General features: G+C 46.4%; 1 pseudogene; it reads right to left on the bottom strand.

Moving 5' to 3' along the window:
* Positions 1-9,522: 9,522 nt before the first annotated feature.
* Positions 9,523-50,978, bottom strand: LOC124671245 (annotated as a pseudogene).
* Between the last annotated feature and the right edge of the window lie 21,111 nt (positions 50,979-72,089).

The following is a 72,089-nucleotide window of genomic DNA, read 5'->3' on the forward strand; positions in this document are numbered from 1 at the left end:
AAGTTCTTCTGTATACATACGAATTAACTTGGCTACACAATACATGTACTTCAGGTGTGAATTATATGACAATGTTTGTACAGTATATGATACGAGTTAAATCGGATACACAACACATATACTTCATATGTGAATTATATGACCACATTTGCACAATATATGTCTATTTTATATATAAATTTTCATGGTTGTTTGATGTTACGGAATACACAGCTTACATATATTTTAACGGCTAATAATCAATTGTGGATACATGTATATGCAGATATGTGCTTCAGGTGTGAATTATATGACCATGTTTGCACAATATGTCTTTTGTATCTGAATTTTCCTGTTTGTATGGTGTCGTTCATGGAATTCACATCTTACACATAGTTTGACGGCTAATAATCAATTGTGGATATATGTATAGGTAAACCCACGCAATATCTGCTATTTCTTTTGAATCTTGCTGTTCTGACATGACTATTTTTGTGTTCACTACAAATTCTATGATGACCGTAATGTATTATCTACATAAGAAATGATATGATACTATCACCATTAGCATGCTTATATAAATACATAGTTTAGTTTAGACAAGTATGTGTTCATCTATTATCCCAGATTCATTTTGAATCCTAGGTGGATTATCAGTTATTTCCTAAAACAGAACATGGAAATTTTTTCTTTGCCATGGTTCAGGCCATGACGGTATTGAATAGAAACAGAGATGTAGGTTCTCCATAGTTATTTCTACTGACAATTTCTTAGACAAGTTTCTTTCCATATGCATTTGGGAAGTGCAGGATTGATATACCCATAAATTCGTTGAGGAATATGTACATTTTTTTGACACTATGAATAGTTTGTCAACTCATGCTTCTTATATGAATATAAAAACAATTCAGGTACAAAGCTTTGTCAATCCATTCTCCCGATAAAAAAACAGTTTAGTTGTATTCATTTGTGTTTTCATAGGTGTCCCGCAGCAACGCGCGGGGTATCATCTAGTTAATATCGTGAACATACCAATTAAACCAAGCCTCTGCAACAACACAATGCTCTACTGGCAATACAGATGCACACAACAACAAAAAAGAATAAAAGAAAAGTCCTGCTATGGTGATCACTTCCTTGTAGCAGCAGACCAAACACCAGCAAGACATCACAAAAAAAATCATATTCTCCAAAAGCAACACCTCCAAGATGGGAACAATGCACAAGCATCGTTATCGCACTGATCATAGATCATAGGTTTTCACCCTGCAAAAGGTCTGCGCCTCAAAACAATGCTTTCAACAAGATCATTGCCAATCACAACCAATTAAGGTAGACTCGAAACTTCTCTTGTGTTATCGCTCCCACTTGCCGACACCGCTGCTCCAAGTCACGAATCACAAAGCCAACCCTCATCTCTACCAGGACTCGAACCACCATTACTAGTCCCTAGATCTATCATTCTCCACCACTGAGATCACCATCGAACTAAAGACATGTCCCGGGATGGCAACAGACTACATAGCTTTGCATCACTCCCTCTGAAACCAAAACGGTCAGAAAAACACGATAGCACACGACATAATCCCATCCGATCCGGTAATCTCTAGGAATGAGTCGCCCAATGCAATTCATAGGCGGAGCCTTCCAAAACATGACACTTCGGCCAGATCAATGAATACAGGTGTAAACATATCTTCTTCTTTGCTTGAGAGGGGCCCTAGGACAAGTTCCTAGGAGAGCAAGCAAACCATACTGATATGAGGAGGTTCGTCTTGTGATTAGTGTCCATAGTGATGCCTGGACTTTATGGACTATTGTCACAACAAGATGGTTATCGAGCGTGCATTTTTAAAACAGTAGTCTGACTGTGTGTTCAAATTCTTGTTCTTTTTGTAGCAGCGGTACCAACTCTATAGGCAGCGATACATGGGCCGGCTAGACGACATGCTCCAGGATCTTCTACTGGCGGGTCGTCATTTATGTACTCAGTCTAGCCTTTGAGTTGCTCTACAGTGTGAAGTTGTATCGTTACCTTCTTTTTCGTCAATTGGGGATGCTTGTGTTGGTGTCCCGGCAGATTTTTTTTAATTTTTGACTTGCATTTGAATTGAACTATGTATGAATGTGGTTGTTTTATTTACAAAGCGGGGAAAATGTATATTTCGAGGAGGAAATTAAGTAACAGTAAAATGGGTCTAACTAGAAGCCTCCACAGCAATTTAAAGACCTGAGCCGTCCGATAGGCTCATCTAACGGTCTTCCTCTGCACAGTAGTCCCGAACTGCCCGTAACCAAATTCTGACTACGACCGATCGCTTCAATTCAGGCTTGTTGGCCGTCTCTTGGGCCACTCCTCTGCGGCCTTTTCACAGCATCGCGGCCATGCAAACGTTAATGGGCTGCTACTCCCAAAATTGATCTAAACGTCATCTCATGAACCGGGCCGAGAAACGGTGAACCGCGTGGTACTTTGACGGTCCAGTTGGTAATCTGCATGTATCTTCTTTGTTCATTGCGAGCTGCTGCTCTCCAGGCCCAACATACAGAGCCTCTCTCTTCGTAATGAACCGACGCAACACATGCCGGTGGCGACGGCATAATAAGATGAGAAAGCTTGGTCATTACTCCCTTCCGTTGTTGGCCCAGACCCGGCAGTACTCTCGCCACTCTGATACCAATTGTTGATCCAGACCCGGCAGTACTCTCGCCGTTCTGGTACCAAGCACAGCCCCTGTACGTCGAGTACTTTCCGACGTAGACGACCAAGCGATTTCTGGCGAGACGACGATCCACGTACACAGTATCCCTCCACGATGCACTAAGACGATTTACCTCCGTCTATGTACGTAAGAGCATCCCCACTCGTTGGCGCTCCCCACGCCCAAATCCGGCGAAATTTTCGTCCGGATTGGATGAAGATTTGGCGTGGGGAGCGCCGAAGTTCCAGCCGTCCCCCCGGCAGGAAACCCCCAACCTCGACCATTTGACATATTTCAAACAAATTCAACATAAAATTTAACAAGTTCGGCAAACAAGAGGACGAAAATTGCTGAAACAAATTCGGCGATAACAGTACAACATGCAGTAGCCCTCCATTCGCTGTCTCGGCTTGCACTTCCGGCGACCTCGTGCCGACCCACCACGCCGACGAGGTGCCAGTCCGGCGTACATGCTTGCCAAGCAACCAAGGATCATCATGTGCTCGTCGTCTTGAGCGGCTGCTGCCATCTCTTCTTGCATAAGCTCGACGAACATCTCGCTCCTCCTCTTCGTCCGAGTCCATGGCCGGCGAGGCAAATGGACGAACACCTGACGGGCGTGGTCGAGGCAACCCGAGCCGCGAGCGACGACGAGCAAGCAGGCCGGAAAACAGGCCGCCGGAAGAGCAGCCAGATAGGCCGTCGTCCAAACACGGCGGAATATAGGCAGGTGGGGAAGGAGTGGCGGCGCATCTGGGCAACAAGCCGGCGGGGTGGTTCCGGCGGCGAGAGAGATACGAGGGGTGGGGGAGATTTTGAGCGACGTGGCGGTGGGGTTCGTGCGTCGAGTCACCGACAGATCGGGCCCTTCCCCGCTTTTCACTCGTCCGGAGTCCCCGAGCGCTCCCCGGGGGGCCGGGGGGGCGTGGGATCGCCGGATGAATTTAGGCCCAAATCCGGACGAAAACGAGGAACCGGGGGCGCGACTGGGCCGAATTACGCCGTCCGGATGGAAAAAACGCTCGCCGGAGGCCTCCTCGGGGGGACGAGTGGAGATGCTCTAACCAGCTAGCACCGATCGGCTGATTTCTAGCTAGCACAACACAAGAATCCTTTGGATAGCAACAGGTGCGTATCACACCTTTGTATTGATTCTTCACAACTCACGGTGGTGCTTACAAGGGGCGTACACGCATATATATATGCTAGGCAATAAGGTGATGCTAACCGACTAGGATTAGAACTCTACTCCTACCCGGACTACTACATCAGACACATACGTATACTACACTTATACGGTTGTGTGGCGTACGGAGTGCTTATTCCTAACAATCACCCCCTAAGCACGACGTGCTCTTTACCTCGGCCATGTTTGTAAGGCCGCTTCACGGACGCGCTCGTGACCAAGATTTAGCGTCTTGATCGTCTCCCACGCTTTCTTTGCAGATTTCTTCGAGATCATGTGCTGCTTCACGTCCATCGGCATCACTGAGCAGATGGCCGTGAGTGCCTGTCGGTCCTTGCAGTACATCGACGGGCCCTTCTTGAACTCATCGCCACCGGGATCGACAGCTTCCCAGATTTCGTTGGACTCGAGCGCCCACTACATCGTGGTCGCCCACACCGTGTAGTTGTCGCGGATGTACCGCGGGTACTACGTCGACACCGGTGCCGCGGCGCCGGAATACTCGCCCACCTCCTTCGTCATGACCTCCCGTTACTAGGAGATTCTCCACGAGGCTCTGATACCAATTGTTGGCCCAGACCCGGCAGTACTCTCGCCGCTCTCATACCAATTGTTGACCCAGACCCGGCAGTACTCTCGCCGTTCTGGTACCAAGCACAGCACCTGTACGTCGAGTACTTTCCGACGTAGACGACCAAGCGATTTCTGGTGAGACGACGATCCACGTACACGGTATCCCTCCACGATGCACACAGACGATTTACCTCCGTCTATGTACGTAACCAGCTAGCACCGATCGGCTGATTTCTAGCTAGCACAACACAAGAATCCTTTGGATAGCAACAGGTGGCGTATCACACCTTTGTATTGATTCTTCACAACTCACGGTGGTGCTTACAAGGGGCGTACACGCATATATATATGCTAGGCAATGAGCTGATGCTAACCGACTAGGATTAGAACTCTACTCCTACCCGGACTACTACATCAGACACATACGTATACTACACGTATACGGTTGTGTGGCGTACGGAGTGCTTATTCCTAACATCCGTTACCTTCTTAATAGTCGTTCCTCGCGGTGGCCTAATCACGATTTAGCTCTGCCGTATGTCCCGTCTCCCATGGTATGAAGATGCGTTACTCCCCCTTCGCTTCCTTCATTGCTGATCCTCCATATAGATTGTGTGTTATTCAGTTTTCTCCCATCAGGTCTTCATCCCCTTTCCATTTATCGTCCACGTTTCTTGAATTTGCTGTTATTTCTGGAAGTTCGTGCACACTCCTATGTTGGGAACTTTGGCAATGGGGCTGGACACGGGATCTGCTTGACATCCATTTGTGAGTCCATTCCAGCCAGGTAAGCTTGTCCTCTCTTCCATTCATGGGTTGAGCTTCAGCCCGGCATGCCCGGGCAGCTGCCCGGGCTCGAGCTCGTACGGCAGCGTTGAAATGTCCTGTCATTATGCGCTAATTAGCGATAAGCTAGCTGCTTGCCCGGGCTGCAAATCCAGCGCTTCACCTATATTAGATCTCCCTTGGCCCAATTAAACAACAGAAAAGTCCAACAAGCCACCAGTAAGGAAGCCACCAGTTCAGTCATTCGGTCATTCCGCCCAGGAACTGATCCGTCGCTCTGTTCGTCCGTTCGGTTCCTGCACGGCGGCTGCCTCTGTTAGCTACGCCGGCGCCAGGCAGGGGCGCGGCCAGCCGGCCACACAATAGCGACGGTGGTGCGGCGCTTGAAGACTCTGCTGCAGATTGCAGGTCAGGCGGCGGCGCGGCTCCCATCGCCTGCTCACATCGCAGTGGGCCAAGGCAGTTGTGATCCGCTTTGCTTATTTTAATCAGCGAATTGAGGAAAAATGGTATATGTTCATCTAGCTGATTACTTCCCCACTTGGAAGTAAGTAAAACTTTTATGTTGTTGAATCACTGTATCAAATCCTTAATTTCAGAAAATGTGAACACCAATTTTTCGTTAAAAAGCAAAGTCACAACACTCCCACTAAAAATATGTCCTTTTAGCGCAAAGTAGAATCTTCCGCTAATAGCTTACTAAATCACGCTAAAATGCTAGATAGGACTTAAAAATAGTGGTATTTCTCCCGCTAGGCCCACATATTTTCATATTAGGATTTGAAAGTTAGATCTAGGTATATAGTATGCAATTATGCACTATTTTTTATTACGGCAATTATCATTAAAGTTCAGTACAGGTTTTTATCATTGAATTTCTTTCTATATTTATAGATGCCTTTATTTTTAGAAGTTTTCTTGTTTTGTAGAAAACGCTAAATGCCTTAGCTTTGCTATAGCTTTTCTAGCGTTCGCGAATAGTCGCCACTAAGACTCATAGCCCGTTATTTTAAACTTTTGATTTTTATTACATATGGCATTGCGATTCTCGCCTATTTTTTATTTCCATGGTTTGCCCAAGCTTCGATTTTTTTCTGGCTCCGCCACTGCTTCCATTAATTTACAAGTCTTGATTTCTCCTAAGTTTCTGTATATTCAGTTTGCAAGATACTCTTCGTATTCTATACAGTCTTTTAGTAGATCGTCCATTCTTGAGTTTCGTTCCCATTATTGCCTCCCTAGTGTTCATCGTCCTGGTTGATGTGTAGCAGGGTATTCTACAGCTGTTGTTTTCTGTAGTAGGTCATGCAACAAGATTTGGCAGGACATGGTGATGAAGGTGAGGAATGGAGAAGAGGAGTCAACGACACTGATTAGGGAGAAAGAGAGAGGCCACTGTGGTGCTGGTCGACATGAGGGATACATATAACGCCGAGTGTCTGCTCGCCAGATATCCCTACGCAACCCTAGCTCGACCACTGTGGCGCCTTTGTCGTTGCTCGCTTATGTGACTCCTCCATCTACTGTCTCTCCCTAGGTCATGCAACACAACCATCAAGATCTCTCTAACAAAGGTCAAGTGGTCTTGTGGTCTTCCGGATTACTTGATTGTCGAAAGAACAAAGTTGTGGCTTAGCTATGGTGATGTGGTTTGCTGCAGACTGAAGATACACCCTTGAAAATATGCTGATTATTTCTATGACTGCTTATTATCTCTTCATGGTTTCATGAGGATTGTACATTTACTGGTACATGCATCTTCTGTTGTTCTCGTGTTGTAGTGTTGCATGTATCACAGAGACTGTATGTCTTCTTCCATGCTCGCTGAGTTTTTCAAATTTTCTACCTGTGTGTTGACACCATGTTTGTTTTAGATTTCAAACGATATCCACACCGGAGCCCTGCTGTTAGGTAAACTAGGAGGAGCAAAGCCTGTTGTGAATGAATAAAGTAGTGGAATCATAAATGCACGATGAGCAGACCTTTCAAGTTTCAGCTGCGCAATCAGCCATGATTGGTGAAAGGTGTCTTCTAACTAAATCTGTTATGTTTTATTTGATCTTGTAGAAAATGAAGCTTTGGGCAGATCTGGGCAACTAAAGCAAGTGAGTGGGAGAAAAATCCTTTCGGGTGATGAAACTGGAGAGCTAGAAATTACAAGGCACTATGTTTTTCCAGTACGTATTGCTAGAATATTATCTTATTTAGGCAACACGTTCCAGCCATAATAGATTTTCCTGCAAATAGCCTTGTGAAGATAAGTTCATATTGGAGGACTGGCAAAGGATACACTCCAGGTAATATGACAGAGCCTAATTGGACTTCCTTTTTTTGTCTGAACTGGTAGTACCATTAGCATCCATGCTTTTAAAATGGAAAAGAAAATTGCTGACGGTGGGATCTTTTTCTCCCGCGTTATCTTATCTGACTATTACGTAGTTTTTTATGAGGTAATGTGACAGTGTCATGGTCGATCTTAGTATAATTTTGATGGGATCTCTCGGGATACCCGATCTTCAGAGCGGCGAGATGCGTAAGTTGGCACTACATTAGCATCCACAGGTTATTAGATTAGGCATGTTTGTACCGGCTAAGTAATACTCCGTAGATCTTTAGAACATGTATGTACTATTGATATTATAATAGCTGTCCTGAAATATTGTGGATACGTCCCTTTCAAAAATAAAATTCTTGAATATGCGTATGTTAATATTTTATTAGTTATTCCAGTTCCCGTGACTTTGTTCATATATTTACAGGTTTCCACCTTAACATGGACGGGCGCAGCAACGCGCGCATCCATGATCTAGTATATTAGTAAGGTGAATCAGCATAGATACTCTTTCATACATGGAAGATCATATATGGATGGAAAATTACAGACACTTAATCCCCATGATCATTCCGTGCTTTTTCTAGAAAAGGTGCATCATTACAATCCAAACGACAACACTTGTAGGAAAAAGAGGCAGCATTAATGTATGATGCTTCATGCTTTGTTCACCCATTTGTCCTCCGGTCACAGCTACAATGTGAGGTACGTGGTGCGGCGGTAGGTGGGAAAAACCCTAGCACCGTGTCGTAGCCAAGGTTTTTTTTCTCGGCCACTATTTTTTACCGGAGGGCACCGAGAAATTCGGTTACCGCGAAATCTCGGAAATCTCGGGAATATTTCGAACGAGTTTATTCAAACGAATTTTGAATTCAAAAATTTTATAGCATGAAACAGATAAATTTCTACCGTACTTACACATAACTGATAACGTAACGCAGTGGCAATACCTTTCAGCTTAACAGCAGTAGGTTATGGGTTCGAATCACATGTACCACATTTTTTCTTTTTAAGCAAAAAAAGAAGAATAAAATGATAAAAACAAAGTATTTGCGCATCGGGTATTCGAACTCAAGACGAAGTAAAACAGAGGCTCGTGGATGTCTAGCCACCGCGCCCAACCATCTCTCTAGTATGTACACTATACAAGCTATTTCTTTCAGCTTAACAGCAGTGGCAATACCTTTCAGCTTAACAGCAGTAGGTTATGGGTTCGAATCACATGTACCACATTTTTTCTTTTTAAGCAAAAAAAGAAGAATAAAATGATAAAAACAAAGTATTTGCGCATCGGGTATTCGAACTCAAGACGAAGTAAAACAGAGGCTCGTGGATGTCTAGCCACCGCGCCCAACCATCTCTCTAGTATGTACACTATACAAGCTATTTCTTTATCACAGACTAGTCTAAATTCAAATCAACCCGAAATTTTTTGGCCGGTATCAGTGTTTCTCGGTGGGTAACGGAATGTTCGGTTTTCGGCGAGATTTCGGATATTCCGGCCGAGAAAAAAATCCCTGGTCGTAGCTATAGGATGGCGGTTGCGTAGGCGATGGCCGACGGCGGCCGCTCAAGGTGGCGTGGGAGCTCTGGGGGACAGGATCACCGATGCACCACATGCTGGCCGTGCTCTCTCTCTCTCTCTCTCGGAATGCTGTCGTTTCATTAAACTTGAACAGTAGAGTCATCGAAGTACTACTGAGCCCTGCTTACATCGCCAACACCCATGGTCATGTCTTTCGCTTGTACTGAAAATATCCTGCGCATGCGGGATTGTTTGTAAACCAAAGATAACTGTTTTGCATCGAATCTGCTAGTATTGGTAAATCGAGAACTTTGGATCAACTGGTTGGACGGCTCATACTGCCTGGTCCCAACCATAAAAAACCTCTACGGACCATTGGATCCACACACCCTCAAATTCAATAGCAAGAAAATCTACTTTCATGCATGGACGACCAATCCTACTTGGCGGCGGCGCACTCGGGCGGGGGGCCGTGCGGGAACCGGTTCCAGGTGTCGGTGCAGTAGTTATAGATCATGTGGTTCTTCTGCACCCACCGGAGGCGGGCCTGCGCTGTGGTGTCGAGCTCCTGGTGCATCCACGCGCCGTTGGACCTAGCGCACGCCGCCACATCCTGCGACGTGCACCCACTCGCCGCGAACCCCTTGTACGACGCCACGAACGGCACCCGCGACCAGTCCGTCTTGATGCGCCCGTCCTCGGTTGCCCATGCCTCAGCGTCCCACAGGCTCGCGTACACCTCATCGGCTGCCGCGTCGGGAACGGCACCCCCGTCCTCGCCGCCTAGTTCCGGTGCTCCCGTATCGGCGTCCCGTCCACGTAGAACCTGGAAGCATAGGGATAGTAAGCTGTATCAGCGAAAATACCGAACGGAACCCGGCAACGGGCGAGGTCGATATCGCGAACGCTCATTAGTTGGAGATTAGCAACGTATTAAACGGTAAACGCGTTTTCTGATTTTCACCATCTTTAGAGACAATTCGTATTCGTCGTATCTCGCGCAGGCTCGGTGCAATAACTCAGGTGCAGGTGGACCGGTGCCTTCAGTTGCTCCAACGGTCATCTGTACCAAAGATAGCAAGTCGCCTTCATAATCACTCCCAAGCTGCAAGTACCTCACTCGCCAGGAAGAAGCAGTTCATCCCCAAGCCATTCAGTCACCATCTCTCCCACTCAATCCTTCGCCAGCCGAGCCCTTCCGACATGTCTCAGTCCAGTTCAGCCCCGGCTCCGGCGCATGGCCTCGTCGGAGAGATCGCACCTCCCACTCATCCGATGCCCCTTCTGCCATGCTGGGGCAGGTTGTTTGGTTCGTTTCAGGCACCTCGGCCAACCCTGGAAGGCACTTCTACAAATGCGAGAACCAGGGCGTAAGAATCTCAACAGCCACGCTTTTTCAGCACTTTTATTTCCTGTCAAATCTGTAGTTGTTGCTCATATCCCCCGTTCTCCCCCTGCAGCCCGGTGGATGCAGCTTCTGGAAATGGGAGAACAAGTACAAGGTGGGGTAGATTCTTCATGCCCGCACCATACGTCGTGCTCCTGGACAACAACGCTCACCTTAAGAAGATCTGGCTCGTCGCCATCACCAACTTCCTGACGTTGTGCGTCGTCGTAGCACGCATGATCTGAAGACTAGCAAAGCCGGCCGGCTGATCCTTCGAGACTGTCCTGAAGATGGCTGCTACGTCAGATATCCCTTGGATCTCACCGCGCGCTTGCACATGAGTCTCCAATCGCGCCTACGTAGAGAAATTCCTTCTCCATTCGAGGCAACTGTCATTAGCCTCTAGTTAATTAGTGTTAGCGTTAAGACTAGTCACAATGCATAGTATCATATAGAAGTATCATGCGTATGATACTACTACATGTTACTATCTCCACAATGCATGGTATCATATACTAGTATCATAGTCACCTTATATTAATTAATTTGTAGAATCTCAATGCAAATATGTGTACAAGATTTACTTGAGATTAAATTTTCTAGTAGTATGTGCTATGATACAGTATCTACCTATGATACTACTATCCTCTCTCTCATCCTTAATTGCACTGCCACATCAGCATTTTGCATGCATGGAATGCATGATACTACCTATGATACTCCCATTGTGGGTAGTCTTAGTAGTTTGTATCTTTCGCATTAGCCTAAGTTTACCCACGGACGAAGTATGTAGTACAACTATGTAACCCAGTGTGATTAAGCATGCCGGCCGGCCAAAATGATTGTGCAATAATGCAGCACCACATGCAGATCCGCTTTAGCTGCATTTACTTTTGTTCTGTTGAACAGTTGAAGTATATGCATGTCATTAACTAAAGGCTGCCCATGGCGATACGCGCAGAGACCAATCAAGCTTCTCGAATCTGTAACACTGCCCGCTTGCAACTGGAGAGGCAGGTACTCCATGTATCTCCTAGCTCAATTAAATGACTGGTTAGGTTTGGGCGCCAACTACTTTCTCCCCATTCAAGTCGGCCGAGCGGCTGCTTCGCGGCTCGTAAATACAAGGCAGTCCTCGCGGGAGAGGATAGCGAGGCTCCTTCACAGAGCAGTTGGACCAAAGAGAAGCAGCTTAGATCCCTTCCAATGGCGTAGAGGGACGTGGGTCTGCGTTGTGCAAGGTACAGTGTCCCTTTGGTTGCGTACTACCAAATTTGCTGCACCGAATTTCACTGATGTTCCAGATAGGTAACTATATGTTTTGCAGATGGATTCCAATGTGGACAGCACCTCCACGCCGCAGGGGATGATCACGGACCCCCCGGCGGTCCCTAGCCCGACATCTCGTTCTTCGCCACAGAAAGTATGTGCAATGGTCAGTTCTTTGGACGAGTACAAGCGCACTCTAGTTCAGGAGATTGGTTTTGGAGGTGTCTTGCAGTTACCTGTTCTAACTAGACTGAACCTGAGGTTCAGTACATGGCTAATGAGTCGCGTAGACGTAGAGGGCCGCTGCATCAGACCAATAGATGGTAGGAAAAGCATTAGGTTTTGGCCAGGCGATGTTCATAAGGTTTTCGGCATCCCAGCAGGAAGCCAAAGCCTCAACGGTGTAGACACGACCTTTGCGGAGCCATCTATTTCTTTCATAAAAACCACCCTAGGCATGAAAGGTAGCCTTGTGCTTAAGTCAGCGGAATCCATCATCAGCCGCGAAATCAGTGAGAAAAATTCAAGCAATCTCGAGAAGGATTGCTTCAAGATGGCTTTCGTCATCTTTGTGATGGGCCATTTGTTCTGTCTAAGCTGAGAAACCATCTCCCTGGTGTATTGGTCGATGTGTCTGTGGGATGGGAAGTGCACCTTCTCAGCGCAGGTACTCATCGGGTGGTGGTTGTGCCCGTCTCTGAACTCGTTTATGTACCACCCCCCATCTTCTGTACGTAGCAAACGAATCATCGAAGGGCATTGGCAACGAATGGATGAAGAATTATCTTGCTTTGGTTTACCCTGCAACACAAAAAAATATCCATGTTTAGTAGTCTGTCTGGATTGTTAGAATGGAAGGAGACGTGATGTTTACGCCCCCCTCCTTTTCCTGTAGACAGTGTTGGGCCTCCAAGAGCAGAGGTTTGTAGAACAGCAGCAAGTTTTCCCTTAAGTGGATCACCCAAGGTTTATCGAACTCAGGGAGGAAGAGGTCAAAGATATCCCTCTCATGCAACCACTGCAACCACAAAACAAGAAGTCTCTTGTGTCCCCAACACACCAAATAGGTGCACTAGTTCGGCGAAGAGATAGTGAAATACGGGTGGTATGAATATATATGAGCAGTAGCAACGGTGCCGGAAAATAGCTTGCTGGCGTGTAGTTGATGGTGGTAGTATTGCAACGAGTAGTAACGCGATAAAACGATAAACAAGCGGCGATAGCGATATTTAGGAACAAGGCCTAGGGATTAGACTTTCACTAGTGGACACTCTCAACATTGATCACATAACGGAATAGATAAATGCATACTCTACACTCTTGTTGGATGATGAACACATTGCGTAGGATTACACGAACCCTCAATGCCGGAGTTAACAAGCTCCACAATTCAATGTTCATATTTAAGTAACCTTAGAGTGTAAGATAGATCAAAAGACTAAACCAAGTACTAACATAGCATGCACACTTGTCACCTTCATGCATATGTAGGAGGAATAGATCACATCAATACTTGTCATAGCAATAGTTAACTTCGCAATCTACAAGAGATCATGATCATAGCATAAACCAAGTACTAACACGGATGCACACACTTGTCACCATTACATCGTGCGGGAGGAATAAAACTACTTTAATAACATTGCTAGAGTAGCACATAGATAAATTGTGATACAAAATACATTGCAATCATAAAGAGGTATAAATAAGCACTTCACTATGCCATTCATAACGAGTGAATAAGTATTCTCCGAAATATAGCCTAAGAGACCCACACGGTGCACACACTTGTCACCTTTACACACGTGGGACAAGGAGTCTCCGGAGATCACATAAGTAAAACTCACTTGACTAGCATAATGACATCTAGATTACATGCATCATCATATGAATCTCAATCATGTAAAGCAGCTCATGAGATTATTGTATTGAAGTACATAGGAGAGAGATGAACCACATAGCTACCGGTACAGCCCCGAGCCTCGATGGAGAACTACTCCCTCCTCATGGGAGCAGCAGCGGTGATGAAGATGGCGGTGAAGATGGCAGCGGTGTCGATGGAGAAGCCTTCCGGGGCACTTCCCCGTCCCGGCAGCGTGCCGGAACAGAGACTCCTGTCCCCCAGATCTTGGCTTCGCGATGGCGGCGGCTCTGGAAGGTTTCTGTGGGTTTCGTCGAACGCCTCAGGGTTTTCGCGACGGAGGCTTTAAATAGGCGAAGAGGCGGCGCAGGAGGGCTAAAGGGGTGGCCACACCATATGGCGGCGCGGCCAGGGCCTGGGCCGCGCCGGCCTATGGTCTGGGGGCCCAGTGCCCCCCTCTGGTCCTTCTCGTGTGAAAATAGGAACCTGGGCGTTGATTTCGTCCAATTCCGAGAATATTTCGTTACTAGGATTTCTGAAACCAAAAACAGCAGAAAACAGGAACTGGCACTTCGGCATCTTGTTAATAGGTTAGTTCCAGAAAATACACGAATATGACATAAAGTGTGCATAAAATATATAGATAACATCAATAATGTGGCATGGAACATAAGAAATTATCGATACGTCGGAGACGTATCAAGACGCAAAGGTTTCTCACCGCACAGCAGCACACAATCTCCTGCATACACTTCCCCCCAGCAACATTTCGCCGAGCCTTTGCGTATCGAATACCGAAGCCTAGTTCCCAAGAATAGAGATTATAGAATTCATAAGCTTCTGCCACTGAATCAAAGGTTGTGCCAACTGAAGGCGTGACAACAGCATCGGTAGTTCTCTCCGCGAAGCCGGTGAAAGCCGATTCAAGGGCTGTAACTCTGTCTACGCTTGTAGCTCTGTGGTCAGGGATGGATCCTAGCCGTTTCCTACAGTGTAAAATCATGCTGTCAGTGCGTCCCATGCGATGGCCAACTGTTTGCTGCAAAACTAATTTCAGAGATTTCAGGATTTCTCGGATGGTTTACCTCCTTTTCCAGCCAGTCTCGTCTGCAGATTTTGGAACACCGTTCGGCAATCTCTCTCTTGGGTACCATTCAGCCGGCGTAGCATCAACATCTAATCTCCCTTCACCTGGGGCGGTACAATCAGAAGATGCATCCCCTTCCTCCTCCGCCACTGTATCCAGCCTCTCAGTATCCAGCCCGAATACGACCGAATCAGGATAAGGGGGGGCAACATCAGCTTGAGGTAAATGCAGGCTGCGATGGATCCAAACAAGTACCGCAGACATGTTAGGCAAAGACAAATCAGGAATGGATCCCTTGTAAGATCTAAGCAAAAAACAAATCGCCCACCCAGGCGATGCCATCATGGAATCCATGGATGCGGATGTTATGTCTTCTGCAGGAGCCGCTACCGCCGCAAATGGTTGCTGCCGGATGAACAGCCACGGTGGTGCGGCTGTGTGAAGCTACAGGAGAAGAACAAGCTCTAGAGGAGGAAGAAGATCGTCAGGATCTTAGGATGGAGAAGGAGTAAAGGAGGCTTTTGCTGGGTACAGATGTACGAGGCAGATGTACAAGGAACTGTTCTGTCCAGGAGATGGACTACGCATAGTAACTGCTTCATCATTAACTTCCAGCCCACTTGCGTACGAGCATGCGCCGTATAAAAAAGAGTATCTCCTCATCGGAAAAAACTTAATGATCCGTATTCGCTAAACGCTATTTTACTCGCTAATCGCGGTGCAACAACCAACGCGTGAGATTCTGACCTCGCCCGTTGCCAGGTCCCAATCGTGCACGTCGGCTGTATCAGATTCTACGTTGAGAAGACGATGTACACACACATGATAGGAAAAACTCATCTGCCTCCGTACTTACAGGATATGGGTGGGGTTCCAGACGATGGAGTAGGTGTGGAAATCCATGGTGGGGTCGAACCACATGTGGAACTGCTGCTCCCGGTTGCCCTGCCCCTGGCTGAACACGTTGGTCTGCACCGTGTAGGGCTGGCCGCTCGCGTTCCCCAGGAACTCGAAGTCGACCTCGTCGTGGTGCGCCCCCTGCGGCGGCGACGTAAGCTGCATATACATAAGATGAACACGAGTCAGTACATGCGCCGATGCTCGTGCGCTTGCTCGTGTGCCTGCCCGGCCTCGTTCTTACATAGAAAGCGGTGACAGTGCCGGCAGAGTTGCCGGGGACGAGCTTGATCTTCATGTCGAAGCGGCCGAACAGGTACTATCCTTGAAGCGGAACCCGGAGCCGGAAGCCTTGTCCATAGATAGCGTCAGGAGGTTGCCACCGTCGAGGATCTTCGCGCGCCCATCACCAAACGTGATGTCCACGTCCTGGTAGAAATTGCCGCCGCGGGCCACCCCGGCAACCAGCAGCACAGAGCACAGAATCAGCACGAATGTTCACTTTGGATTGGACGTCAGCGTCGATCGGCTGCACTGATCTATACTACGTACGTACTTGTTATGCTGTGATTGTGTGTAGCCAACAAGGTGCAAGTTGTGGTTTTATAAGCCAACGACATCCTCTGATTCCTTCAGCGCTTATCTCCTCAGGAAAGGTAGTGCTTAATTGTTAGCTAGAAGTAATTAATTGGGAGTGATTTACGACCAATCATATAGAGTATCACCAAAACAATTGTTATATTGATTGCTCTCAGACTTTTAGATTACTAGTACAAATGCCCGTGCGTTGCCACGGGGCTCAAAGTATCTTTGATTGCCACATTATATAAAAATAATGTACGTGAAGATATCCGAGCTACTGTAGGAGAGCCACCAGCGGCAAGGCGAGCTGGCAACCCAGCTGATCTCTTCAACTCAAATCATCTCATGTTGATGTTGTCTTGGGAATGTTCGCTGTCCAAAACCAAGTTCTTCGCGTGGCTGCTCGTCCAGTTCGCAGGTGCACACTCGTGACATAGAAGTTAAACATTCCAATGAAATAAATAAAATGCTAGGACATAAAAGTTCTTAAAATTACACAATCACCTATGAAACGAAAGAAAATATGGAAAATTAGACGAGTCTTCAGAAAAAGAAATATCTCCTGAACTTTGTACAATTGTAGATATTACAATGGATGATAAGCTATTTATATAAATTCTCAAACTACAAAAAATGTACATATATAGTAAATAGTTGATGTACATCATCGGAGATGCATGGCTGACTAATTATCATAGTTCAGCTTCTGTGAAAATTGTAGCTAATGAAGCTCTTCAAAATGAGAACCTCCAAATCTCGAAGCTTGATACATGAATAGTAGGCATCAATAATTGATATTCTGCACCAAAATCTCTAAGATTGAACTTATCACTAAATAAATCAGGTAACTATCTGTTTGCACCAGAATATCATGCTTCAAAATGACATAATCGATGAATCTATACCTTAATAATAAAGGAGCTAAGCTTTACTGCCAAAATTTTCTTCTAACATTTTATTTTCCGATTTTACCCTTCCACCATATTACATAATACGGCAAAATAACATGATACCGGTTTGTTTTTCCGAAAGGGCCTTCCAATCCCCGGCCACCCATCGATTTCCGGCGAGCGAGAGGAACCATCCGTCGACTTTGTTTTTCCAATTTTACCCCTGGTTGCTACGCTAGGTTAGGAAATACTTACTCGATTTGCCACCGCCAAGTGAAAACGATTCGTTGCGTTCACGGGTTCGCACCGGTCCGCTTGTTCGAGATGGCATGCTTGGGCCATTCCTTTAGGCGTTGTTCCTTTGTCACGGCTGGGCCGGTCTAATGTCTAACGCCGATGGGCGCTGCCCTCTCGAATCTTCTTACTCATAACCTGGCTCGCCAATGAAATACAAAGCCAACCAAAGCAGCCTATAAGGAATAACAGGAGCCTAGGACGATGCTCATCGGGAGATATGGGGAGAGGGTAACAGAGAAAAACAGGCCGACGCTCTAAAAGAGAGAAAGGAAAGCTCGGATGTGATGGAGATCTGGGAGGCTCTGGTGCCCGAGGCCTCCCAGCCGCCTGATGAAGCCCCTCCTCGAGGTGGACGGCTTGAGGACGGCGCACGACACATGGCCTTGCTCCTCCCAAAGGCAGACGCTGCTCCAAACCTATGCCTGGGAAAATCAGATGTGATATCCGCGGAGAGGATGACGACGGAGAGAGCCTTATCTCCTTTGTCAGTTTTTCTATTTAGGCCGTCCATCTATTTCATTGATGCAAATGACCCTGCATTTTTCTACTGAGCCATTCTACTGAGCCATTGGATGGCAAAATAACATCATACTGGTTTGTTTTTCCGAAAGGGCCTTCCGAGTCCCCGATCACCCATCGATTTCCGACGAGCGAGCGGAACCATCCGTTCGACATTGTTTTTCCAATTTCACCCTTGGTTGCTATGCTAGGTTACAAAATAATTACTCGATGTGCCACCGCCAAGTTAAAACGACTCGTTGTGTTCACGGTTTGCTCCGGTCCGCTTGTTCAGATGGCACGTTGGGCCATTCCTTTAGGAATTGTTCCTTTGTCACGCTGGATCAGAATGATCTTGACGTTCAGCGAGAGGAACAAATCGAGAAAAATTTATAAACATTAAGCTTCACCAATCAACCATAGCACATCTTAAACACCTTGGCAGTGAGTCACCCAAGAAAATGCTTGAACCAACATGTAACAAATAACAACCACAGTTTGGTATCGTATAAACTGATTTGTCTTGCAATTTAAAACAATTAAATTATGGTAGTTGTGTATCTTAGCAAGCGACTCCGAATGTAGTACTTTTATGACCTTTCATCCATATATTTTGCAACCCAAAAAATATATTCTAAAATGAAGCCAATGAAATGAGGCTTAAGAATAAGGTACAAGAGAGATGAAATAGCAAGGACCAGAATTACCTCGAGCATTTGCATTTGTTGGACTCCCCTCAGTTCCACTAATCTGTTGATCTGCTGCTCTCTCATCTTCATGTCATTCGTGAAACAAGGCACTAACTGAAATATAATCAATAAAGAGTACTCAGTAATGCAGTGACTTCATCATTTCCTAGTACATGACTAACATGACGGTGTAATGAACTGAAATATGCAAAAAGGGGTGCTGTTAAAACGAGTTACATGAGAAAATCATATATAATGCAAGAAAATAAAATGGAATATAGTCTGAATAAATATCCTATTTAACTTCAGAAACCATAATAAAACAATGGAGATTCAACTTCTAGTTATCTGTAACACAAATTCTTTCAAGCATGTCAAATGATCTCTGGATGACTTTTAGTTTTAAGGATCTTACTTTTGCTTTCATAAATTATAAAGTAGAGGCGACATCAAGATCAAGCAACCTCCCTTAACTGTCCATGTTTCCGTTCAAATCCTTTTTGTTTATCTCCAGCGGCTCATTTTCATTTTCTAGGGACTTGACCTCTGTGCAATAAAAAAACAATTACAACGGCCGTCGAGACAGGTAATCAAATTCAAGGGGAAGAATCGAGAATTCACTAATGTTGCATCGTGGACAAAAACAATGTTGCTTATGTCTAATCAGGTTGCTAAAATCAGGATAAACTATCATATGATTCCTCAAATCAAATTATGAGACAAATCAGCTTAGGTTAGATGGCATCAAACACTGCTGATGCAAACAACACAGGGAAAAATAATGGGATGTTGTATTAAAAAACAAAACCTCCTAAGAATGAAATAGATATGCAGGTCTTCACTAATCAAACCTAAATCGAGCTAGGTTTCGGAAAGCTCTAATTTAATTTACTGAAGCTCAATATCCACCTTGACATCCGAGCCTTTAAGTTGAGTCCGTATGTGACGAGCAAGCCCGACAAGCCATACCTATATCAAATGGAAACCTTGTTTAGACGGATAAGCATATTTGTTGAATTAAAAGATGCAAGTTCTCTAATGCACCAAATAAGTGAACGATTGGGTGAAGCAAGATCATAAAATAATTAGAATGGCATTGTGAGATAGCAGATAATACATACTTCTTTACCGAAAAAGATAATACATACTTGGTTCAATCGATCCAGGAGGAAAGCTCACGAGTACTGCCATGCAAAAAGCAAACACAAAAGTTGAGAGCAATTCCGTTCGCAGAGCGAGCCATTCAATAGCTGCAAGGCTGGAAAATAAAGGCCAAGAAAAACAATCCAGGAGGTACAGATTCCGTAGTAGTCGTGCTTGCCTCCGCTGCACATTTACAACAACATCGCTGCCACTCTTGGGGAACACCTCCTTTGTCACCCAATGATTCATCTTCTTCGTACAATCCGCACGCTTGGTCCCCACCTTGTCAGCGGGGAAGTGGGTAATAAGGAGGAGCACTCGGATAGCATATGCTAGCATGCAACCTACAATATCAAACATAAAAACATCAGGCGTGAGAATTTCTGCTGGTACCCAAAGCTGTTGCTTGGGTAGAACCGCTTTTTGACAGAGTAAGAGATCGATCAGTATGAAAATGAACAACATGTAAGCATTTATTTTTCTGTATGTGTTGAAAATGTACGCAGAAACAAAATAGTGTGGACATAATTTTGTCATTCAGCTATAGCAGAGTTCGGAAGCTAACCTCAATAGGTGCTAATGTCTCCAACATTGTCCATTGATTTGACCTCATGTACCCACGCTGTTTCATCTCATCAGCAATTTGTAGCCGAAGGAACCTTCTGGTAGTACCTTGCATAAGTTGTCCAAAGTACAAATCTCATCGAACATCACAGATGTGTGAGGCATATCAGTACGGGAAGGAGATTGGTACATGAGGCCATACCTTGTGACGACGTAAATGAGGGTCTTGATGTAGTTGTCGATGATCGGGGACGCCGGGGTTGCCAGTGCTCTAATTTCACCCGTCCATGGTCAAGAGGGGAAAGGAGAGTCCATCAGTCGCCGAGGTCCCGGGGCTGCGAGACGGAGCAGGAGCTTTAACGGCGGAGAGGGGAACGATGTGGGGGGCAGGAGATGAGGGAGGAGGAACCGTTTCGGTGGCTGCACCACCGCAACACGATGGGAAGGGCTGGCGGCAGCAAACCCTAGCGCTGTTGGTCGCCTCTCTTTCTTCTTTCTCGTGGCGTGGGTTTTCCAGGTACGTGCGATATGTGATGGTGCTGAGTTGGGCCCAACTGTCGGCTCGGAGAACGACCGAAAGGACGACCAAAGTAGGGGGAGAAGGGGGAACACGTTCCTTCTTTTTAAGTAGTAGAGATTTAGACTCGTCCCAAAGATTACTGCAACCAAAGACGACGATGAATGAATGCACTCTTCTTTATGCATTCTTTGGTTCCACATTAAAAATCGAAATTAGAATAAAATTAAGAGTGGATACCTCCTAGGTTGCCATTAGAGTATTTAACAATTTTTTATTCTAGTACCCTATTTGGAATATTGTGCAATTATTAGCCATTATAAGGTTTTAAGTGAATTTTTACCGGTGGGACCTGTAGTCAATGCACATAGTGTGCCACGTAGATCGGTTTCCCCGATATTTTTCAGCCAGGATCCACCAAGTGGTACAAGAAAAAGTGTGATATGCCATGTGTAGGATAACGTTGCATAGAAAACAAAAAATTTCCTATCGCGAACACGCAATCCAAGCCAAGATGCAATCTAGAAGACGGTAGCAACGAGGGGGTATCGAGTCTCACCCTTGAAGAGATTCCAAAGCCTACAAGAGAAGGCTCTTGTTGCTGCGGTAGACGTTCACTTGCCGCTTGCAAAAGCGCGTGGAAGATCTTGATCACGATCGGTTCCGGCGCCACGAACGGGCAGCACCTCCGTACTCGGTCACACGTTCGGTTGTTGATGAAGACGACGTCCACCTCCCCGTTCCAGCGGGCAGCGGAAGTAGTAGCTCCTCTTGAATCCGACAGCACGACGGCGTGGTGTAGGTGGTGGTGGAGAAGTCCGGCGGAGCTTCGCTAAGCGTGCGGGAAGTGGAGGAGCAAGGCGGCTAGGGTTTGGGGAGAGGGGGGCGCCGGCCACTATGGGGTGCGGCCACCTTGGTGGTGTTTTAGGTGGCCGGCCCCCTCCCCTTGGCCCTCATTATATAGGTGGAACCCCAAGAGTTGGTCTCCAAGTCTTCGAATAAGACCCGAACCAAAAACCTTCCATATGGAGGGGAAACCTAGCCAAGCTAGGACTCCCACTAGAGGTGGGAGTTCCACCTCCCATATGGGGGGTTGGCCGGCCCCCTAAGGGGGAGTCCACTTGGGACTCCTCCCCCACTAGGGTTGGCCGGCCATGGAGAGTGGAGTCCCATGTGGACTCCACCTTCCTTGGTGGTTTCTTCCGGACTTTTCTAGAACCTTCTAGAACCTTCCATAGAACCTTCCGCGACATTTTAATTCACATAAAATGACATCCTATATATGAATCTTATTCTCCGGACCATTCCGGAACTGCTCGTGATGTCCGGGATCTCATCCGGGACTCAGAACAAATATTCGAACTCCATTCCATATTCAAGTTCTACCATTTCAACATCCAACTTTAAGTGTGTCACCCTACGGTTCGTGAACTATGCGGACATGGTTGAGTACTCACTCCGACCAATAACCAATAGCGGGATCCGGAGATCCATAATGGCTCCCACATATTCAACGATGACTTTAGTGATCGAATGAACCATTCACATACAATACCAATTCCCTTTATCACGCGATATTTTACTTGTCCGAGGTTTGATCTTCGGTATCACTCTATACCTTGTTCAACCTCGTCTCCGACAAGTACTCTTTACTCGTACCGTGGTATGTGGTCTCTTATGAACTTATTCATATGCTTGCAAGACATTAGACGACATTCCACCGAGAGGGCCCAGAGTATATCTATCCATCATCGGGATGGACAAATCCCACTTGTTGATCCATATGCCTCAACTCATACTTTCCGGATACTTAATCCCACCTTTATAACCACCCATTTACGCAGATGGCGTTTGGTGTAATCAAAGTACCTTTCCGGTATAAGTGATTTACATGATCTCATGGTCATAAGGACTAGGTAACTATGTATCGAAAGCTTATAGCAAATAACTTAATGACGAGATCTTATGCTACGCTTAATTGGGTGTGTCCATTACATCATTCATATAATGATATAACCTTGTTATTAATAACATCCAATGTTCATGATTATGAAACTAATCATCCATTAATCAACAAGCTAGTTTAAGAGGCATACTAGGGACTTCTTGTTGTCTACATATCACACATGTACTAATGTTTCGGTTAATACAATTATAGCATGGTATATAAACATTTATCATAAACATAAAGATATATATAATAACTACTTTTATTATTGCCTCTTGGGCATATCTCCAACAGTCTCCCACTTGCACTAGAGTCAATAATCTAGATTACATTGTAAGGTACCTAACACCCATGGCATTCTGGTGTTGGTCATGCTTTGCCTTAGGGAGAAGTTTTAGTCAACGGATACTGCTACATTCGGATCGGTGTGTACTTTGCAAATCTTTACTTCTCCATCTTCGATGTACTCGCGAATCGAATGATAACGCAGCTTGATATGCTTCAGCCTCTTGTGTGACCTTGGTTCTTGTGCATTGGCGATGGCACCACGATGTCTACGCCCCTCCTTTTCTCTGTAGACGGTGTTGGGCCTCCAAGAGCAGAGGTTTGTAGAACAGCGAGCAAGTTTTCCCTTAAGTGGATCACCCAAGGTTTATCGAACTCAGGGAGGAAGAGGTCAAAGATATCCCTCTCATGCAACCCTGCAACCACAAAGCAAGAAGTCTCTTGTGTCCCCAACACACCTAATAGGTGCACTAGTTCGGCGAAGAGATAGTGAAATACAAGTGGTATAAATATATATGAGCAGTGGCAACGACACCAGAAAAGTGCTTTGCCCAGGACAGTAAACAAGCAGTAGTAACGCAGCAGTAGTAACTGTTATCACCAGAATTTGACCGAGTCAGAGGCGGGCCGCGATCAAGATGGACTTGAAGAATATACATGGAAGAAATACGTAAATCGGCCTTATATGCAAAGTTTGGGCTAGTTTGCCCTTGTATCTGTAACATAGTAGGATACGTGTCGGTTAGTTAGAGTTTGTCTCGCGCACGGTTGGGATTATTCCCACGTTAGAAAGTCTACGGACTATAAATATGTATCTAGGGTTTATGAAATAAACAACAATCACGTTCACCACAAACCAATCTAGGCGCATCGCCAACTCCCTTGTCTCGAGGGTTTCTTCCGGGTAAGCATCATGATGCCTATATCGCATCTTGCGATCTAGGCAGTACAAGTTTATTCGTTGTCCATGCGTTGCTCGTACTGAAGTCTTTTTGATGGCGAGCAACGTTGTTATCTTAGATGTATTAGGGTTAGCATTGTTCTTCGTATCATATGCTGTCGTAGTGCGACCCTTATACATCTAGCCGCCCTTACACCTATCCTAGGTGTAGGGGCGGCACCCCGCTTGATCATTGTTCAGTAGATCCGATCCGTTACGGTTGCTCCTTGTCCTTCAAGGATTAGTTTAATATCTGCAATAGTTAGGCCTTACAAAGGGTTGAAGGATCCAGCGACGTGTAGGGTGTAGTTTGCTAGTCCTAGACAGGGTGTTCCGGGGATCAACCTCGTGTTGGTTTTTAGGCCTTGTCTAGGATTGACTTACGAACACCGTACGCGGCCGCGAGGCTCAATCACGAGTAGGATGTTCCGATTATGCGGTGAAAACCCTAAATCGTCGTAGATCGCTTTAGCTTTATTCTGATCAAGCAGGACCACCATATATTCGTACACCTCGTGCGAATCATGGGTGGATCGGCTCTTTGAGCCGATTCACGGGACAACACGAGAGCCGATCGAGGCTCGTATTTAATGTTTACGTGTATGCCATGCAGGAAACTAAGCGAGGCATCATCCATCACCTTCACGACCGAGGTATAGGTCGGGTGGCACGCCTTGCATCGGCATCGGACGTGCGTGCCGGAATCTTTGCGGGCCGTCGCTCGGAGGGACCGGGGCCAGCCGCAGCCCTAAGTTGCTCCCGGCTCTCTGTGTTGCCCGTCGCTGCTCGCCGGTGGGTTTCGACCGCAACACATTACGGCACGCCCGGTGGGACTATCTTCGACATCAACCACCTCACCATCTACATCTGAGATGGCGGACGGCACTCCAGTCACGTACGAGGATCTGACCGAGGAGCTCAAGAAGAAGTATGACGAGGTCAAAGCAATCCTCGAAGCCGACCTCATCGGCTCTTTTCGCAGAACCCGCTCACATGGTATTCACTAAACGACTTGGGCCTCTCCCATCTAAGAACGAGCAAACTGACTCCTCTCGGGAAGAAGACCTCGAGGGGTTAAAAGATGACTGTGAAGGAGAAGAGGACAGATACCACCGGCCAAGGTGGTGCCCTGATGGACTCAGCCGTTCCCAAAGGCGTGGCTTGGAGGAAGCCGAAAGGTTGTACCTGCACGCGCTAAGGAAGGTGCGGCCTGATCTGGCCGCAGAAGTTCAACGAACCCTGGACGAAGAGGGTCGACCACGAAGGAAAGTATGGCGCCCCAAACGGAGGAAAGCCGGTGATGAGACATCGGTTGGCACAAACGAGATGTAAGCCTCTTTTGAGCAATACAATCAAGATAGGGGCCAATTCCAGCAATCGCCCCGTATTATCCTTGCTATACGCTCCGCCTGCGTTCAGCGTCGATCTAACAGGTGACGGAAAGCTAGGGTATGGGTTTACATCGGCTTACGAGCTCGAGGAAGTCGGCGTTAGTCATGTCTGCAGAGCCGATGTTCAGGTATAGTCCTATCGATAACCGCAGAGCCGATATCCGCAGTAACCTGACAGATTCGGCTCGGGGGGGGCACATAATCAGATAGACAGACGCATGGGAAATAAAATATTAGGGGGCCGATGGAAAATCGGCCAGTAAAAAAAATGTAGCAAGTACAGCCGAAGCAGAGTCATCGACTTCAGAAGATCAAGTTCAGTAAAACATTTGTCTCTGAAGGCCCTACTGAAGAAACGCGCCGAGGGCATGAAGGGCGTCAGCACGGATGCGATCCACCTCGGCAATCTCAGCCTCGTCGTCCTCGTCTTTGCCCATCACCAGCTGACTGCTCAGGGTACGAATTTCAGCCAGATCGGTCTTCAGATCGGCTGTGAGGCCCTTTGCTTCCTCTTGAGAACGGGCAATAAGGGCTTCCTTGTCTTGGATAAGCTGCTTGGTCACCCTGACCCTCTCTTCAAGGCTCTCCAGTTCCTCGCGCAGGGTCTCGAGTTCGGCGCTATTGGCAGAAGTGTCAGTCTTGGCGTCCAAAGCAGCCTTCTTCTCGTTGAGCCGTTGACACTTGTCTGCAATATCGACTCTCAATGGAAGCTGGGTGTGGCGAAGTTTAATCCTTTGACGAGCCGATTGCACCCTTGACTTGAAGACCGATAGAGTCACAGCTGGCCAAAGCTTCACTTGCAGTGTCATAGGGAGATGGGGCTGGATATCTTCCAGGATGCCTTTGACTTCCTCGGAATTTTCAACCAGAGTCTCAATTGAGGAAGAGAGCAAATCCTTGAGACGCTAGAGTGGACCTTGGACCGTGCTAGGATTGGGCTCTCCACATGCCTTGGAAGTAGTTGGTTCGATGGATTCTGGATCGAACGTCAGCAAGCTCGAGAGATCACAAACCTGACAAGACAAACAAAATGGGTTTGGCATACAATGAAGAAAGTGATAGAGCCAAGGAAAGGGGGTGTACCTCTCCCAAGGGAGGAGGAGCAGCCGATGTTGTGACAATCGGTTTTTTCGTGGACGTGGCCAGGTTAGCCGCTTGATCAGCCACGATCGTTGAGGTGGCTAGGTCTTGTGCGGCGGGCGGCATCAGTACCTCCTCGACGTCCCCACTAGAAGTATCGTTGGCCTGCAAAAGGAAGCAATTAGCCGATCCAAGTGGTGATGGTTTGAAATACAAACCAGGAAGGTAATTACATTTGAGACCTCCTGGCTTGATGGAGAAGCTCGTGGGTCTTTGCGAGCCCTTTTGACACATCGACGCTTCACGCGTGACCCTGATTTGATCGAGGTTTGGGGAGCAGGAGGCTCGGGAATCAACCTTTTCTTAGAAGCCGGCGCTGGCGAGCCCGTCTGGCTCTGTGTAGTGGACCTCTCGGAGTTGCCCGAGCTCGAATCCCTTTGGCTGGACTCTGCTTCCCCGCTGGAGTTCTCTTCGGTGGAAGTCTGTAGAGAGAAGTACAAGCATGTTGCAAAGGACGGGGGAAGCAGGTAAATGTGGACAAGGCGCAAGTCAATTTACGTGCAAGCTTTCTTGGGCGGGAGCTTTGCGCTTCAAGGTCTTTCTGGCAGCCACCTTCCTCACTGCCGTCCTCGCCTGAGTTGAGGCTCGGGGGGCAACTGGTACCGAAGATGCTTTACTCTTGGGGGCCGATTTCGGTGAGATCGGCTCACTCTGCATTATGACTTTCTTCAGGGGCGGCGAGCTCTGGCAGAAGAGAACCACGGGGCCGGAGGAAGGAATTCGAAGGGGGAGCCATCGGCTTGCGTGGGAGCTGGGCCATCTCGTTGCTGCCAGAAGATGGAGTCAGGTTACAGACAATCACCAGAAGCCATTGCAAGAAATTTATAAGTAATGGTACCTGGTCTGCAGGGACATCATACTCGGCATCAAGTTGTCTCAGCAGCGGTCCTAGAGCCCTTCTGAAGGCATGGGTCTTCCACATGGACCACCAAGCCTCGAAATCATCGGTAGTGAAGGTGAAACGGAGGTTGTGGGGAATTGGAATGGCCAAAGCATCAAAGAAGGTATAGCACCTTTGGCCAGTGAGGATGTCGGGCGGTTCGGCTACGCTTGCTGTCGGGTGGTGTAGGAAGAAGTGTGGAGGCACTGCCCAGAGACCAAGCTGTCGGGCTACTACTACCGGTTGGTAAGACTCATAACCAGGCTTGATGATTCGGTTTGAGGTACTCATGCCAACTGGGAGAAAGCAAGGACGAATCATGATAGAGTACAAATGCCGGGTGCTAGCGTCATCGGCAAAGTTATCCAATCGGAAGGAGACCAGGTTCTCAAAGTTCTCCGATTCAGTATAGGGAAAGAATAGGGGGTTGTCCAAACCTTGGAAGAAAATCTTGAACCACCCTGTTGCTTCCTTAGGGATCAGCCTGCTGCCTGGGAGACCATACAAAGCTTGGCCATAGCTGGTGCATCGGATCTCCTTTCCATTAGCATCTGGGAAGGTGCAGGTGGCCAAGGGTGGGAAGTCTGGGATCTGGCTCTGAAAGTACAGCTGAGCCCATAACTGAATGAACCACCAGGGGCCTCCAGTTTTAACTGTCCTTTGAGAGAATAGTTTGACAGACATTAGTTGAAGAGATCGATAGACCTCTCCAAGAAACAGTTTGCCGAGGCCAAGTTGAGTGCCTTTGGCAAGTTCATAGGCCAGGGAAAGGTAATTCTTGGTGGGGGCGAGTGATGGGCCACAGAATATGAAGTGCTCCAACCAGAAGTTCAGGAAGGCTGTGTGCTCTCTCTCTGTCACAGGGCCTTTGGTTTTCATATAACGATTGAGGTAGGCACCCCAGCTAGTACACTCTTTTTTGGAGGAAAGGGTGAAAGGAACTTTCGGCAGTTTGAATGCAGAAGGGCTTGGGGATGCAATGTCTAGGCCTGTGATCATGGCCACATCCAGCAGAGTTGGTGTCATAGGGCCATGGCCAAACATGAAATAGTTCAGTGCATCAGACCAGAAATAGCCGATGGTTTTCAGAATATTTTCGTTCTTTTCAAGGGGGGACAATGATAAAGACAAGGCATCGGCTATCCCTATGGCTTCCCAGGTAGCATAGTGGGTTTTGGATACTCTAGTGTACCATGCCACCCAACCTTCAGGAGGATTAGGCCAGGCTCGCAGGCAGTCGGCCCAGGAAGATAGATCTAAGTTCTGGTTCACGAAGGGGATTCTGTTAGCCTCGCATGAAATTAAGAGGGCGGAACTCTCGGAAGAACGGGGACCGAGGCACATAGAATTTGCGAGAGAAGGATGTGGCAGTAAGATGTCTGAAACCTAAAATTAACAACGGAACAGAACATTAACTCAGGTGTTTGCTATTAATCCTAACGTCGATTCGAATGGCGAGAGGAGGTTAAGGATTACCTTCAGACCGGAGACCATGGCGTTGGTATTGGATGATTCTGCCATTGGATGTCTTTGTAGAGCTGAGGCAGCGCGGTCGAGATCTGGGATGCGGGTGGCTATGAGTTGGAACTGCTCAGGCGGCGATTTGGGGATCTGAGTTTGCTTTCTCAGACGGAGGTCGCAGGTTACCGTTTGGAGGGGCAACTGGTTCGGCCTTACTCGTGTTTTTATGGTAGAGATTGATGCGATGCCATCGGCTCTTTTGGGAGATCGTTTGACGTTGACTATCGGTAAAAAGTTGATTGGAAATACTTCTTCATTAATAAAAGGAGGGTTTTTACAATGAAGAGCCGATTGCTCAAGAAAGGGGGAACAAAAGAAGAGCCGATTGCTCGAGTACTACTGTTGACGTCAGAAACCCACCGGCGGGCAGCGACGGGCAACACCGTAGAGCCGGGAACAACCTAGGGCTGCGGCTGGCCGAGGTCCCTCCGAGCGACGGCCCGCAAAGCCTTCTGGTCACACGTCCGATGCTGATTGCAAGGGCGTGCCACCTGACCTATACCGGTCGGGAAGGTGATGGAGATGCCTCGCTTAGTTTCTGCATGGCATACACGTAAACATTAAATACGAGCCTCGATCGGCTCTCAGGTTATCCTGTGAATCGGCTCAAGGAGCCGATCCACCCATGATTCGTACGGGGTGCACGAATATATGGTGGTCCTGCTTGATCAAGATAAAGCTAATTAGATCTACAACGATTTAGGGTTTTCACCGCATAATCGGAACATCCTACTCGGGATTGGGCCTCGCGGCCACGCACGGTGATCGTAAGTCGATCCTAGACAAGGCCTAAAAACCAACACGAGGTTGATCCCGGAACATCCTGTCTAGGACTAACGAACGACACCCTACGTGCCGTCTGGATCCTCCAGCCCCTTGTAAGGCCTAACTATTGCGAGATATTAAACTAATCCTTGATGAACAAGGAGCAATCGTAACGGATCAGATCTACTAAATAACGATCAAGCGGGTGCCGCCCCCACACCTGAGATAGGTGTGAGGGCGGCTAGATATGCAAGGGTTGCACTACGATAGCATGTTTACGCGAAGAACTATGCTAACCCTAACACATCTATGATAACTACGTTGCTCGCCATCAACAAGGCTTCGGTACGAGCAACGCATGAACAACGTGGAGCTTGTGCTTTGCCTAGATCGCAAGATGCGATCTAGGCAGACATGTTGCTACCGGTAGAAACCCTCGAGATGAAGGAGTTGGCGATGCGCCGAGATTGATTTGGTTGGTTGAACGTTGGTTGTTGTTTATTCCATAAACCCTAGATACATACTTATAGTCCAGGGGACTTTCTAATTCAGGCGTGCACCTAACCGTGCACGGGTAAAATTCTATCTTCTAATCTAAGATGCAATCTACCATAATTAAAGATACACGGGCAATCTAGCCCAAACTCTTCGTGCGAGGCCGCTTCAGAGATCTTCCACGTGTAGTCTTCCAAGCCCATCTCTCTTTCGGCCCACCTCCTGATTTAGCCAAAATCTGGTGATAACACATGCCCCCCTGGTTTTGGAATTGATAATTCCAAAATCACTCTGTTTTTTCTTCGTCAGGTCATGTCATGGCAGAGCAGAACCGTCGCAGCATCCTTCATCATGATGCCCTGTCTTCTCAACTTGTCCGCGTGCTTTGACCGTTATCTTTGGGCACCACCTCCTCGGAAACTGCTGTGGCATTGAATTTTTACCATAGCCCCTTTATTTAACCGCTCTGAGCAGTTTGCCACTTCATCACCTTACTCTGTTCTGGCCATCGGCTCCCAAAAACCCCCAATCTCCCATAGCCATGTCTTCCTCTTCTTCCTCATCGGTCTTCTCTGACTCCTCCTCATCCCGCGAGCCTACACCGGAGTGGGGCTCTTTGGCGGCGCACGATATTCTCGCCCCCACGACATGGGACAAAGAAGAACACGATTCCTCCATCTGGTCTGAAGATGACAAATCCCTGACCGACGGAGAGGGCGACCTCCAATTCCTCGTCGAGGGGGAAGAGGAGGCGGAGAGCGAGGACGACCGCTTCTCCTGGGATGACTTCACTTCCTCCGAGGAGGAGGCGGAGGAGGAGGACGACGACGACGACTCCCTCGAAGGTTACCCACCAGCGAAGCGCCTCCGCACCTGGTGGGACGACGACAGCGATGACGACGATGAGGAAGATGAGGCCCCCGTAGAAGGCTACGGAAGCTCTGAGGAGGAGCCTTTCAGCAGCTGCGCCGGAGGCAGCGACGACGAGGGCAGCAATGGCCCCTAGATTAGGGGTCGGTCGTAGTACTTGGCTTTTGCCCTTTTCTTTTCCTGAGCAATCGGCTCTTTCTTTGTAAGAAATCCCCTTATCAATGAAGAGAATATCCTTTAATTAACTTTGCTTCCTTGTCAACCCTGCCGATTGTTGAATGGAGTTGTCGTACAGAGAGCCGATAGCGAAACATCGGCTCACACGATGATCTGAGGCCAAACTGTTGTCTAAACGCACAGTCCAACAGGCCTTAGTAGGCCTAAATCTCGTCCAAACCATCAAATTGAACTCCTCAGCAACCATTAGGAGATTCGTCTCACATATCATGGTTTCTGGTCTGAACCGATTTCGTTAACTTGCTAATCTGAACTTATTCTGAAGTCGATGCCCGTGCATCGGCTGCATTTGCATACTGTTATCTCCATACGTTTTCTCAAGTCGATGTCTACGCATCGGCTGTGATTTTTGATTTTTTACTGGCCGATTTAAAATCGGCCCCCACATCTTACTGCCCGTCATCCCACATGCTTGGGAAGTATTTCTTGAGGTGTTGACCATTGACAGCTACTGGGAACTTCTCGCCGCTCAACTCCTCCAGCATGTATGCATTACCCTTCAAGGCCTGGACAACTTTGTACGGACCGTGCCAATTAGGAGACCATTTGCCATATGCCTTGTCCCTGGTTCCCAACGGTAATACCGCTTCCCATACTAGATCACCAACTTGGAACTCCTTTGGTCTAACCTTTTTATTGTAGGCACGAGCCACCCTGGCTTTGTTCTCCTTAATCTTCTCCAACGACCACGGCCTAAGTTACATTGCGTCCTCAATAGTGTCACTCATCAAAGCTGCATATTCTTCGGTACGTCGAGATCATTACGAAACGTGACACGTCTTGATCCAGCCGTAATTTCCCAAGGCAATACGGCTTCCTGTCCATAGACGAGCTGGTACGGTGAAGTCTTTATAGCTCCATGGCACGACATGCGGTAGGCCCATAATGCTTCTGACAACTTCTCATGCCAGTCCCTAGGGTTCTCGTCAATTTTCCTCTTGATCAGCTTGATTAGACTCTGGTTGGACGCTTCAGCTTGCCCATTAGCTTGAGCATAGTATGGAGATGATCGGATCAGTTTAATCCCCATGTCATCGCAGAACTTCCTGAATTCTTTAGACACAAAGACCGAACCTCCATCGGCCGTGATAGTTTGAGGAATCCCGAACCTATGAATGACGTGTTCCTTCACAAATTTGATCACATCTTCAGATTTCACCTTCTTCATAGGGACGGCTTCCACCCACTTGGTGAAGTAATCTGTGATAACCAAAATCCATTCGTGTTTTTTCAATGTTGAGGAAATCGCTTATCGGGGTTAACTCGGCCGGTTGACGATTAGCGATTAATAGGCAAATCGGCCGATTAATCGGGCGATAAATGAGTTAATCGGGCGATAAATGAGTTTATCGGCTAATCGGTGACCACTGAATAGGGATTAATCGGGTGATTAATCGTTGAATCGGACGATTTTTTGAACAGTGTGTTTTTTGCTCGACGCCGGATGGATTTTGCCGATCATATCCATGCCCCACCCCCGAAACGGCCAAGGCTTGATGATGGGGTTCATTGCTCGATCTTTGGTACCATCTGAATTTTCCCGAACATCTGACACGCTTGGCACCCCTTGTAATAATTGAAGCAACCTTCAAGCATGGTGGGCCAATAAAACCCTGATCGTCTGATTAGCCACTTCATCTTATGAGCCGACTGATGCGTTCCACAGGCGCCTTCATGTACCTCATGTAAGAGCCGATTAGACTCAGTCGGTCCCAGGCACTTGAGTAGCAACCCTTCCAACGTCCTGTAGAACATGTCGTCTCCTATAAGGACATACTTCATGGCTTTGTATCTTATCCGTTTAGGTGCCCCCCGAGCCGAATCTTTCAAATAATTGAAGATTTCAGCTCTCCAATCATCCTGTTCCAGGAACTGTATCTGGACTTCTGCTCCGTCAACCGTATCTATGTAGCCTGAAGCCATCTGTGCGAGATTGTTGGCCTCGGCATTTTGGGATCTTGGGACCCAATTAAAGTTGATGTACCGAAACTGTGTCATCAACTCACGGCATTCCATCCAATATGGGAAAAGCGATTCACTTTCGCACTTATATTCGTCCGTGAGCTGATTAATCACCAACTTTGAGTCTCCAAAAAGCTCTACTGCTTCAGCTCCGGCTTCCAGCAGCAACTCCATTCCCTTACGTATTGCCTCATATTCTGCTACGTTGTTGGTGCAAGGGGCAGATAATCTGATGGAGAAGGAGTACTCTGCCCCCGAGGCGACACGAGCAGAATGCCGACGCCACAACCATCGTCACACACCGATCCATCAAAGAACATAGTCCATGCACGTATAGATAGTGCTGCTATATTGGTACCGATCCGTTCAGCGATAAGATCGGCCAACGCTTGTCCCTTGACTGCTTTCGCCGGCTGATACCGGAGATCAAATTCTGACAACGCAAACATCCACTTACCAAGTCGGCCTTTCAAAACAGGGGCCGACAACATGTGCTTGACAACATCTGACTTGCATATGACGATGATCTCTGCCGTCAAAAGGATGTGATGAAGCTTGGTGCGAGGTAAAGAACAGGCAGAGGCAAAGTTTCTCGACCTCAGGATATCTTGTCTCCGCGTCCAGCATCCTTCTGCTGAGGTAGAAAACGACCTTCTCAACGCCATCGTAGAGTTGCACCACCACCGAAGCGATGGATGTGTCAGCTACTGACAAGTAGATGTAGAACGGCCTGTCTTGCTGGGGCGAAACTAGCACAGGCGGCGTCGTCAGATACCGCTTAATCTCATCAAACGCCTGTTGCTGTTCTGCCCCCCAGTGAAACTCATCATCAGATTTAGTCTTCACCAGCGCCATGAACGGCTCGATTCGTCCTGACAGATTAGAGATGAATCGTCGGACAAAATTAATCTTGCTGATGAGGCGTTGGAGCTCCTTTTTTGTGGTTGGCGGTTGCATGGTACGCACCGCCTCCTGACTTTTCAGACCGATCTCAATTCCACGTTCATGAACCAGAAACCCTAGGAACTGACCAGCCGTCACACCAAAGGCGCACTTCTTCGGATTCATTCTCAGTCCGAATTTCCGAGTTCGGTCTAGGACGCGCCGTAGATCGTCCAAGTGTCCCTCCATGGAGACTGATTTGACTACCACGTCGTCGATATAGATCTCCACCAACTTGCCGATCAGATCATGAAATATATAATTCATGGCTCGTTGGTACGTTGCACCGGCATTCTTCAACCCAAAGGTCATGACCACGTACTCAAACAAGCCTACTGCCCCTGGTACTCTGAATGCGGTCTTGTGTATATCTTCCGGAGCCATGAAGATCTGGTTATAACCGGCGTTGCCATCCATGAAGCTCAACACCTTGTGGCCGGCAGCTGCATTTATCAACGTTTCTGCCACAGGCATTGGATATTCGTCCTTTGGAGTGGCTCTGTTAAGATCTCGGAAATCGATGGCCACTCGCCATCGGCCGTCCTTCTTCTCCACAGGAACGATACTGGAGATCCACTCAGCATACCTGCATGGCCTGATGAACCCGGCGGCCAACATTTTCTCGATCTCTTTCTTGACTTCTTCCAGAATTTCGGCCCTCATCTGACGTGCTCGTTGTTGGAACGGCCGAAATCCTTTCTGAGGGGGAGCCGATGTTCGATGATGCTCTGTCCAACCAGGCATCTCCGTGTAATCCCATGCAAAGCAATCTGGGTATTCCTTTAACAGAGCTATCATCTGTCTCCTGAGCTGTGGATCCAACTTTTTACTGATAAAAGTCGGTCGCGGCTTATCCCCAGGACCGATGTCGACTTCCTCTAGCCTATCAGCCGATGTAAACCCATACCCTAGCTTTCCGTCCCCTGTGAGGTCGACGCCATATACTGGGAGAGCAGGTGGTACGGATAACCCAGGCCGATCGCTAGAATCGGCTTCCATCTTGATCATCACCAGGATCTTTCGGCAGTGTCGGGGCCGATCGCGCGGAGCAGCTTCTTCCTTATCTTTGCTATGAGAGCAGTTGCCCTCGCCTCTATCCTCATCAGGGGGGCGCCCTAGTTCTATCATGTTGATGTTGAACGAGTATCTTGGTTGGCACCTCCCAGGGTGAGTGTCGTTAACCCTGTCAACGGCGCACGACGGTGAATTAGGCACTTCTGGTGCCGCCAATGTGGATGGCGACGGTGGACGGGACTGAAGTGGCACTTTTCCTCGGTAGGTCCCGAGAGCTGGTTCTGGTAGAGAGTGCTGATTCTTCATGACCTCCTTGATCATTCGAACGGCGACATGCTCCAGAGTATTCACCAGACTCTCAGAATGGCGATGCAACGAGTGAGTCACCATGCCACTAATCTCCTGGCGCACGGCCCTGGTACGTTCTTCTGACGGGACAGATAGATCCACCCCATCGAGTGCGCCTTCCGGTGAGAACCCCTTCCACCTGACGCCATGTGAACGGGTTCTGTGGAAAGAGCCGATGAGGTCGGCCTCGAGGATGACCTTAATCTCGTCATACTTCTTCTTGAGCTCATCGGTCAGGTCCTCGTACGTGACTGGCGTGCCGTCCGCCATCTCAGATGTAGATGGCGATGTGGTCGATGTAGAAGCTTGTCCCACCGGGCGTGCCGAGAATGTGTTGACGTCGGAAACCCACCGGCGGGCAGCGACGGGCAACACCGTAGAGCCGGGAACAACCTAGGGCTGCGGCTGGCCGAGGTCCCTCCGAGCGACGGCCCACAAAGCCTTACGGTCACACGTCCGATGCTGATTGCAAGGGCGTGCCACCTGACCTATGCCTGGTCGGGGAAGGTGATGGAGATGCCTCGCTTAGTTTCTGCATGGCATACACGTAAACATTAAATACGAGCCTCGATCGGCTCTCGGGTTATCTGTGAATCGGCTCAAGGAGCCGATCCACCCATGATTCGTACGGGGTGCACGAATATATGGTGGTCCTGCTTGATCAAGATAAAGCTAATTAGATCTACGACGATTTAGGGTTTTCACCGCATAATCGGAACATCCTACTCAGGGATTGGGCCTCGCGGCCACACACGGTGATCGTAAGTCGATCCTAGACAAGGCCTAAAAACCAACACGAGGTTGATCCCGGAACATCTGTCTAGGACTAACGAACGACACCCTACGTGCCGTCTGGATCCTCCGGCCCCTTGTAAGGCCTAACTATTGCGAGATATTAAACTAATCCTTGATGAACAAGGAGCAATCGTAACGGATCAGATCTACTAAATAACGATCAAGCGGGGTGCCGCCCCCACACCTGAGATAGGTGTGAGGGCGGCTAGATATGCAAGGGTTGCACTACGATAGCATGTTTACGCGAAGAACTATGCTAACCCTAACACATCTATGATAACTACGTTGCTCGCCATCAACAAGGCTTCGGTACGAGCAACGCATGAACAACGTGGAGCTTGTGCTTGCCTAGATCGCAAGATGCGATCTAGGCGGCATGTTACTACCGGTAGAAACCCTCGAGATGAAGGAGTTGGCGATGCGCCGAGATTGATTTGGTTGGTTGAACGTTGGTTGTTGTTTATTCCATAAACCCTAGATACATACTTATAGTCCAGGGGACTTTCTAATTCAGAGCGTGCACCTAACCGTGCACGGGTAAAATTCTATCTTCTAATCTAAGATGCAATCTACCATAATTAAAGATACACGGGCAATCTAGCCCAAACTCTTCGTGCGAGGCCGCTTCAGAGATCTTCCACGTGTAGTCTTCCAAGCCCATCTCTCTTTCGGCCCACCTCCTGATTTAGCCAAAATCTGGTGATAACAACTACTGGTCCTACTCTACTCGCTGCCCTCGTCATCGGCATCGTAGCTGCCGCCGGCGCTGCTTCCGGAGGACTCCTCGTCGCTGCTGCCCCAGCCCTCGGCCGGAGCTTCTTCCTCTTCGTCATCATCATCATCTTCACTGTCCGCCCAAGCGCGGAAGCGCTTCGCCGGCGGGTACCCAGCGGAGGAGGAGGAGTCGTCTTCCTCTTCTCCTTCCTGTTCCACCTCTTCTTCCTCGTCTTCCTCTTCCTCCTCCTTATCGGAGGAAGTAGGGTTCCTCCAGGAGTGGAGGTCATCCTCGCTCTCGCTCTCCAGTTCCCCTTCAATGAGGAGCTGGAGATCAACTTCCCCATCAGTCAGGGGCAGGTCGCCATCTGATCCGACGAGGGTTTCTGGTGGGCCATCTGACACAAATTTGAAGTCCCACTCTGGCTCTGACATCGGCTCGCTCGAGGAAGAGGATTGGAAAGAGAGGCCGGAGGAAACAGAGGAAGAAGAAGACATTGCTACAGGGAAAGAAGGTTTTTCGGTGCCGATAGCTAGAACAAAAGAGGGGGATGAAGAGGCGAATCGGCCACGCACAGTTAAATAAGGGGGAGCCTGGTGGAGATTTAATACTATTGCAGTTTCCGAGGAGGTGATGTTAAAGTTGTCAAATCTTGCAGAGAAGCTGAGGAGGCAAGGCATCATGATGAAGAATGCTGCGATGGTTCTGTCACGACATGACCCGACGAAGAAAAGCAGAGTGATTTTGGAATTATCAATTCCAAAACCAGGGGGGCATGTGTTATCACCAGAATTTGACCGAGTCAGAGGCGGGCCGCGATCAAGATGGACTTGAAGAATATACATGGAAGAAATACGTAAATCGGCCTTATATGCAAAGTTTGGGCTAGTTTGCCCTTGTATCTGTAACATAGTAGGATACGTGTCGGTTAGTTAGAGTTTGTCTCGCGCACGGTTGGGATTATTCCCACGTTAGAAAGTCTACGGACTATAAATATGTATCTAGGGTTTATGAAATAAACAACAATCACGTTCACCACAAACCAATCTAGGCGCATCGCCAACTCCCTTGTCTCGAGGGTTTCTTCCGGGTAAGCATCATGCTGCCTAGATCGCATCTTGCGATCTAGGCACTACAAGTTTATTCGTTGTCCATGCGTTGCTCGTACTGAAGCCTTTTTGATGGCGAGCAACGTAGTTATCTTAGATGTATTAGGGTTAGCATTGTTCTTCGTATCATATGTTGTCGTAGTGCGACCCTTATACATCTAGCCGCCCTTACACCTATCCTAGGTGTAGGGACGGCACCCCGCTTGATCATTGTTCAGTAGATCCGATCCGTTACGGTTGCTCCTTGTCCTTCAAGGATTAGTTTAATATCTGCAATAGTTAGGCCTTACAAAGGGTTGAAGGATCCAGCGACGTGTAGGGTGTAGTTTGCTAGTCCTAGACAGGATGTTCGGGATCAACCTCGTGTTGGTTTTTAGGCCTTGTCTAGGATTGACTTACGAACACCGTACGCGGCCGCGAGGCTCAATCACGAGTAGGATGTTCCGATTATGCGGTGAAAACCCTAAATCGTCGTAGATCGCTTTAGCTTTATTCGATCAAGCAGGACCACCATATATTCGTACACCTCGTGCGAATCATGGGTGGATCGGCTCTTTGAGCCGATTCACAGGACAACCTGAGAGCCGATCGAGGCTCGTATTTAATGTTTACGTGTTGTTGACGTCAGAAACCCACCGGCGGGCAGCGACGGGCAACACCGTAGAGCCGGGAACAACCTACGGCTGCGGCTGGCCGAGGTCCCTCCGAGCGACGGCCCGCAAAGCCTTCTGGTCACACGTCCGATGCTGATTGCAAGGGCGTGCCACCTGACCTATACCTGGTCAGGAAGGTGATGGAGATGCCTCGCTTAGTTTCTGCATGGCATACACGTAAACATTAAATACGAGCCTCGATCGGCTCTCGGGTTATCTCGTGAATCGGCTCAAGGAGCCGATCCACCCATGATTCGTACGGGGTGCACGATATATGGTGGTCCTGCTTGATCAAGATAAAGCTAATTAGATCTACGACGATTTAGGGTTTTCACCGCATAATCGGAACATCCTACTCGGGATTGGGCCTCGCGGCCACGCACGGTGATCGTAAGTCGATCCTAGACAAGGCCTAAAAACCAGCACGAGGTTGATCCCGGAACATCCTGTCTAGGACTAACGAACGACACCCTACGTGCCGCTGGATCCTCCAGCCCCTTGTAAGGCCTAACTATTGCAGATATTAAACTAATCCTTGATGAACAAGGAGCAATCGTAACGGATCAGATCTACTAAATAACGATCAAGCGGGGTGCCGCCCCCACACCTGAGATAGGTGTGAGGGCGGCTAGATATGCAAGGGTTGCACTACGATAGCATGTTTACGCGAAGAACTATGCTAACCCTAACACATCTATGATAACTACGTTGCTCGCCATCAACAAGGCTTCGGTGACGAGCAACGCATGAACAACGTGGAGCTTGTGCTTGCCTAGATCGCAAGATGCGATCTAGGCAGCATGTTGCTTACCGGTAGAAACCCTCGAGATGAAGGAGTTGGCGATGCGCCGAGATTGATTTGATTGGTTGAACGTTGGTTGTTGTTTATTCCATAAACCCTAGATACATATTTATAGTCCAGGGGACTTTCTAATTTAGGCGTGCACCTAACCGTGCACGGGTAAAACTCTAACTAACCGACACGTATCCTAATATGTTACAGATACACGGGCAATTCGCCCAACTTGGTACATAAGGCCGATTCACGTATTTCTTCCATGTATAAATTCTTCAACTTCATCTTGATCGCGGCCCACCTCTGACTCGGTCAAATTCTGGTGATAACACATGCCCCCCTAGTTTTGGAATTGGTAATTCCAAAACCACTCTGTTTTTCCTTCGAAGGGTCATGTCATGGCAGAGCAGACCTGTCGCAGTATCCTTCATCATGATGCCCTGTCTTTCCAGCTTCTCTGCAAAATTCGATAGCTTGGGCATCACTTCCTCGGAAATTGCAATGGCATTAAATTTCCACCAGGCTTCTCATTATTTAACTGTGCCGATCGATTAGCTCTCTTCATCCTTTCTCTGTTCCAGCCATTGGCACCCAAAAAACCCTCTTGCGCTACCATGTCTTCTTCCTCTTCTTCCTCTTCCGGTCTTTCCTATGGGTCTTCCTCTTCCCGCGAGACACCTCCGGACGTACGCGCACCAGAAGAATGGGATCAGGAGGACCATGCCTCCTCCGTCTGGTCCGAGGATGACAAGTCCCTAACCAGCGGGGATGAAGATCTCCAGTTCCTAGCCGATGGGGAACTAGCATCGGAAAGCGAGGATGACTTACTCCCACAGGACGGCTGTCCCTCTTCCGAAGAAGAGAAGGAGGAAGACGAAGACGACTCCCTCGAGGGCTACCCACCGGCGAAACGTCTCCGCATGTGGTGGGACGACGACGACAGCGATGATGACGAGGAGGATGAAGCTCCCATCGAGGGCCACGGAAGCAGCGATGAAGAGCCCCACGGCGGCAGTGCCGATGAAAGCTCTGAGGACGACGACGACGGCAGCGATGGTCCGTAGATAGGATCCACTAGTGTAGGTCTAGTAGCAGCAGTTTGGTCGGCAGACCCCTCTTTTTGTACCTCTCCCTTTGAGTAATCGACTCACTCTTTGTAAGGAATCTTGTTTATCAATGAAGAATTCCTCCAGTTTCGATTTTGCCGATTCCTTTTACGCTAATTTGGCCGATCGCTAATTTGATCGTCGCTCAACAAGCCGATGGCAACACATCGGTAACCTGCAAACCTTGCTCAAATCCAGACCTCCAAACTTTCAACAAATCCAACCCGCAGCCACTGAGCGTAATGTTGGATTCAACGGTAAAACCCACGAAATGAATGCCTGGCCTCATCATCAACCTCGGGTTTCCGGACATTTTCTGTCGGATCCCTCTCTTCCAAATCCCCTTCGCTTTCGGGGGCTCTCTAAGACCATTGCTAACTCAAGCTGAGATGTAACACCAACCGATTTCAGCAAAATCGGCTCCTTGTAGCAAAGGGTCCTTCGAGGGCAAGCTGCCCCCGAGCCTCGATCAAGGCGGGAAAGGTAGTGAGTCAGCCCAATGTACCGCCATTGCCCTCGAATCATAACGAGGAGCCGGCCGATCTCAACGAAATCGGTTTCCCGAGACGAGAGAACCCTCAGGGTGAGCTGCCCCCCGAGCTCCTTCAGTCCACTCCTTCGTCTTTGCAGGTCAGATCGGCTCCTTTCCTTCGGTGGATCTGACGCGACCCTCCCTTAACCTGATTTGCACATCCCTGCTGCTCTTGGCTTGAAGAGAGGATTTGAGCTGTCTAAACCACTCCATTGAGGAGTTCTTCCTCCATTAGAGTTTCTCTTGAGTCGATGGCCATGCATCGGCTTTTCTTAAAAAAAAATTTTTTTTACTGGCCGATTTTTCTCTAATCGGCCCCTAATGTTTTATTGTACACATGTTTGCTGCACATGTCCATCTGACTATATACCCCCCGAGCCGAATCTGCCAGGTGACTGCAGATATCGGCTTTTATGGTTGGCTAGGGCACTGCACTTGCACGTCGGCTCCGCAAGGATTCGTGCGACCCTCATCCGACGACGTGGCCGCTGCCCGGTAGATCGATGCTGCACATAAGCGGAACATGTGGTGAAGATAATTTTGGCCGATTGCTGGAATCGGCCTCCATATCGGCCGAAGCGCGCGATCGAAGGTTCCGTAATGCTCCTTCATAAATTTTTGGGGCCGATCACACGGATCAGCCTCGCCATGTCTGCTCATTGCTTTGCTTCAGCTACGCGGTCGGGCTGGTGGATAAAACCAGCCCAACCTCTGACTTGATGCGCCTGCTATCGTCCACCTTGAGTGCGTCGTAGAATCGTGGAGCACTAAGCTCCGTCGGAAGGACGAGCACCATGTTTGTACCAGCCGATGTTTCATCATCGGCTCTCCTTTGCTTGGGGCGCCACTCCATTTTCCGTGGACGACCCTCTTCGTCCAGGGTTCGCTGAACTTTCGCAGCCAGATCAGGTCGTGCCTTCCTTAACGTATGCAAGTATACCCTTTCGGCTTCCTCCAGACCGCGCAAACGCTGAACCCTGCGCTTTTATGAACGGCTGAGTCCATCAGGGCACCACCTTGGCCGGTGGTACCTGTCTTCTTCTTCTTGTCCCTCGTCTTCTGAATCCTCGAGATCCGCCCACCGAGGGGACTCAGCGCATTTGCTCTGTGGCGGGAGAGGCCCTAAGCGCCTGAACACGGACACGTTGGCTGCCTCCTTCCTCTTTTGGTTGCATTCTGGGCAATTGCCAATTGTGGGCAATTGGCTCATTCCTGAATCCCAGCAGTGTCTGAAGAAAGGGCAGTCCCAGTGTCTGTCGTTGTCATCTTGCTCCCTTGATTCTTCTTTGGCACGGCGCTCGTGCTCCTCCTCATCGTGATCGTGCCGACGATGTCTTCCGGCTTCTCTAGCCAGACGATCTCTTTCATCATCATCGCTGGATCGTCGGCGTCGGTCATACTGACTCACATACTTGTTGAGGAGGTGATCGAGAGAGGGTCGCTGATATCCGATGTTCTTCACTTCTCCCTCCGTGACGTAGCGCTTGCCATCATGACGGAGCCGATCGCGTGGAGCGGCTTCCTCCGTGTCCTTGCTACGAGAGCAGCTGCCCTCGTCTCCATCTTTGCCAGAGTGGTGCCCAGGTCCTACCATGTTGATGCTGAACGAGGATCCTGGCTGGCAACCTTCAGGGTAAGTGCATTCTACCATGTTAACGGCGGGGAAGGGCTGGGTGTCGACCTTCATGGCGTACTGGTTGAAAATCAGTCGTCCCTTCTCTATCGCCGCTTGGATGTGCTGACGCCACACCCTGCAGTCGTTGGTGGCATGGGAGAGCGAGTTATGCCATTTGTATTATGGCTTTCCGTTCAGCTCTTGCGCCGTGGGGAATTTGAGACCTTCAGGAATCGTCAACTGCTTCTCCTTGAGCAGGAGGTCGAAGATTTGCCCAGTCTTGGTCACGTCAAAATCAAATCCCCTGGGCGGGCCTGGTGGCTTTACCCATTTGCAGGACACGGGGGTTCCTCCCCGAGCCCATTCAGCCACTGCTACCTCTTGGTCTCCCGCAGGAACTTCGTCTTCCTCTGCATTGACCAGGACTACTGCATGCTTGAATTTGTCCTGGTACAGGTCCGGGTGGCGCTGTTCATATGCCGACAGTTTCTGAACCGTGTGCGCCAGTGAGGGATAGTCTGCTTGGGAGGCCATGTCCTTGAGCGGTGTTGCGAGGCCTGCTACTGCCAACTCGATCGCTTCCTTTTCGGTTAAACGAACCGAATAACATCGGTTCCTAAGATTCCTGAAGCGCTGGATGTATTCTGTCACCGTTTCCCCGCGCTTCTGACGCAATTGTGCTAGATCGGCAATGCCGGACTCAGAAGCCTCTGAATAGTACTGCGTATGGAACTGCTCTTCCAACTGCTTCCAAGTCCGGATGGAGTCTGGTGGCAACAAGGTGTACCATCCGAAAGCCGATCCCGTGAGGGACTGTAAAAAGAGCCTCACGCGTAGTTGATCCGACACTGAAGCCGGTCCTAGTTGTGCCAAATATCGGCCCACGTGCTCGATGGAGCTGGAACCATCCGATCCACTGAATTTGGAGAAATCAGGGAGCCGATATTTGGGTGGTAGCGGGATCATCTCGTAGTCGTCGGGATACGGCTTGGAATAGCCGATTGCCCTCCTTTTCGGCACCATGCCGAACTGGTCTCTCAGTATGGTACTGATCTGATCCGCTGTGCTGGCTGCAGGAGTTGAACTCTGAAGATTCGCCGGGGTGGCGTACTTAGCCAACCATGTTTGCTTTTCCAGCTCTGAGCCAACTACAGGAGCTGAGCTCTGGAGGTTCGTCGGAGTGGCGTACCTAGTTAGCCACGTCTGCTTCTCAAGCTCTGTCGCTGACGTCCCTCCCATTTTCCCAGGAGTCCCTGATGCTGTGGCCTGGTTTGTGAGTGCCCAGTTATGTCAACACCCGGATTTTTAAGTCCAGATGCCTGTCATGCCATACATCGCAATCCCAGGAATATTGTTGTTGCGAGACATAACAGTTGAATATCATAAGTCATCATTCATTACATACCATAGTCGTCTTACAAATAGAGATCACATGATCCATATTACACCAATAGTTGATCTATTGATCAGCATACACATAGTTCATAGTTTCATAGCGGAAGCGTAACGTAGAAGGGACTCGTGAGTCCACAGGCCAACGTCTGACGTCAGAAGGCTCCCTAGCTGTCGTGGGCGTCCTGAGGGTCGTCTTCTTCATACTGCTGTTCTGCTTCAGAATCTGGCCATTTGAATAGCCAGGGACACAGCCGTGAGTACTTTAAAGTATCGCAAACTAATACTAATGTAAGTGCTAACAATTCTAGTAAGGGGGTGCTAAGCTCTAGTTTATTTTGCGTAAAGCCAGTTTTAGTTCACAAACATTTCTGTAAACAACTCTTTCTGCGCTAACTAACTCAGGTGGAAACATTAGTGTCATTCCCACAACTCTGGGGTGATTCCAAGTCAAAGTCTCCATTTAAGTTCAAACTCATATGTCACCCTTCACCATTCATAGTTTTCAAAAAAAAATTCTGATGACGGAACAGTATGGCCTTTCCAACTGTCCATAACCGAGGACGCGGCTATTCGAATAGGTTTAACTCTGCAGAGGTTGTACACTTGTGCCACAACAATTGCAATAGTTCGTCGAGGGTAAGCGGCCCTGATTTATCGTACGCGAGTACGCGAACTACCAATCCTAACCTTTCATTTACACACCCTAGTATGAGCACCTCTCCCCATGAGCTTGGCCTCCCGAGTGAAGACCAACGCGTCGACCCGGGAGCCGCACGAGGCTTGGGCCGGACATTCACCTCATTTCGCATCATATCATATCGTTTCTTTTGTGGTAGAGGCAGCTTTCGGCATAACCCCGATGACGCTTGTTTAGAGGGAACCCATACTAAGACACACAAACTTCCAGTTAAGCCCTACCCAGATTCAGGTATTGTGGGGGTACGGTAAAATTGGAATGGTATCGCATCCGAACCCAACCATCAGTGTTTTGTAAAATTCACCAAGTCATTCACAGATCACATTCACCTTCAAAATCATTCAATGGAATGCATCTTCATTCCAAGGTTTCAAAAACTCCTTCAAAATCTCTCAATAGAATGACTCGTCATTCCAAAGTTTTCGAAATCTTTTCAGTTTCCAGTTTCCCAAATGGAGAAGTCACTTTCAATCAGCACTAACATCTAGGTACGAGGGGTGCTAAGTATTTTGCTTTGCTTCTAGGCTAAGTTTGATACTCTTGCACTAGTCCAATACTAGCCAAGTGAATCATGAATCAAAAAGTATTTTGATGCAACCCAAGTATAAAAGCTTGTAAAGCAAAACTACTGGAAATCAGGAGCATAGGTATAAAGTAGATAAGGTAATGCCTTGCCCATAGTGAGGTTTGCAAGTTGCAAGATTATCATCTTGCATTGGTGTCAACTTGCAAAGGCCTAGTTTGGATAGGTAAAAGCTGGCTAACTTTACTACTCTAGTAACCAACTTGTACTCTGACCAAAGTTAACTATAAAAGTAACTGGTTTTAGAAAACAATTAAGAATTTGGCAAAGTCAAAACTTGGGATGGGTTCACATCAGAAAATATAAGCATCATGGTGCCTTGCTCCAAGGGGGCTTGGCACTTTGCAAGAATATTAACTTGCAACCAAAAGTATAGCTTGCAAACCAGATCAATGATACTAGCTTGCAATAACTAACTGGCATTGGTATTGGCTTGCAAATAATCTTAATGACAATAGCTTGCCTTGGTAGAGAGTGGGGGTCGAAGTTCTCTTCTTCTCCTTCCTGGTGGTTTTAGTCCTCCCCTTCCTGATGGTCTCCGGTACTAGCGTCTAAAATACGAATACGGGGTACACAATTATCATACCAAACTTACCTACTAACTCATCACACACAAGCTTCACACCGCTTAAACTAGCATCTCACACTACTATTAAGTGGGTGGAGGTGTTCCTCTTATTCAAGAAAATAATTTCCTCTCATACTAACTTAGGTGTTACTTTTAATTAACTCAGAGAAATAAACTCCTTTTATTATATTATTAAGATTTAATTTCTCTGATGAACACAATATGACCTAGGTTGACTAAGGTCAGCCTCTTCATACTCCTCATTTGAGAAAATGATTTAAATGAGGTTTCATACCTCTTTCAGTTTAATACTAACAGGGTAGTGATTTAATGTCACTAAATACTCAACATAAGATTATATAGACCATGGTCCATACCTCATGTTGAAATACTTGAGACCAAGATTTAAATGAGAAGGAAACCTCTCATACGATTTAACACATAGTTGTAACTAGGTTAGCAACTACCATTGAGGGGATTTCACCACCTCAACAATTCATTAACTATTCTCATTACTTGTATTTACACCAATGCTACACTTAGGGTGCATTGGTTGTGTGGCTTGAGGAAAAATAATTTCCTCCCATTACATGCAAATGAGAGTTTCTATCTAAGGTTTGAGAAATACTTCTCTCTTATTGAAACTTCTTCATATTAAATTTCTCAAACAATCATGCCTGAAATCATGTTGACTCAAGTCAACCATTCATCATCATCATTTGAGAAATAGAATTAAATGAGGTAAAATACCTCACTCCATTTAATAACACTACCTATGATTTAAATCTCTTAGTAATTCATATAGGTGAGTTTGGGCCAGGGGTCCAAACATCACATGAATTCCCTTGAGACAAGATTTAAATGAAGCATAAGACTTCATATGAATTACTTAATAGTTTTGGACAATAACAACTAGTTAAACTAGCCATATTGCACATTTCTTAAACTAGGGCATGATCATGCAAAGTGACCACACCATTTTATTTCATAAACAATTAGTGTAAGTCAAATGTGAGCTAAAGGAGTTGGAATTTACTCAATAGCTAAATTGGTTGATTTTTAAGAATTATTCTAAGGCAGAGAAGTCCCTGACTTGTTATTTTTGTCAGATTAATTCTACAAAGAGATTGACCATGAGGCCAGTGGCATTGGATAGATATTTTCCTAAGCTTTCCAAATATAATAAATTCATAAATTTTGGTTCAGCATATTTGAAACTATTCAATTTCAAAGTGGGGTTCAGTATTTAAATCTATAACCAATTTATTTAACAGGGTTTGAACAATGGGCCGGCGGGAAAATTAATGGGCCGAAAGATTTGAAAAGCCCGGGGGCAGCCCAACTAGCGCTGCGGGCCAGCTGACAAAGGGGCCCGCGCGTCAGTGAGTGAAACTCACCGAAACGGTACGGGGTGGTGCGGGCCGTAGGATTAGATGGCGATCGGGCGGCTGTGGTTCGTCGTCGTCGACGACGCGAGGACGGCGCTGGCACGGCGAGGCACGGGGGTCGACGGCGAGCTGGGACGTCGGCGAGCGGCGGCGTTGATGCAGGGCGACGTTGTAGACGACGGCGAGTGCGCTGGTACCGATGGCGTCGTCGATGGTGCTCCAATTCGTCGGCGATGATCTCAGGTCCTCCGCGGTCTCCGGCGACGCAATTGGAGGGCTCGCGGTGAGCGATGTGCGATGGAGGAGTGGATGAGGAGATCGAGGAGAGGGAGGCGATGATGATGGTGTGAAGAAATCGGTGAGAGGGGGCTTCCTTTTATAGCGACGCGAGGTGGCCGGAGGTCTGCGGCGGGGTCGACATGGCCGCGGCGTTTCTGGCGAGTAATGGGGATGGGTGAGGGCGGCGCTAGGTAGGTGACATCCAGGCGAGGCTAACGCGCGTGATAGCGAGGTGGGGGACGGTCGGGTGACGACGCATTGCGTCCGTGTCTGTGGCGGCGTCCACGGGAAAATGTCGACGGCGTCGACGGCGGCAGGCGGCGCGAGGACACGGGACCGTGTCAGGCGGGTTGGCGCGGCGACGGCGATGCTCAACGCGAAGAGAGGGGGTCCAGGGGAGGCGTGCTGCGGCGAGGCGACGCGTGCCCGGTGACGTCGGCTGCGAGCATGCTCGCGACGTCCTCGGCATGCCGATGCCGTTCTGGGCGCGCTTCGTGCGGTCGTTGTCGATGCGTTCGTCCGTCGGCCGTTGGAGGGGCTAGGGTGGTGTAGAGATGCATGGTGGCGGGTTTGGGCACCGGGGCCGGAAGTGGAGGTGAAGGAGAGAGGAGGGAGCACGGCATGGCCGGCATGCCATTGGCATGGCCATGGCTAGGCCATGTCTTGCCCTTCCCTAGGGTTGCTGTGGTGGTGTGAGGCAGAGAGGGGGCAAGGGGACAGTAGGGTGTAGGTTGGGGGAGATTATGGGTAGTGTAGGACACTATTTCAAATAGTGTGTGTGGTTCCCTATTTATGTTTCATCAAATTTTGCCCAAATTTGAATTGGCTCAAAAGGTTGAAAATTTTGAAAAGGGTGTAAATGGTTTGGTTCTAAATGACCAGAGGCAAAGAAAGGTGGTGGTGGAATTTAGAAATTTAAAGAATGACAATTTTCACTAAGTGGGAGATTGTTCCACTTAATTAAAAGTGCCAACTTTGGAGGGGCATAGCAATTGATCAAAGATGATTTTGGCCAGGGGGTCTTTACCATAGTGTTCACCTTGATGTCCTCTTGGATGACATGCAAGGAGTTGGGAAAGTTTAGTTTGAAAAACTTGAAATGGAGAGGCTCAAAGGAGGGACCAGAATAATTATGGCAGATTGGACCATTATTGTATGTGAGCCAAATTTGAATTTGACAACCATTTGAAAAGTGTTTCTTTGAGTCCAAAAGTTGTAATAGATGTTGAGTAACATTATACAACTAATGGGGAAGGTCAAAAATGGTCTAGGGTCCCAATTTGGAAAAATGGCATAAGCCCTATGTGAGGGTTTTTGTGAATTTCTAACTATTTACTCTTTTTATTTTTCTTGGCCTCACTTTGACAAGGTTAAGGTTTATTTGGTGTTAGAAGGAGTTGGATGAAAGGATCCAACCATTTTGAGACAAGGTTGGTGCCTAGGTCAAGATTTGATAAATTGGCCCTATGGGTATGTGAGGGAAAAAATGGAATTATCCCACTATTGGATTTCTCTCCATTTGACTGGACTTGTCTTGACTCTAATGTCAAACTTATTAAATTAGAAACATTTTCAAACCATTGAAACCATCCCAAAAGGTTTAGCTCAAAGATTTGCAAAATTGGCCAAAACACAGGAGAGGGAACATGTCAATTTTTCTTATTCGTTTAAGATGCTCCCCTTGCTTTACTTGAGCAAGGTGGAGGGTCAAGTTAGGGTTAAATTGGGTCCAGAGATGGCTTCACATCATTTGGTAAAGGTAGAAGTGCATAGGACAAGAATTGGGAAAATGGCTATGGGTCACATATGCCTCTATGCATATGTGGCATTTGATTTTTACTTTGACTATGCTTGTTCCAGAAGATGTTATTGAGAGTTGAAAAGATATCTAGGAGTGATCCAACCATTCAACTTCAAGTCTAGGGTCAAGATTCTCAAATTTACAAATTTAATATTTTGCTCTCATATGCCTCTATGGCATTATTACTCTCTTTTTGAAAACCCTGTGTTCCACTTTGGATTGTGTTGGAAAAGTACTAGATAAGGTTTGTAAGGGTTTTCCAAACTCCTCAACAAAGTAGAGAGGCCTAGGTAAAGTTTTCCAAGAAAATGACCATAGGCATATATGCCTCTTTCTTTAAATAAGATTTTTCCTTTTTATTTTATTCCTCAAAGATTGAGGACAAGAGGGGTGTGGTTTAGGGTTTAATAAGTTTTGCAAAGATTCACCACCATTGAGCCAAAAGAAGAGGTAGGGTTTAAGATTCACATATTAGGGCTATAGGCCCACATATGGGTTTTCCTTTATTTTGGGGTTTCTCAAACATATAACCAAGGGATTTTGGAGAAGGTTAGGGTTTAAGGTTTTTCTTATTTGATTTCTTTCTCTTTTAATTTTATTTGGTTTGTGATCTTTACTTGATCACTTTAAGGTTTATCACATAAACATACTAACACTCATCAAGACAACAACATAAGTAGTCGGTAGGAGTACAGAGCATAGCACTCTAATTCAGAAAAGTTTTTGTTGGTTCTCATTTTTGGAAAAAGGAAATTCATTTTTGCTTTGTTTTGAAATTTGGGGTGTTACAAACCCTTCCCCCTTAAACAAATCTCGTCCCGAGATTTTAAGAAGAGTTATGTTCCTACGAGAGATTGGGGGATATCATTTAGCAGGGCACATACTTGGTATATTCTGAGGTGCTTCTTGCTCTTCGGTGGCCGTCATGTTGTAGTAGCGACCGTTGCGGTTGTTCGGGTAGTTTGGAGCAAAGTTTCTTCTAGTTGCGATACGGCGCTGCTGCTGTGTCAGTGCAGCGGGGTTGGCGGCGATCTTGGCAAGCTTCTTGCGGCATGCATTGGAGAAATGACCCACCGTTCCACATTCATAGCAGGTTACCATTGACTTGTTGTTTTGTGTAATGGGTATAGCATTGCTTCCAGTCCTTGGGGCATTGGTTGGCGGCTTTCACCGGGCACTTGTTAGAGTAGTGACCAGTAACACCACATGCGTAGCAAGTCACATTGGACTTGCCTCTGAGAGCATGGTGGGGTATTGGGATGAGCCGTTCTAGTGATGCTATCTTCACGCGGAGGCGGGCAATGAGGTAATCCTTCTTGGCGTGTTGATGGCGAAGTGCCTTGCGTTCCATGGCAAGGATGTTGATGGCGTCGGTCATCTTGGCGTGTTCCGTTTGTATCTGATTGGCCTTGGCACGGGAGTTGTTGCGGGTAGGAGGGGCCATCTGAACATTGAAGTAGATGATAAGATAAGAGGGAAACTTCTATGGTTTGTTTGAGTTAAAAGTCAAGAATTTAAAACTTGAAAACTTGAGGAGTGTTGAGGGGGAAAAAAACCAGCCACACTTTTTCATTCATACCAAACATCACATATTACAAATCTAACACACCGTTGGTTTGAAGAACCATTCATTCGTTCTACGATACAAGGGGATCCTGATACAACTCACACCTACTTAAGTGTTGGAGTGATACTACTATTCCGGGTGGATTCTTCTTCTTCACGGGTGAGGTGCTTGGCGAGAGGCGAGGGCGTTGTCCAAATCCCTGCGGGTTTTGTACTGCCTGAAGTCCTGAGGTGCTTCGGAGGGGTTCATCTTTGGTTGCGGTGGGGGCATGGTCATTGGTTCTCCCCAGGGGTCATGTCTTGGGTAGTAGATGAAGCGAGTGTTCTTGATCTTGTCCTTATTTTGTCCACACAGACGAAAAATTGCTTCCTGCATCGCTTCAGCTAGTCCTTCCTTCCAAGTGTTTCCCGTTACAGAAATCCAAATGGTTTCCCATACCGGGGCATCAAGCTTCTTTCGTAGATCAGTAGAAACGTCCCACTGAGGTGGTTCTCCTAACTTAGCCTTGAGTGGTATTCCGAAGAACTTGGGGTACGGGTGTCCTAGATAATCCACTAGTTGCTTCAATTCTTTCTCGAACTTGAGGTCGCTTTCGGGACCAAGCTGATAGGACTCCCATTGGTACGTCATCTGTGAGCAAAGAGGAGTAGATTAGAGAAGTAGTCAAGTGTGCAAATTTTTATGTAGGCTTGCAAAGAAGTAGAGTATAGTCTTTCTCATTTGTTGGCAAAGAATTTCAAAGGTAAGAGTAAGGACAAGTTTTCACAAATATTCACTTCATTGGTTTTTGAATCTAAGTTTTTCAGACGTCCATTCTAACTAGGGTCTCCTAAGGTCAAACAATGGCTCTGATACCAACTTGTCAACACCCGGATTTTTAAGTCCGGATGCTCGTCATGCCCTACATCGCAATCCCAGGAATATTGTTGTTGCGAGACATAACAGTTGAATATCATAAGTCATCATTCATTACATACCATAGTCGTCTTACAAATAGAGATCACATGATCCATATTACACCAATAGTTGATCTATTGATCAACCTACACATAGTTCATAGTTTCATAGCGGAAGCGTAACGTAGAAGGGACTCGTGAGTCCACAGGCCAACGTCTGACGTCAGAAGGCTCCCTAGCTGTCGTGGGCGTCCTGAGGGTCGTCTTCTTCATACTGCTGTTCTGCTTCAGAATCTGTCCATTTGAATAGCCAGGGACACAGCCGTGAGTACTTTAAAGTACTCGCAAACTAATACTAATGTAAGTGCTAACAATTCTAGTAAGGGGGTGCTAAGCTCTAGTTTATTTTGCGTAAAGCCAGTTTTAGTTCACAAACATTTCTGTAAACAACTCTTTCTGCGCTAACTAACTCAGGTGGAAACATTAGTGTCATTCCCACAACTCGGGGTGATTCCAAGTCAAAGTCTCCGTTTAAGTTCAAACTCACATGTCACCCTTCACCATTCATAGTTTTCGAAAAAGATTCGATGACGGAACAGTATGGCCTTCCCAACTCGTCCATAACCGAGGACGCGGCTATTCGAATAGGTTTAACTCTGCAGAGGTTGTACACTTGTGCCACAACAATTGCAATAGTTCGTCGTGGGTAATCGGCCCTGATTTATCGTACGCAGTACGCGAACTACCAATCCTAACCTTTCATTTACATACCCTAGTATAGGCACCTCTCCCCATGAGCTTGGCCTCCCAGTGAAGACAGACAGTCAGCCTGGGAACTGCACAGGGCTTGGGCCGGACATTCACCTCATTTCGCATCATATCGTATCATCTTAGTTGTTGTGGTAGAGGCAGCTTTCGGCATAACCCCGATGATGCTTGTTTAGAGGGAACCCATACTAAGACACACAAACTTCTAGTTACGCCCTACCCAGATTCAGGTATTGTGGGGGTACAGCAAAATTGGAATGGTATCGCATCCGAACCCAACCATCAGTGTTTTGTAAAAATCACCAAGTCCTTCATAGATCACATTCACCTTCAAAATCATTCAATGGAATGCATCTTCATTCCAAGGTTTCAAACTCCTTCAAAATCTCTCAATAGAATGACTCGTCATTCCAAGGTTTTCAAATTCATTTGAGTTCCCAGTTTCCAAATGGAGTATTCCCTTTTAAAACAGCACTAGCATCTACATATGAGGGTGCTAAGTATTTTGTTTTGCTTCTAGGCTAAGTTTGATACTCTTGTACTAGTCCAATACTAACCAAGTGAATCATGAATCAAAAAGTATTTTGATACAACCAAAATCTAAAAGCTTGTAAAGCAAATACTGGAAATCAGGAGCATAGGTATAAAGTAGATAAGGTAATGCCTTGCTCATAGTGAGGTTTGCAAGTTGCAAGACTATCATCTTGTATTGGTGTCAACTTGCAAAGGCCTAGTTTGGATAGGTAAAAGCTGGCTAACTTTACTACTCTAGTAACCAACTTGTACTCTGACCAAAGTTAACTATAAAAGTAACTGGTTTAGAAAACAAGTAAGAATTTGGTAAAGTCAAAACTTGGGATGGGTTCACATAAGAAAGATAAGCAACATAGTGCCGTGCCCCAAGGGGCCTTGCACTTTGCCAGTATAGCTTGCAAACCGATCAATGATACTAGCTTGCAATAACTAACGGCATTGGTATTGGCTTGCAAATAATCTTAATGACAGTAGAGAGTGGGGGTCTAAGTTCTCTTCTTCTCCTTCCTTGTTGTAGAAGTCCTCCTCTTCTTGATGGTCTCCGGTACTAGCGTCTAAAATACGAATACAGGGTACACAATCATCATACCAAACTTACATCCTAACTAACCACATACAAGCTTCATACAACTTAACTAGCATCACAAACTACTATTAAGTGAGTGGAGGTGTTCCTCTTATTCAAGAAAATAATTTCCTCTCATACTAACTTAGGTGTTACTTTTAATTAACTCAGAGAAATAAATTCCTCTTATTATAGTATTCAGATTTAATTTCTCTGATGAACACAATATGACCTAGGTTGACTAAGGTCAACCTCTTCATACTCCTCATTTGAGAAAATGATTTAAATGAGGTTTCATACCTCTTTCCATTTACTACTAACAGGGTAGTGATTTAAAGGTCACCAAATACTCAATATGAGATTATATAGACCATGGTCCATACCTCATGTTGAAATACTTGAGAACAAGATTTAAATGAGAAGGAAACCTCTCCTATGATTAATCACATAGTTGTAACTAGGTTAGCAACTACCATTGAGGTGATTGCACCACCTCAACAATTCATTGGTTATTCTAACAATACTTGTACTCACACCCATACTACACTTAGAGTGCATTGGTTGTGTGGCTTGAGGAAAATAATTTCCTCCCCTTACATGTAAGTGATAGTTTCCATCTAGTGTTTGAGAAATACCTTTCTCTTACTTAAAACTTCCTAAGATTTAATTTCTCCCACAATCATGCATGAAATCAGGTTGACCTAAGTCAACCATTCATCACCATAACTTGAGAAAAAGATTTAAATGAGGTAAAATACCTCATACCATTTAATAACACTACCTATGATTTAAATCTCTAAGTAATTCATATAAGTGGGTTTGGGCCAGGGGTCCAAACATCACATGAATTCATTTGAGACAAGAATTAAATGAAGTATAAGACTTCATATGAATTACTTAATAGTTTTGGACAATATCAACTAGTTAAACTAGCCATATTGCCCACTACTTAATCTAGGGCATGATCATGCGAAGTGACCACACCATTTTATTGCATAAAAATTTAGTGCAAGTCAAAAGTGAGCTAAAGGAGTTGGAATTGACTCAATAGCTATTTTGGTTGATTTTTAGGAATCATTCTAAGGCAGAAAAGTCCCTGACTTGTTATTTTTGTCAGATTAATTCTACAAAGAGATTGACCATGAGGCCAGTGGCATTGGATAGATATTTTTCTAGGCTTTCCAAAAATATAAAATTCATAAATTTTGGTTCAGCAGATTTGAAACTATTCAATTTCAAGGTGGGGTTCAGTATTTAAATTTATAACCAAATTATTTAACAGGGTTTGAACAATGGGCCGGCGGGAATTTTAACGGGCCGAAAGATTTGAAAATGCCCGGGGGCAGCCCAACTAGCGCTGCGGGCCAGCTGACAAAGGGGCCCGCGCGTCAGTGACGGTGGCTTACCGAATCGGTACGCGCGAGTGGTGGCCGTAGGATTAGATGGCGATCGGGTGGCTGCGCGTCGTCGTCGTCGACGGGAGGAAGAAGTTGCTGCCGCGGCGGAGGCAGGGGGTCGGAGCGGTCGTCGGAGCTCCGGCGGTCGACGGCGAGGTGCGCAGCGACGTTGTCGAAGACGGCGGTCCTCCTGGTACCGATGGCGTCGTCGATGGTGCTCCAATTCGGCGGCGATGATCTCGCGGCGCTCTGCGGGTCTCCGGCGACGCAATTGGAGGGCTAGTGGTGAGTGATGTGCGAGGAGGAGGGGCGGAGGAGATTCAGAGAGAGGAGAGGGATGGATTTGCTGTGGAGGTGAAGGCGCGGGGACGGCTCCTTTTATAGGGGCGAGGTGGCCGTGGGGGTGTGCGGCGGAGTCGACATGGCCGCGGCGTTTCTGGCGAGTAATGGGGCTGGGTGAGGGCGGCGCTAGGTAGGTGACATCCAGGCGAGGCTAACGCGCGTGATGGCGAGGTGGGGGACGGTCGGGCGACGACGCATTGCGTCCTGGACTGCGGCGGCGTTCACGGGATCCGGTCGACGGTGTCGACGGCGGCAGGCGGCGCGAGGGCACGGGACCGTGTCAGGCGGGTTGGTACGGCGACGGCGATGCTCAACGTGCAGAGAGAGGGTCCAGGGGAGGCGTGCTGCTGCGAGGCAACGCGTGGCCAGGGCGTGTCCACGGGCGTGCGTCGCGACGTCGCGCGGCATGCCGATGCAGGTTTTGGGCGCGCGTTCGTCCGGCGGTCGTTGTCGATGGCGTCCGTCGGCCGTGGCGGTGCTAGGCGTGGTGTAGAGGTGGCGATGGTGGCGGGTTTGGGACACCGGGGCCGAGGCTGGAGAGCGAAGGGGAAGAGGAGGGAGCACGGCATGGCCGGCATGCCATTGGCATGGCCATGGCTAGGCCATGTCTTGCCCTTCCCTAGGGTTGCTGTGGTGGTGTGAGGCAGAGAGGGGGCAAGGGGACAGTATGGTGTAGGTTGGGGTAGATTATGGGTAGTGTAGGACACTATTTCAAATAGTGTGTGTTGTTCCCTATTTATGTTTCAACAAATTTTGCCCAAATTTGAATTGGCTCAAAAGGTTGACAATTTTGAAAAGGGTGTAAATGGTTTGGTTCTAAATAACCAGAGGCAAGGAAAGGTGGTGGTGGAATTTAGAAATTTAAAGAATGACAATTTTCACTAAGTGGGAGATTGTTCCACTTAGTTAAAAGTGCCAACTTTGGATGAGCCTAGCAATTGATCAAAAAGGATTGGGGCAAGGTGGTCTTTACAAAAAGTGTTCATCTTGATGTCCTCTTGGATGACATGCAAGGAGTTGGGAAAGTTTAGTTTGAAAAACTTGAAATGGAGAGGCTCAAAGTAGTGACCAGAATATAAAAGGCAGATTTGACCCTTATTGTATGTGAGCCAAAATTGAATTTGAAAACCATTTGAATTGTGCTTCTTTTGATTCCCAAAAGTTGTAATAGATGTTTAGTAACATTATACCACTATTGGTGAAGGCCAAAATGGTCTAGGGTTAACATTTATAAAATTTGGCATAAGCCCTATGTGAGGGTTTTTGTGAATTTCTAACTATTTACTCTTTTATTTTTTCTTGGCCTCACTTTGACAAGGGTGAGGTTTATTTGGTGTTAGATGGAGGGAGGTGAAAGGTTCCAACCATTTTGAGACAAGGTTGGTGCCTAGGTCAAGATTTGATAAATTGGCCCTATGGGTATGGGAGGAAAATGGAAATATCCCACTATTGGATTTCTCTCCATTTGATTGGACTTGCCTTGATTCTAATGTCAAACTTATTAATTTAGAAACATTTTCAAACCCTTGAAACCATTCCAAAAGGTTTAGCTCAACGATTTGCAAAATTGGCCAAAACACAGGAGAGGGAACAGGTCAATTCTTCTTATTTTTGTAAGGTGCTCCCCTTGCTTTACCTGAGCAAGGTGGATGGTCAAGTTAGGGTTAGATTGGGTTCAGAGATGGTTTCACACCATTTGGGTAAGATTTAAAGTCATAGGGCAAGGATTGGGTATTATGGCTATGTGTCACATATGCCTCTATGCATATGTGGTACTTGATTTTTACTTTGACTAGGCTTGCCCCAAAAGATGTTGTTGAGAGTTGAAAAGGTATCTAGGAGTGATCCAACCATTCAACTTCAAGTCTAGGGTCAAGATCCTCAAATTTACAAATTTAATATTTTGCTCTCATATGCCTCTATGGCATTATTACTCTCTTTTTGAAAACCATGTGTTCCACTTTGGATTGTGTTGGAACAGTGCTAGATAAGGTTTGTAAGGGTTTTCCAAACTCCTCAACAAAGTAGAGAGGCCTAGGTAAAGTTTTACAATAAAATGACCATAGGCATATATGCCTCTTTCTTAAATAAGATTTTTTCTTTTCATTTTATTCCTCAAAGCTTGAGGACAAAAAGGGTGTGGTTTAAGGTTTAATAAGTTCTGCAATGGTTCACCACCATTGAGCCAAAAGAAGAGGTAGGGTTTAAGATTCACATATTAGGGCTATAGGCCCACATATGGTTTTTCCTTTATTTTTGGGGTTTCTCACAAATATATCCAAGGGATTTTGGAGAAGGTTAGGGTTTAAAGTTTTCTTATTTGATTTCTTTCTCTTTTAACTTTATTTGGTTTGTGATCTTCACTTGATCACTCTAGGGTTTGAGGGTGTATCACACAAGTATACTACACTCATCAAGGCAAAAACACCAGTAGTAGGTAGGAGCACTAAGCATAATACCTCATATAAGAAAAGTTTTTGTTGGCTCTCATTTTTGTACAAAGTAAATTCATTTCCTCTTTATTTTGAAATTTGGGGTGTTACAAGTTACCACAATCTGGCACATACGTGCACGTGTACCCGTGAGGGATCTCCTTAGGCGCCTCAGGCAAGAACTGGTAGTCACCAGGGTCACCACCGATCTTGTAGACGACGAATGCCGGTGAAGCCGGCACTTCTGGTGCTGCCAACGCATATGGCAGCGGTGGACGGGACTCGGAGTGGCAACTCTCCTTGATGCGTCCCGAGAGCTGGTCCTGACGGCGAGATGCGGGTGCCTCATGATCTCCTGGATCACGCGAAGAGCGACACGCTCCAAAGTGTTGACCAGGTTCTCAGAGTGGCGGTGTAGCGAGTGAGCCACCAGGTAGTTGATCTCCTGCCGCAGGGACCTGGTGCGTTCTTCCGATGGGGCAGAGAGGTCTATCCCATCTAGTGCACCATTAGGCGAGAACCCCTTCCACCTGATGCCATGGGAACGGGTTCTGTGGAAAGAGCCGATGAGGTCGGCCTCGAGGATGACCTTAATCTCGTCATACTTCTTCTTGAGCTCATCGGTCGGGTCCTCGTACGTGATCGGCGTGCCGTCCGCCATCTCGGATGTAGATGGCGATGTGGTCGATGTAGAAGCTTGTCCCACCGGGCGTGCCAGAATGTGTTGACGTTCGAAACCCACCGGCGGGCAGCGACGGGCAACACCGTAGAGCCGGGAACAACCTAGGGCTGCGGCTGGCCGAGGTCCCTCCGAGCGACGGCCCGCAAAGCCTTCTGGTCACACGTCCGATGCTGATTGCAAGGGCGTGCCACCTGACCTATACCTGGTCGGGAAGGTGATGGAGATGCCTCGCTTAGTTTCCTGCATGGCATACACGTAAACATTAAATACGAGCCTCGATCGGTTCTCAGAGTTATCTCGTGAATCGGCTCAAGGAGCCGATCCACCCATGATTCGTACGGGGTGCACGAATATATGGTGGTCCTGCTTGATCAAGATAAAGCTAATTAGATCTACAACGATTTAGGGTTTTCACCGCATAATCGGAACATCCTACTCAGGATTGGGCCTCGTGGCCACGCACGGTGATCGTAAGTCGATCCTAGACAAGGCCTAAAAACCAACACGAGGTTGATCCCCGGAACATCCTGTCTAGGACTAACGAACGACACCCTACGTGCCGCTGGATCCTCCAGCCCCTTGTAAGGCCTAACTATTGCAGATATTAAACTAATCCTTGATGAACAAGGAGCAATCGTAACGGATCAGATCTACTAAATAACGATCAAGCGGGGTGCCGCCCCACACCTGAGATAGGTGTGAGGGCGGCTAGATATGCAAGGGTTGCACTACGATAGCATGTTTACGCGAAGAACTATGCTAACCCTAACACATCTATGATAACTACGTTGCTCGCCATCAACAAGGCTTCAGTACGAGCAACGCATGAACAACGTGGAGCTTGTGCTGCCTAGATCGCAAGATGCGATCTAGGCAGCATGTTGCTTACCGGTAGAAACCCTCGAGATGAAGGAGTTGGCGATGCGCCGAGATTGATTTGGTTGGTTGAACGTTGGTTGTTGTTTATTCCATAAACCCTAGATACATATTTATAGTCCAGGGGACTTTCTAATTTAGGCGTGCACCTAACCGTGCACGGGTAAAACTCTAACTAACCGACACGTATCCTAATATGTTACAGATACACGGGCAATTCGCCCAACTTGGTACATAAGGCCGATTCACGTATTTATTCCATGTATAAATTCTTCAACTTCATCTTGATCGCGGCCCACCTCTGACTCGGTCAAATTCTGGTGATAACACGTGTATGCCATGCAGGAAACTAAGCGAGGCATCATCCATCACCTTCCTGACGAGGTATAGGTCAGGTGGCACGCCCTTGCATCAGCATCGGACGTGCGTGCCGGAATCTTTGCGGGCCGTCGCTCGGAGGGACCAGGGCCAGCCGCAGCCCTAAGTTGCTCCCGGCTCTCCTGTGTTGCCCGTCGCTGCTCGCCGGTGGGTTTCTGACCGCAACGATAACGCAAGAAAACAAGTAAACAAGTAGCGATAGCGATATTTAGGAACAAGGCCTAGGGATTAGACTTTCACTAGTGGACACTCTCAACTTTGATCACATAACGAGAATAGATAAATGCATACTCTACACTCTTGTTGGATGATGAACACCATTGCGTAGGATTACACGAACCCTCAATGCCGGAGTTAACAAGCTCCACAATTCAATGTTCATATTTAAATAACCTTAGAGTGCATGAAAGATCAACACGACTAAACCAAGTACTAACATAGCATGCACACTGTCACCTTCACGCTATGTAGGAGGAATAGATCACATCAATACCATCATAGCAATAGTTAACTTTGTAATCTACAAGAGATCACAATCATAGCATAAACCAAGTACTAACACGGATGAACACACTGTCACCATTACCCCGTGCAGGAGGAATAAAACTACTTTAATAACATCACTAGAGTAGCGCATAGATAAATTGTGATACAAAACACATTGCAATCATAAAGAGATATAAATAAGCACTTCACTATGCTACTCTGAATTACTCTCTGGCAAGATAACGAACACTAATTCATCATGTAGGCAAACCTTAAAGATGCATTCCCAAGTACTAATGAACACCCCACGCTGTCACTTTGAGCATTCACGGGAGGTACTAACACACCACAATTTCATAGAGACATCCAACTCAAATCATAACTCAGTGAATAAGTATTCTGTGAAATATAGCCTAAGAGACCCACACGGTGCACACACTGTCACCTTTACACACGTGGGACAAGGAGTCTCCGGAGATCACATAAGTAAAATTCACTTGACTAGCATAATGACATCTAGATTACAAGCATCATCATATGAATCTCAATCATGTAAGGCAGCTCATGAGATTATTGTATTGAAGTACATAGGAGAGAGATGAACCACATAGCTACCGGTACAGCCCCGAGCCTCGATGGAGAACTACTCCCTCCTCATGGGAGACAGACAGCGTTGATGAAGATGGCGGTGGTGTCGATGGAGAAGCCTTCCGGGGGCACTTCCCCGTCCCGGCAGCGTGCCGGAACAGAGACTCCTGTCCCCCAGATCTTGGCTTCGCGATGGCGGCGGCTCTGGAAGGTTTCTCGTACCGTGGGTCCCGAGGTTTTAGGTTGAGGGCCCTTAAATAGGCGAAGAGGCGGCGTCAGGAGGTCAACGAGGCGACGACACTATAGGGGGGCGCGGGCCACCCCTAGGCCGCGCCGGCCTATGGTTTGGTGGGCCTGTGGCCCCTCTCTGGCGGTTCTCGTGTGTTCTGGATGCTTCCGGGCAAAATAGGAACCTGGGCGTTGATTTCGTCCAATTCCGAGAATAATTCTTTACTAGTATTTCTGAAACCAAAAACAGCAGAAAACAGGAACTGGCACTTCGGCATCTTGTTAATAGGTTAGTTCCAGAAAATGCACGAATATGACATAAAGTGTGCATAAAACATGTAGATATCATCAATAATGTGGCATGGAACATAAGAAATTATCGATACGTCGGAGACGTATCACACCCATGTTGTCACAATAGATGACTAGTGGGTCCAATGCACTAGGAACCACACCGAGCTCTACAATGAACCTCTTCATCCATACCGCTTCTGATGAAGCCTCTGAAGCCGCTATGTACTCCGATTCTGTTGAGGATTTCGCCACCGTGCACTGCTTCGAGCTTGCCCAGCTTACTGCAGCACCATTCAATATAAACACGTACCCAGATTGTGACTTAGATTCATCAGGATCAGTGTTCCAACTTGCATCGGTGTAACTTGTTACAACGAGCTCTTGGTCACCTCCATAACAAAGAAACATATCCTAAGTTCTTTTCAAGTACTTCAGGATATTCTTGACCGCTGTCCAGTGTTCCATTCCTGGATCACTTTGATATCTGCTAGTCAAACTAACGACATGTGCTATATCCGGTCTTGTACATAGCATGGCATACATGATAGAGCCTATCGCCGAGGCATAGGGGATCCGACTCATCCTTTCTCTTTCTTCTCGCCGTAGCCGGACCTTGAGTCTTACTCAAGACCTTGCCCGGTAACATAGGTAAAAACCCTTTCTTACTTTCGTCCATTCTAAACTTCTTTAGAATCTTGTCCAGATATGTACTCTGTGATAGCCCTATTAGGCGTCTTGATCTATCTCTATAAATCTTGATGCCTAATATATACGATGCTTCACCAAGGTCTTTTATTGAAAAACTATTATTCAAATAACCTTTTACATCGCTTAATAGTTCTATATCATTCCCAATCAATAATATGTCATCTACATATAATATCGGGAATGCTACGGAGCTCCCACTCACTTTCTTGTAAATACAGGCCTCTCCATGACATCGTATAAACCCGAAGTCTTTGATCACTTTATCAAAGCGTCGGTTCCAACTTCTCGATGCTTGCTTCGAGTCCATAAATTGAACGCTGAAGTTTGCATACTTTGTCGACATTTTTAGGATCGACAAAACCTTTGGGTTGTACCATATACAACTCTTCCTCAATGTCTCCATTAAGGAACGTCGTTTTGACATCCATCCGCCAAATCTCATAATCGAAAAATGCAGCTATTGCTAACAAAATCCTCACAGATTTTAGCTTCGCTACAGGTGAGAAAGTCTCATCGTAGTCAACACCTTGAATTTGTCGGAAACCCTTTGCGACAAGTCGAGCTTTATAGACAAGTAATATTACCATCAGCATCTGTTTTTCTCTTGAAGATCCATTTATTCTCGACAGCCTTTCGGCTATCAGGTAAGTCTACCAAAGTCCATACTTTGTTATCATACATGGATCCCATTTCGGATTTCATGGCTTCTTGCCATTTGTTGGAATCTGGGCTCATCATCGCTTCTTCATATGTCGCAGGGTCTTCATCATTGTTGTCCACAATCATGACATTTAGACAAGGATCATACCAGTCTGGAGTGGCACGTTCCCTTGTCGATCTGCGAGGTTCAGTAGCTATCTCGTTTGAAGTTTCATGATCATTATCATTAGCTTCCTCTGTTGCCGGTGTAGGCGGCACAGGAACATCTTCCGGTACTGCGCTACTCGATCAACGAGCGAGAGATTCTTCAATCTCATCGAGTTCTACTTTTCTTCCAGTCACTTCTTTAGTGAGAAATTCTTTCTCAAGAAAGGTTCCGTTCTTAGCAACAAAGATCTTGCCTTCGGATCTGTGATAGAAGGTGTACCCTATAGTTTCCTTAGGGTATCCTATGAAGACGCATTTCTCCGCTTTGGGTTCTAGCTTGTCCGGTTGTAACTTTTTTACATAGGCTTCGCAACCCCAAGCTTTCAGGAACGACAGCTTAGGTTTCTTATTAAACCATAATTCATACGGCGTCGTTTCAATGGATTTTGATGGTGCTCTATTTAAAGTGAATGCGGCTGTCTCTAATGCATAACTCCAAAATGATAACGGCAAATCAAGTAAGAGACATCATAGAACGAACCATATCTAAGAGAGTTCGATTACGACGTTCGGACACACCGTTTCGTTGTGGTGTTCCCGCGGTGTCAATTGTGAAAGTATTCCGCATTTCTTTAAATGCATGCCAAACTCATAACTCAGATATTCACCTCTGCGATCAGATCGTAGAAATTTAATCTTCTTGTTACGTTGATTTTCTACTTCACTTTGGAATTCCTTAAACTTCTCAAAAGTCTCGGATTTATGTTTCATGAAATAGATATACCCATATCTACTCGGATCATCTGTGAAGGTTAGAACATAACGATAACCACCGCGCGATGCTACACTCATTGGTCCGCACACATCGGTATGTATGATTTCCAATAAGTCAGTAGCTCGCTCCATAATACCAGAGAATGGAGTCTTAGTATTTTTTCCCATTAGACATGCTTCGCATCTATCAAGTGACTCAAAGTCAAGTGATTCAAGTAATCCATCAGTATGGAGTTTCTTCATGCGTTTCACTCCAATATGACCAAGGCGACAGTGCCACATATAAGTAGAATTATCATTCAATTTAATTCGTTTAGCATCAATGTTATGTATATATGTATCACTACGATCGAGATCTAACAGAAATAAGCCATTCTTTTCAGGTGCTCGACCATAAAAGATATTATTCATAAAAATAGAACAACCTTTATTCTCAGACTTGAATGAATAACCGTCTTGCATTAAACAAGATCCAGATATAATGTTCATGCTCAACGCGGGTACAAAATAACAATTATTTAGGCTTAAAACTAATCCCGAAGGTAGATGTAGAGGAAGTGTGCCGACAGCGATCACATCGACTTTGGATCCATTTCCAACGCGCATCGTCACTTCATCTTTCAGTAGTCTTCGTTTATTCTTTAGTTCCTGTTTCGAGTTACAAATATGAGCAACCGAACCAAGTATCAAATACCCGGGTACTAGTACGAGAACAAGTAAGATAAACATCTATAACATGTATATCAGATATACCTTCTTTCTTCTTCTTGACAAGGCCGCTCTTCAGATCCGCCAAATACTTGGAGCAATTACGCTTCCAGTATCCCTTCTCCTTGCAGTAATAGCACTCAGCATCAGGTTTAGGGCCAGTTTTAGGTTTCACAGGAGGCGTAGCAGCTTTCTTGCTACCCTTCTTGAATTTGCCTTTAGACTTACCCTGTTTCTTGAAACTGGTGGTCTTGTTGACCATCAACACTTGGTGCTCTTTCTTGATCTCAATCTCAGCAGCTTTAAGCATGGAGAAGAGTTCAGGTAACTCTTTGTTCATGTTCTGCATATTGTAGTTCATCACAAAGTTCTTGTAACTAGGTGGCAGTGATTGAAGGATACGATTAATCCCCAGTCTGTTAGGAATAACTATTTCCAAGTCACTGAGTTTCTTCGCATGCCCGGTCATAACGAGCATGTGCTCACTAACGGAGCTACCTTCTTCCATCATGCAACTGAAAAAGTGTTTCGATGCTTCATAGCATTCCACGGCCGCATGAGTCTCAAATATAGTCTTCAACTCATTGATTAACTCATGTGGATCATGGTGCTCAAAACGTTTTTGAAGATCGGCTTCCAGACTGCATAAGATGGCACACTCGAACTTGAGAGTACCGAGTTTTCCGAGTTGCGTAAACAGCTTTTACTTCATCGGTTTCGGTTTCGCAGGAGGGTCACCTAGCGGTGCATCAAGCACATATTGCAGATTTCCGCCATTGAGGAAAATCCTCACATGATGGAACCAGTCGGTGAAGTTGCTACCGTTGCTCTTAAGCTTTTCTTTCTCTAGGAACTGGTTAAAATTGATTGAGGACGCCATATCTACAACATATTTGCAATAGTTTAGACTAGGGATTTCTATTTTCGTGCCCCTGGTTCCTTAGTTGTGCTCAGTTTTCCCCAGCCTCTTAACTTTTCCTCAGTTTTCTCCTCCCTCTAGTTTGAAACCCCTCGGACGGGAGGGTTGCCGTCGAGTCGAGGCCTTACCGTTACCGTTCCGACGGGTGGGGCTGCACGGATCGAGGTGGGGCTGCACGGAGGGCGTTCCTCTCCGACCGTCTCGTGCCGACGGGTAGCCATCCATTTGTCGCCGACGCGTGGGCCGTTTTATTTCCTGATTATATACACGGTGCTGCCAATGACAAATGGGGCCGCTCTATAGGGCTGCCGCAGCCAATGACCGATGGGGTCGTCTATTTTTCAAGAAAATACATATATAACCGCTCGTGTGGCTGCCGCAGCCCAATGACCAGTGGGGTCGTCTATTTTTCAGGAAAAGACATATATTACCGCTCTGTGGGGCTGCCGCAGCCAATGACCAGTGGGGTCTTCTATTTATTTAGAGAAAATTATATATTCCCGCTCTGTGGGGCCTCCGCAGCCAATGAACGCTGGGGTCGTCTATTTATTTAGAGAATATCATATAGAGCCACTCTGTGGGGCCGCCTCAGCCAATGGCAGGTGACTATTTTCGCAGCTTAATCTAAAGTGAATCTTATGCTAAACATGGTGCTTCCCGACGGTGACCTAGCAGTGGCGGCGAGCATAGCCGTTCTGACCATGCCGATATCGGCATCGTTTGGAGGCTGTGGTGCTTGAATCATGGTGGAAATTGCGATATATTTTTAAATGCATAATATATAGCTAGATCTCTAAATCGATGCATATGAAGCTACATATATATTCTTGGTCATAATTCCCTTATCTAAAGGGGATGGATGCATGGCTTCACGTCGTCGTCGCTTTCATCGTCAGTATCTTCGTCGTCCGAGTAGTAGTACATGTAATATTAATAGAGTCCATTTATTGCCTAATTCTTTCATGGAAAAATTTAGGTGGAATTTTCATGCAAGATGTCTATGGCTATCATAGTGTCTGGTATTATGCATCGGCGGATCGGATGCAAGTGCAACCTCGCAGGTGGTAATTTTTGTTTTATTTGCAAAATAGCAAATTTTCACCATATGTGTTGGCACCATGGTTATTAGTTATTAGCTCCGCCACTCGATATTATGCAATAGTAACATAGTCTGGAAACGAAACGGAGGGCGAAATACATGTAGCCCCCATAATTAATCACATGCATCATATATGTGGGAACGCGGACGTACCTTCTTGACCAAAGGATCTTCATAGACGACGATGAAGAACTCCTCTATGATCAATGGCAGTGTTGACGGTGGTGGTGGCAATGATGATAATCCACGTGGAAGCCATGGCAATGGATCAAGTGTATGTGAACGAAGAAGAGAGAGACAGAACCTATTGACACAAGGGATGGCCGTTGTGGGTGTTTATAAGGGAGAGATGACCGTTGTAGGGGTTTACACAATAAATTAAGGAGGAGGTGACCGTTGTGGCCTTGTGGGGGTTTACACAATAAATTAAGGCTAGTCATAGTGCATAGTATCATATTGTTGTATCATGCATATGGTATTTTCCTATGATACTATCACTATAGTGGGTGGTATTATAGGGTAATATCATAATCTTCTAAATTTATTGTTTTGTAGAATCTCAATACAAAATGTGTGTACAAGATCTATTTAGATACTAGCACTATGGCCAGCCTAAGGAGGACATGATCGTTGTGGGGGTAGTCATCTAGGTTTTGTGTTTAGTCAAACTTCCCTTTAAACTTTGACCACATATATAGGAAAAAGTAGTAGCATTTATGACACTAATTTAGTATCCCGAGATCCCTTCAAATGGTAATTCATGATAGTTTATCATTTTGCCGTAATGGCTACAAGAAATGGGTGATGGTGTATCATTTTTTGCGTGGAAAGTAATGGCTACAATAAATTGGTGATGGTGTATCATTTTTTGCGTGAAAAGTAATGGCTACAACAAATGGGTGATGGTGTATCATTTTTTGCGTGAAAAGTACAAATCGGTGATGGTTTATCATTTTTTGCGTGAAAAATAATACCTAAAAGAGTTTATAATTTATCTCGTGAAAAATAATGCAGAAAACCAAACTTTAGCGTACTGGGTAACCGCCCTTTAGCATACATAGAGGGTGGAAGCTAACCACCGACAGAGAGAGAGAGAGAGGATGGTGGCCCCGACTAGAGAGAGATAGGGGTTATCCTGCCCGTTAAATCATACGATCAACGGTCGGCGGGCACGATCCGCGTGACATGGGCTAGACCAATTAGGGCAATGTTGGGCGTCTATGAGAATTTGTGAAGGGAGAGGGCAAAACTGAGTAGTATCAAGAAACCAAGGGCAAGTGAGTAGTAAACAGACTAATTAAGGAATTCAAATATGAGATTTAAAAAATGAAAAATGCGTGTTTTGTACAATGAAACCCATCTTGGCCTACCTCAAACTATTTGCAATACAAATATACATGAGTGTGAAAATTATGGCCTCATTCGGACAAAGTATGTTTTGGGGAAAGCTGTTTTGGGTAGGGCTTATTGTGGAAAACCATGCACCTTCATAGCTACTAGGTGATTTGAGAAGTGGCAATTTGTGGTAAAACTTGATTTATCTACGATTTATCTATGATTTGAGAAGTGGCAACTTGTGGTAAAGACTCCATGAGTAAGTGCCACTCTTTTTCGTAATTTTTTGCACATTAAATAACTCATTTAACTCGGTTAATCCCATTTGTTGACTCTCTGTTGACCAGCCACTTGAGGGTAAAACTGAGTATATTGCACTAGCCAGTATTAGCATCCAAGGGGAAAACTGAGCACACAAAAAATGCTAGTATATGACTCGAGGGTATACCCGAGTGTAGGATAACGTTGCATAGAAAACAAAAATTTTCCTACGGCGAACACGCAATCCAAGCCAAGATGCAATCTAGAAGACGGTAGCAACGAGGGGGTATCGAGTCTCACCCTTGAAGAGATTCCAAAGCCTACAAGATGAGGCTCTTGTTGCTGCGGTAGACGATCACTTGCCGCTTGCAAAAGCGCGTAGAAGATCTTGATCACGATCGGTTCCGGCGCCACGAACGGGCAGCACCTCCGTACTCGGTCACACGTTCGGTTGTTGATGAAGACGATGTCCACCTCCCCGTTCCAGCGGGCAGCGGAAGTAGTAGCTCCTCTTGAATCCGACGGCACGACGGCGTGGTGTCGGTGGCGGTGAAGAAGTCCGGCGGAGCTTCGCTAAGCTACGCGGGAGATATGGAGGAGAAGGGGGCGGCTAGGGTTTGGGAGGGGGTGGCCGGCCACTCAAGGGGGGCGGCCAGCTTGTGGTCTTGGGGTGGCCGGCCCCCTCCCTTGGCCCCTCATTATATAGGTGGATCCCAAGTGTTGGTGTCCAAGTCTTCGAATAAGACCCGAAACCAAAACCTTCCATAGGAGGGGGAACCTAGCCCAACTAGGACTCCCACCCAAAGGTGGGATTCCCACCTCCCATGTGGGGGTGGCCGGCCCCCTATGGTGGAGTCCACTTGGGACTCCACCCCATCTAGGGCTGGCCGGCCATGGTGGTGGAGTCCCATGTGGACTCCACCTTCCTTGGTGGTTTCTTCCGGACTTTTCTAGAACCTTCTAGAACCTTCCATAGAACCTTCCGCGACATTTTATTTCACATAAAATGACATCCTATATATGAATCTTATTCTCCGGACCATTCCGGAACTCCTCGTGATGTCCGGGATCTCATCCGGGACTCCGAACAAATATTCGAACTCCATTCCATAATTCAAGTGCTACCATTTCAACATCCAACTTTAAGTGTGTCACCCTACGGTTCGAGAACTATGCGGACATGGTTGAGTACTCACTCCGACCAATAACCAATAGCGGGATCCGGAGATCCATAATGGCTCCCACATATTCAACGATGACTTTAGTGATCGAATGAACCATTCACATACATTACCAATTCCCTTTGTCTCGCGATATTTTACTTGTCCGAGGTTTGATCTTCGGTATCACTCTATACCTTGTTCAACCTCGTCTCTCGACAAGTACTCTTTACTCGTACCGTGGTATGTGGTCTCTTATGAACTCTTTCATATGCTTGCAAGACATTAGACGACATTCCACCGAGAGGGCCCAGAGTATATCTATCCGTCATCGGGATGGACAAATCCCACTGTTGATCCATATGCCTCAACTCATACTTTCCGGATACTTAATCCCACCTTTATCGCCACCCATTTACGCAGTGGTGTTTGGTGTAATCAAAGTACCTTTCCGGTATAAGTGATTTACATGATCTCATGGTCATAAGGACTAGGTAACTATGTATCAAAAGCTTATAGCAAATAACTTAATGACGAGATCTTATGCTACGCTTAATTGGGTGTGTCCATTACATCATTCATATAATGATATAACCTTGTTATTAATAACATCCAATGTTCATGATTATGAAACTAATCATCCATTAATCAACAAGCTAGTTTAAGAGGCATACTAGGGACTTCTTGTTGTCTACAAATCACACATGTACTAATGTTTCGGTTAATACAATTATAGCATGATATATAAACATTTATCATAAACATAAAGATATAAATAATAACCACTTTATTATTGCCTCTAGGGCATATCTCCTTCAGTCTCCCACTTGCACTAGAATCAATAATCTAGTTTACATTTGTAAAGATATAACACCTTGGCCTTCCGGTGTTTTATCATGTATTGCTCACGGGAGAGGTTTTTAGTCAACAGATCTGACACGCTCAGAAACGTATGTATTTTGTAATTCATTTGCGTCTCAACGCATTACTCATTTCCAAATGAGTCGGCATTAAATATGTTTGATCTTCTGGTGGAACCTTAATTCCGCTGTCTGAAATATGTCACTAATATTGTCACACACAATATAGCTTCAAAATTCTGACTCTGTCGGAACTACACCAAGTTCTCAAAGAACCTCTTGACTTTAACATCCTTTGTCATTTGTCAAAACAATGACATATTCTGCCTTCTTTTGTAGAATCCGTCACAATATTTAGAACTCTTCTAAATCTAGCATAGACAACTTCTAGCTCATTGTGCTACCTTTTAAACAACACTTAGTCTAATTTGAGATTGAAATTATATTTTATATGTGACAAAACCAATATCGGTGTAACACCTTACAACGATTTGTTTGTCATTTCTTCATACAAAAATATATATATCCTTAGTTCTTCTAAAGTACTCAAGGAAATTCTTACTGTCGTCCAATGATCATCATATGAATCATTCTGGTATATGCTCATAACACTTTATAGCACATGATATCTGATTGTGTACATATTATTCGTGATCTATAATCACTCATGTGTTTTTACTCATTGAGTGTCAGATACACTCAAGTCTTGTTAAACCTTCACATGACAAGAACATTTTCTTAATATTTCTATATTGAACTACTTCAACATCCATCATATGTACTTTGACTTAAACTTATTTATGTGTTTCAATCTATCTTCATAGATCTTGACACTAAATTTGTTTCAGTCCATATCCTTTCATTGAAGTTAATTTCTCAATGAAACCTTTTTAATCAAGTATTTAATTACATTATTTATAACCAACTATATGTCACCTACATAAAGTATTATAAATATGTCTTAGCGCTCCCACTTAATTTCTTGCAAATGCAAGCCTCTTCATCGTCTCTGATGAAATCAAAAACTCTTTGACTATTTCATCTGGTGAAGATTCAAACTCCGCGATACTCACTTCATCAAATTGAAGTTTTGTATACCTATTTAATATTCCACGGACCAGCAAAACTCTTGGTTGTATCTTGTATACACCTTTAATACATACTTCTGATAAGTAATGTATTTTGCCATCCTACTAGAATAATCCATATAGACTATAAGCATTTCTACGGAAGATCTAATCTTATCGTAGTCAACTCTTTGAACTTTGTCGTAAACAATTTTTCGACAAGTCGAGCTTCTTCAAGGATATTTCATCCAAGTCTATAGATCCATTTACTTTCAAAAAGTATTCATCTATTATGGATTTCATGGTGCATGGCCATTTTAACGGAGTCAGGGCCCATCATAACTTCTTTGTTTGTAGTTGGTTTATCATTGTTCAAAATCAATCCTTTGTCCACAAATCATTTATTTGATCACAAAGTAAACCATACCTACAAGGTTCAATATGTACTTCGATTTCCATGGCTAAAACACTTTGTAGTCATGGGAGCCATGATCGTTGTGGCCGCTTCCGAAACCAATTCCGATGCTGCGCTACTCTGATCATTATGCTCAGGTTCATAAACCTTATCAAATTATATTGTCCTCCCACTCAAATACTTCACTAGAAACAATTTCTCGGAAATAAGAAACATTGACAAACACTTTTGTCTTTGTCTCGTGGGAAGAATTCCCAATTAAATCTCTCGGGATAACCAACAAAGACATTCATCCGATTTTGGTTGTAAACTTATTTACTTATGCTATGCATACCAATATTTAAGAAAAGACTATCAGGTTTCTTACCTATGCCATAACTCGTATGGTGTCATTTCAACGGATCATGAT

The sequence above is a fragment of the Lolium rigidum genome, chromosome 7 (genome assembly GCF_022539505.1).
Source record: "Lolium rigidum isolate FL_2022 chromosome 7, APGP_CSIRO_Lrig_0.1, whole genome shotgun sequence".
NCBI lineage: Eukaryota > Viridiplantae > Streptophyta > Magnoliopsida > Poales > Poaceae > Lolium > Lolium rigidum.